Below are 60,948 nucleotides of genomic sequence, written 5' to 3' on the forward strand. Positions count from 1 at the left end.
CTGTAAGAACCTTCCAGTGTAATGACAGTGACAGATGTGTCAATACCTGTGTATACCTTCTCAAAATGAATTGTGACAAGATCTCTACTAACAGAGTACAGTGAAGATTGTAGGGATACAGAGGAGAAGCGGTTCCTTCTGCCTCTGAGAACAGCGAAAGGCTCTGAGAAGCATGGCACTAGAGCAAGGTTTTAAAAGCTAAGTAGGACTTGGGGACTCAAAACCAGGGAAGATAGGACATTCGAAACTGAGGGGACAGTGTGAGCACCCACTCAGAAACATGAAAGTACATATGATGTCCGGGGATTCACAGGTAAATGATGTAGTTAGAACATAGAATTAAAATAAAATGTAGGGGCGCCCGGGTGGCTCAGTGGGTTAAGCCGCTGCCTTCGGCTCAGGTCATGATCTCAGGGTCCTGGGATCGAGCCCCATATCGGGCTCTCTGCTCAGCAGGGAGCCTGCTTCCCTTCCTCTCTCTCTCTGCCTGCCTCTCTGCCTATTTGTGATCTCTGCCTGTCAAGTAAATAAATAAATAAATCTTTAAAATAAAATGTAAAACAACTCTTTAGTGCTGTGATGAGAAGTCACATGGAGGCTTGTGTTTTTCAAGATCTTCGCAGATAAATAAACATTTGCTAGCTTCAGTCACAGGCATTTCAGGAAAGGAAATGCCTCAGTGGAGATGCACACAGATAGTACAGAGGAGCAGCGGATAAAGACAGAAGCTGGATTGGGATGTCTCCATTTTTTTTTTTTCATCTAAGAAACTGTTGACAGGTACAAATGAGGTACCACCAAAGCATCAAACCAAGCTTTTGGTAAATGAATTTGGTGATTTTCATGATGCCAGAGCTTCCTTGCTGGCTCTTCTTTGGTCTACCTCTGGGTTTGGTAGTTTTTCTGGGCTTTGTCCTGAATCTCTCTTTATATTTATTTATTTGTTTATTTTTTTAAAATATTTTCTTTCTTTATTTATTGGACAGACAGAGATCACAAGTAGGCAGAGAGGCAGGCAGAGAGAGAGGAGGAAGCAGGCTCCCCACTGAGCAGAGAGTCCGATGCGGGGCTCGATCCCAGGACCCTGAGATCATGACCTGAGCTGAAGGCAGAGGCTTTAACCCACTGAGCCACCCAGGTGCCCCCAAATCTCTCTTTTCAAAATCAATCGTGTTAGTTTCTTTTTCCATGGCCTCAAATAAACACTTATGATTGTATTTATCAACAACTTAAACATCTCTTCTGAACCCCCAATTGGATATATGGTATATCCAAGGGCTTTCATGCCACCGTGACTTGAATGTCACACAAATATAAGACCTACAAAGCTGTCCTCTTGTTCTTCCTCTCAATCCTGCCTTGCCTCCAGACTTCCACATCTTCATAATCACACCACCCTCGACTCTCCTCCCTCTTCCTTCCCTACACATTAAAACTCTCACTAAGACCTTTCAGTTCTCCCCCAAATCTTGAATCTCTCCCTATCTGTCCTTTACTGCGGTCGTTTGCATAAAAACCGCCGTCCACCAGCAAACACGGTTGCCCCAACCATGCATTCTCCATCTGAGAATGACAAGATTGGGTAATTCCTCTGATTAGATCCTGTTAACGGCTCCTCTTTGCTTTTGACAAAAATGCAAAATCCTCAATAAAGATGACAGCTTTCTGCAAGATCCCACCCCTGCCTATCTCTCCCATCTCATTTCTAATCATTTGCTAGGTTACTGTTGCATCAGCTTTTAGGTTCTTGACTGTGGGTTAAGAACTCTCCCAGTTTATAACCTTCACACTTGCTATTCTCTGCCTAGGAAGTTCTTTTCCACTCTCTTGGCTGGTTATTTCTTTTAGACTCAGCTTTAGCTGGGGCTTAGATGGTGAAAATCAGCTCCATCTCTTACCAGGCTGGAATACTAAACATGGGTTAAACCAGCCACAAAGTTTACAGGAAACTACTTCTCCCAAGAACATGCTATTTCTCCAAAGGTCAAGTGTCATAACAACCTTTTCGTTGAGTGATTACTGTTGAAAATCTTTGTTCTCTAAAACCACAGGCTATCATAAGCTTTGTTGTTTGAGACTATACATTAAGAATAAAATATCTCACTCTTACCTAGAGATTCTAAAACAATTTGACACAGAGACTCAGCCTCGATTTCCAACTCAAGTAAGATAAGGGGGTTCTGGATACAACACTCTGCATCTATCTTAACTTTGTAGTTTCTAAGGAAACAGGACACCAGATCCTTCTTGGACCTGATGCTGACCTCTGATTTTATTTAAGTCTATCCAAACACTGCTTCATTTCTATTTCAACAAAACTGCACTCTAACCCCAAATCCTATAATAACTTTATCTTTTCTTGGTTTGGTCAGATGCCTCACAATCTTCTGTGCGTGATCTCCCTCACTGCAATGGGTCAGTAAAGCTGACGAGTACAGGGTGGTCCCTTGTAGGCTAATTGTGCTAGGACAAATGACACTTCTGATGTTTCATCCCAGGATAAAGTAGTCTTCCCAATGCACTCCATGATAAGCACATTCTGCTTTTATTTCTTGGTTTATTATATCCTTCAACACCCCTAAAGCAGTGCAATGATTTAGTTAAAATATCTAGTTAGAAATATTAACTAGTTATTTTGTTCTTCTCTACTGGTAACTGTAGAAAGTTGAGAGCAACCTACACGTTCACTCTTAATGTCTGAAGCAATTTAAACATATTCATTGCCTCCTACCCCACCTCAGGGTGGTACATAAAAGTTGTAAAAATCTGTAGCACTTGGAAACCTTGTTTTGACCAATTTGGGAAAAAAAACGTTTCTAAACAAATTAAGTAACATCACCAACTAAGCAAAGCAGGCCTGACATATTGCAAATGAATCAGAAAGAAAAACACTGAAATAGCAGGAAAAAATTCTAACATTTTTTTGTTGTTTCTTTTCTTATATATATTTTGTTGGTTTTTTTCTTACTCTGAAAGCAAGACATACAATTACCAAAAAAAAAAAAAAAAAAAAAAAAGGACGAAAAGAACATAAGGGACACTGTAATTCTAGCCTACCCGCAGGGAACAGAATTTAACACCTGGGTGCCATTTCCTTCCTGAACGCACATTCTTGCTCTTCCTCTGAACACAACCACCTTTCATCTTCAACAAGCAACAACTCTGTCCCTGGAAACTTTTGGTAACTGGTTTCCAAGCTCCAAAGCCCAAGAGGGGAGCGGGAAGGCTGAAGGCTTGAGAACAAGCAGGGCAGCGAGACTGAAATACATCCTTCTGTGTTGCGATTTTTGCCTTGAGGTCATTCTGAGACCTAAAGCCAACCAAGCAGCCGCTGAGGAACTGTCTCACAAGCCAATGACCAACAGATTTGTCAATAAACAAAATCGGTTTAACACATGTCTATGTGATGGTCGATTGTTTCTAAGCAAGCTATTTCCACCCTCGGGATTAAAAAAAAAAAAAGCACAGTGTTCAACTCTTGACATGGGCTAGGGTGGGCACAAGTTATCTCCTGCCTGCCCCCCTACTATCCACATCCACCAGCCCCGGCTAACTAGCATCTATCCCTCCACATTTTCTCACCTCCCCTAGGCGGTGACATGAGATATTTTGTTTAATCCTACTTGGTTACTGCTCCTGTCAAAAACTGATACCTTATCACTGGGATTTGACCTGAGGGCAGAAACTCCACTGTATTCAGCAGTCCAAACATTAAAAGCCTTTTCTTTTAAGAAAAAAAAATATATGTGTATATATATATATATATTCCAGCCATCTCTCATCTACATTCCAAATGAAATGTTTTTATCCACTCTCTTTACAAATTTTGAATTTCTTAAGAAATGGTTTATTGCGTTCATATGTAAAAGAGAATAAGTGAAAGTGGCCCAGTATTAAGCACCACTGCTACTTACTTCAAAGAATGCCCTCTAGATTTGCTGTTGTTTGCCAAACAAATATATAAGACATATATTAAATATTCGTCATGAACAACAATTATGCAAATCTTCAACAAACAGTACTTGTGCCTAATGTATCATGTAACAATATTCATTATGAAGTAGTTTTAATATAGAGAATATTCGTTTTTCCAGAAATTGTAAGAAAATGGATCTTTCTTTTGGGAACATCCAAGGCGTGTGAATATTTGACTTTCAAATGCCCAAAGCAGAAATGGCCGGGTGCTTCCATGCTTCCTGCTTTCCTAAACTCCCCACGTGAACGAGAGCCACGCTATCCTGAACTAAACTTTCCTGAAGACGCAGAAGTACCCATCCCCAAATCTCTTTCTATCTTCTTTCTTCTCTCTCAGACTTCCACTCTCTTACCGGTAACAACTACCTTTAATCTATCACAAGAAACCGAAAGAGCTCAGCTCCTGGCTATTCTCCTTCAGCACACGCGCAATCATGTCACTACTGCAGGACCTTAAAGAAATTAACCTCATAGAGCCTGTTTCCTCATCTATAAAAGGAGATAACAGTACCTACTCGAAAAAGTGGTAAGGATTTTTGAAATAAAGTATGCAAAGCTTTTAGCACAATGCTTTGCTGGCGAATGCATTGTAAGCGGTAGTATTATCTGTATTACTCTCTTCAGCAAGGAGAACAATCCTTCTCAAACCTATAATCTTAAGTGAGTGATACAAAAATAATGCTTGTGATAAAACTGTTTCTCAAAAAAGTAATAACGACTTTGGAAGTAAAATTTGTCATTGCATTAATAGTGTTGCTGCTGTAACAAATTTATGATGACAAACTTAGTGACTTAAGTAACACAAGTTTATTATCATAAAAGTCTAGAGATGGGAACATTAACATGGGGTCCGCAGGACAGCTTTCCTTGTGGAGGCTCCGTAGGGAGAACCCATTTCCTTGCCTGTTCTGGCCACCGGCTCCGAGAGGCCACCCACATTCCTTGGCGAGTGGCCCAGCATCACTCTGACCTCTCTGCCTCTCATCTCTTCACCTCCTCTCCCAAAGCTGCATGCTCTGTCTTCACTCTGACCCTCTTACCTTCCCTCAGAGGGACCCTGGTGATGACTGGCTTACACCACATCTCAACCATCTCAAGATTCTTTTTTAAAGATTTTATTTATTTATTTGACAGATAGAGATCACAAGTAGGCAGAGAGGCAGGCAGAGATAGAGGCGGAAGCAGGCTCCCCACCAAGCAGAGAGCCCGATGTGGGGCTCGATTCCAGGACCCTGGAATCATGGCCTGAGCCGAAGGCAGAGGCTTTCCCACTGAGCCACCCAGGTGCCCCAGCCATCTCAAGATTCTTAACCACATCTGCAAAGTCCTTTTTTATCATGTAAGGTCACATATGCATAGGCCCCAAGGATTTGGATGCGAACAACACTGGGGCCATTATTTAGCCTACCAGAGTCATTTAAACTGATCAGGCCATTTAACCTTCTGGAAACTGTCCTGAAATTTCACCAGAATCTACAGGAAAGTTTCTATCATTTCATTTTTTCACTAATAAAACCTTCTTTTCTTTAGGTATAACCAGTTGATAAAAATAATGCCATTTCAGATTCAATATGTTTTCCTAATTTGGTTAATTTTCAATGTTCTGATAGAGTAGTATACTACAAGGTCATGGCAAATGTGTATTCTGTGTACAAACTGAGGTGCAAACAACCATCATGATATTTATCCTTTGGGTGAATTATCTCATAGTCCCAAACAATGTGCTCACCAACTTGCAAGGCAAACTATTTTTTTTTGTGATAAAATATACATAAAGTTTGCCATTTTAACCACTGTTAACTATACAATCTAGTGTTGTTAATTATACTCACCATGCTGTGCGACTATCACCACCATTTCCAAAACTCTCTCATCACCCCAAACAGAAACCTGTACCCACTGAGCAATAACTCATTCCCTCCCCCATCCCAGCCCCTGCAAACCTCAAATCTACTTTCTGTCTCAATGAATTTGTGTATTTTAGATTATTTCATTTAAGTGGCATATTATATTTGTCCTTTTCTCTCTGGTTTATTTTACCAGAGAGAATATTTTTTAAGGTTCAACCATGTTGTAGCATGTACTAGTACTTCAGGGTTTTTTTTGTTTTTTTAAGATTTACTAATTTTTTTGAGAGAGTGGGAGAGAGCGTTTATGCAAGTGGTGGGGGGAGCAGAGGGACAAGGGGAGAGAGAATCTCAAGCGGACTCCATGCTGAGCAGGGAGCCCAATGCAGGGCTCCATCTCATGACCCTGAGATTAGGACCTGAGCCAAAATCAGGAGTCAGACACTTAACCGACTGACTCCTAGTACTTTCTTTTTATTACTGAATTACTGAATAATATTCCATTGCACATGAAATACCACATTTTGCTTACCCACTGATCTGTTGATGACACTTGGGTTGTTTCCACCTCCTACCTGTTATGACTAATGCTGCTGTGAATGTTGCTGTGTGCATTTCAGTCTGAGCCCATGTTTGGGTTATACACTGGGAGAGGAATTGCTGAATGATAAAGTATTCTACGTGTGACTTTTTGGGGAATTGACAAACTGTTTTCCATGGTCGTTGTTCCATTTTACATTCCCACAAGCAATATACTAGAGTTCTCCTTTTGCCACATTTTAAGCATCCTAATAGGTGTGATGTGGTATTTCCTGTGGTTTTGATTTGCATCTTTTCTTGTGCTCACTGACCATCTGTGTATCTTCTGGGGGGAAATGTCTATTTCAAGTCCTTTGCCCATTTAAAAATTTAGGTTTGTGTTCTTGTGGTTGAGTTATAGGATTCTCTATATGTTTTAGGTATCTGTCCCTTATCAGGTATATGATTTGCTAATATTTTCTCTCATTCCATGGGTTGCCTTTTTACTCTCTAGAAGTCCAGCTTATTCTTTCTTTTGCCACTTGTGATTTTGATGTCATATTTAAGAAAATATTACCACACCTAAGTTTATGAATATTTTTTCCTATTTTTTCCCAAGTTTTATAGTGTTTAATTTTTAACTTTTGTAGCTTTTAAATTTAGGTATTTGATCCATTTTGAGTTAATATTTGTATATGGTGTAAAATAAGAGTCCAGCTCCATACTTTTGAATGTGGATATCCCAGCACCATTTGTTAAAAGACTGTCCTTTCCTCACTGAATGATTCTTGGCAACTTTGTTGAAAATCAAGTGATCATAGATAGATGTGAAGGTTACTTCTGAGTTCCCAATTCTCTGAAGTCTCTGGAATGGTTTGTAGGTCTTCCTTAAGTCAGTCCCACCTGTTTGGAGTATTGTAGCTTTGTAGTAAGCTTTAATGTCAAGAAATGTGAGTCTTATAACTTTGTTCTTTTTCATAATGTTTTGGTTATTCTGGGTCCCATGAAATTTCACATGAATTTTAAGATGAGCTTTTCCATTTTTGAAAAAATACTGTTGGGACTTTGATAGTGATTACACTGAATTTGCAAATCACTCTGGTAAAATTGTCATCTTAACAATATTAAGTCTTTCAACCCATGAACACAGGATGCCTTTCCATTTATTTAGATTTTCTCTAATTCTTTTAGCAGTATTTTGTAGTTTTCAGTGTAAAAGTTTTGTGCCTCATTGGTTAAATTTATTCCTAAGCATTTTATTCTTTTGGATGCTGTTGCAAATGGGATTGTCTTAATTTCCTTTCCAGATTTTTCACTGCTAGTGTATTAAAATTCAACCAATTTTTTATTTTGTATCCTGCAGCTTTGCCAAGTTCATTAATTAGCTCTAAAAAGTGTGTGTGGGGGGGTATGTATGCATATTTGCATGTATTCTTTATGTTTTCTACATTTATATAATCTATGATATAGACAGTTTTACTTCTTCCTTTCCAATTTGGCTGCACTTTATTTCCTTTTTTCTTGTCTAATTGTTCTGGAACTGCCAATACTATGTTGAATAGAAGTGGCAAAACAGGCCATCCTTGTCTTGTTCCTGGTATTAGGGGAAAAGCTTTCTCTCCTTCCCCACTGAGTATGATGTTAGCTGTGGGTTTTTTATATATAGCCTTTATTATGCTGAAAAGGTTCCTTCTGTTCTAGGTTTATTGAGTGTGAAGGGATGCTGGATGTTATCAAGTGCTTTTTCAACGTCAATTGAAATGATCATGTGGTTCTCCTCCACCTTCATTCTATTCATGTGGTATATTACATTGACTGACTTTGTATGCTGAACCACTATTACATTTCTGGGGTAAATCCCCCTTGGTCATGGTGTATTATCCTTTCTATATGCTGCTGAATTCTATTTGCTAGCACCTGTTGAGAATCTTTCGGTCTACATTCAGAAAGGATATAGGTCTGTAGTTTTCTTCTGGTGTCTTCTTGGCTTTGGTATCAGGATAATGCTGACCTCATAGAACGAGTTGAAAAGTATTTTCTTCTCTGCTATTTATTTAATAAAAGGCTTCTCTTTGTTAGATTTTTTTTAAACTTTTATTTTATTTTTTCAGTGTTCCAAAATTCATTGTTTATCCACCACACCCAGTGTTCCATGTAATATGTGCCCCCCTTAATACCTACTACCAGGCTCACCCAATCTCCCACCCCCCAAAACCCTCAGTTTGTTTCCCAGAGTCCACAGTCTGTTGGGAGATTTTTTTTTTTTTAATGCATGTGTTGTTATTTTTTTCATAAATAGAAACCAAATCACTTTATTTGTTGCAGTGAGTAAGGCGAGGCAATAATTCAAGAGGGCTGCAGAAAGCTTTTTCATCCACGTAATAGAAACAATAAGCACCTTCATCGTCCATCCTTTTTGTTAGTTTTTCCGTTTGATCTCTGTTCCCCACCCACATTGCTATGTTACTTCCAGAATGGGACTCTGCCCTCAGATCTTATACTAGCTGGGAGGCTAGTCTATCACTTTGCCTTAATAAGCATGGAAGTTGTTAGGAGATTTTTGATTGCTGGTCCAGTCTGCTTACTTGTTATGGATCTATTCAGATTTTCATTTTCTTCTTGAGTCAGTTTGGGTAGCTGGAGTGTTTCTACAGATTGTCTGTTCCCTCCAGGATATCCAATTTGTTTGGCATACAAATATTCTCTTATAATGCTTTTTATTCCTTTTATCAGTAGTAACATCCTCTCTTTAGCTTCTGATTTTATGGTTTAAGTATTCTCTTTTTTCTTTTTCTTTTTTTTTAAAGATTTATTTATTTATTTATTTGACAGACAGAGATTACAAGTAGGCAGAGAGGCAGGCAGAGAGAGAGGGAAGCAGGCTCCCTGCTGAGCAGAGAACCCGATGTGGGGCTTGATCCCAGGACCCTGGGATCATGACCTGAGCCGAAGGCAGAGGCTTTAACCCACTGAGCCACCCAGGCACCTCTCTTTTTTCTTAATCTAACTAAAGGTTTGTCAATTTGTTGATCTTTCCAAAGAAAAAGTGTTTGGTTTCCCCGATTCTATTATTTTTGTATTCTCTATTTATTTTTGCTCTAATCCTTATTATCCTTATTACTTCCCTTCTCTTTATTGCTTCAAACTCAATTTAATATATTCCTGAATTAGTTTTTTTCCTCAAATACATAAAATGTAAAAATAAATAAGTACCTCTGTGCCATGAGACAAAGAATAGCCTATTCATTAGATTTACTGTTTAAATCCACACGAACAGCTCTCATGTAATTAACAGAATATTACTATGTCTTTATGAAGACCTTCAGAAGAGGCCTAAGGTCATGGGGGAGAGCTACCCCAGACTGCACGTTAAGGCCATCCTCTAGTCTTCAGGACTGTGTCAGCCTGAAAGAGAGCAATACCACGAGCCTCTTGGCACTTACATGAAAAACTGAAATCAAGTCTCTAATTTTTAGACTATGGCGTCATCATGGAACACATCAAAACTTGGTCTGTTTCTGTGGAAAATAAGTATGACAAGAATCCTCTGATAGCCTATAGACTATCTTGAGAGAAAACCGTGGATCTAAGTGACACCATTACTATAATGCGATTCTGTAACTCTCCCCATAGATGTGCTATGTCCCTAAGACTAGCTTTCTAAGGGTGTGCTGGGAAGAGTTGCCTTCCCTCTCATTCCCATTTGCATTTCTTGCTTAGCGTTCACACTTCACCTTGTCTGACCCAGATCACCATGCCCAGGTATCTCATTCTACCCGCCTGCCTCCTACTCTTCTCTGCACTTGCTTGCTTCATAAACCATGCTCGTACTGAGTGAGACACCCAAGGTCAGGTCTAAGGAGATGGGATCAGGTGGCTTCGGCAAAATCAAGAAAGGCAAGACAGGTTTAAACGAAGGGGTTAAGTGGGGTCAATAATTACTTACAACAATTAGGAGACATTCTATGGAAAATAGTGAAACACTAGTTCAGACAATAAAGATGGTTATTTCCTTTGATGACAGGAAGCCCACAGGTGATATACTCCAGGTTTACTTCATCAGCTCAACAGGCAGCAGGAAGGACTGAGGTTCTTTCCACAATTGGCCACATCATCTGTGTTGGCTTTGTTTTCTAGCTGGATCCTCCCCGGTTGTAAGAGGGCTGGAGCAAGTCTAATCTTTGCCTTTGGACATGCTAATGCCCAGAGAAGTCACCTCTTCCTCAAGTGTATCATTCTCTTGCATTGTAAGAATGAAGTTTTGTTTTGTTTTTAAGATTATGTTTAAAATAATTGGCATCTCTGTGCTTTCAATCTGTCTCATCTTTCCAAACCATGAAGCGCATCTATTAAAAACAAAATATTTGTATAAAATAAAATTTTAGAAATAAGCATCGTAGAACAGAGGCTGAGTGAGCTGGGTATTTTTAAGAGTTGGATAGAGGGAGAGGTGCATAGACTAGTAAAAGGTGGGGATCTAGTGGGGTTAAATTCTGCTGGAATAGAAGTTTAGAACCAGGAGCAAAAGTTTTGAGCCAGGACTTCTTGGCCTCTCCATTTTTTTGTTTGTTTGTATCTTCTTAATTCTAAAAGATTTGTATTCTATAACTTGTCTTAGCTAAATTTTCTTAACCTTATGTTTTAAACTGTCTCGCTGAATCACTAACAAGTACTGTACCATCTCTGAAATACCCATTTTAGACATTTTATTCACTGAATACCATCTCCTTCCCTTCCAGGACATTTAATGTGCCAACTGTAATATTCCTTTGAGTCATTAGGACCTCTGATCCACTCATCCTATAAAGTGTTGTGTATTTATCACCCTATCATGTCTTTTTTAGAACCAAAAAAACTTTCTCAGAAACTACTAAGTAGACTGTCCCTTCTATTTCAGTGACTAGAATTGAGTTACATGCTCTTTCCTAAACCAAAACTGGCAAGAAAAACATAGTTACCAGGATTGGTTTAAAACAATCAGGACTTTTTCTTTAAGTGGGGACACGGGGACCTTTCTGAAAGGTGAATATGTACACATTGATTCCAAGAAAAAGGGGAGAATAAATGTTGAATGGCTAGCTAATATAACTGCTACAGTTATAACTATATATACATATTTATAACTATATATATTTATATATAACATATAACTATATTATATACAGATATATATAATATATATCTATAAAAATGACTTGCAGTTATAACTGCAAGATTTATCCTTTTAGCCCCATATACAAATGACGCTTTTTGAGCTCACTATTCATTTGTCAGGAATAGGTAGGTATCAGGAAAAGAAACACAAAGATAGCTCTCTGTCCACTAATCATATTCTAGAACTGGTTCTACTATGTACTTGTTAGATGAGATGACTTTTGGCAAGGCATCTAACCTCTCTTTGTTTTGATTTCCACATCTACAACGTGGTCTAAATTCTATTCTTCAGAGGTCATGGGATAACTGGGAAGGTAAAATAATTACGTTGCATAAATACAAAGCAATATTATTTCCACAGTTTATCTTCCCACACTGTTTTCTATCTCATTTATTCATTCATACATACACCCTTTTAACGAATAATTGCTGACAGTCTACTTGATGTAAGGGATGGATATTTGAGTATCAGAAAATTTTCCCCCGGCTCTTGCATCTAAGGTAATAACTAAGAATGAGTTAGCAGCAATTGCTTTATCTCTTGGAGTACAGAATCAGACAAGGTAGTGCTAGATATAAGACAGGAAAGGTGGGGTAATGAAGGGTGTTGTTTATGGAACCATAATGGTTGCTTCCATTGAAGTGTGAACTGTCCTGTTTGCTAAAATTGCTGCAAACAAGTGTGTAAGTCCACAGATGCCAACATTGTTTTTCTAGCTTAGGGTAATGTTGGATTTTAATACTTATAGGCAAAGCAACTCAACCCAAGAAAGATGGTTTTATGTTACAAGAAAATAGTGAACAGGGGCACCTGGGTGGCTCAGTCAGTTAAGTGTCTGCCTTTGGGCCAAGTCATGATCTCAGGGCTCTGGGATCAAGCCCCATGTTGGGCTCTCTGATGAGCAGGGAGATTGCTTCTCCCTCTCCCTCTGCCTGCAGCTCCCCATGCTTGTGCTCTCTTTCTCCCTCTCTCTCTGTGTCAAATAAATAAATAAATAAATAAATAAATAAATAAAGTGAGCAAAAACTGAAAGACAGGTTCATGCATGGGCTAGGGAGACAACATGAAATTGACATTAATATACTAAGTAAAAAACATTTTTCCTGATAAAGAGCTAATGAATAACTTTTCTCTGAAAATTTTCTCTGTACTTGGGAATAAGGAAATACCAATGGCTTTAAAGTCAGCTCATCCATGGTCTTAAAGGCCACATTCCTCCAAGAGATTTTCCAATTTTGGAAAACTAACATTTCAGAAAAATAGAAAATGTTTCAACAATCACTATTGTCCACGCTTGTTCTTGAAAAATACAGGGAAGAAGAGATTTTCTTCCCCAAGATTTATAACACATTAGTCATCTTGGTGATGGGGTATCAAGATATTCTGGAGGGCACTTCTGGAGGAAATTAGGCCTCTGAGCAACAGTACTGGCATGTACAGGAAAACCAGCACCGAATAAGACTAGAAAGTGAATAGCTACAGTTTCCTTCTATTAAATGGAAGTAGCAAAGCACAGAAAGAATGCTGGCAATTTCTTTCTTTTTTTTTTTTTTTTTAAGATTTTATTTATTTATTTGACAGAGAGAGATCACAAGTAGGCAGAGAGGGAGGCAGAGAGAGAGGGAGAAGCTCTGTGGGGCTCGATCTCAGGACCTGAGATCATGACCTGGGCCGAAGGCAGAGGCTTAACCAATGGGCCACCCAGGTGCCCCGAATGCTGGCAATTTAAACATTGTATCTGGTTTCTAAAATATAGCTCAATGGATTTCAAACCAACATTTAATGGGAGGGAAGAATTCACATCAAAGTCCTACGATGTGTCAAGACACCAGAAGAGAACCTCTGTCACTATAAAATAACTCCCTTAGCAAGGAATAATAGCGTAAAAAAGCAAGTCACCTCCATCATTGTTCACGGTTCAGTGAAGTTCTACTCATCAACTGAAACACAATGTTAAACAATTCAGCTTGGCTTTTGCATGCTGGGGAACCATGTGGTGCTTAGCTACCAGAGATGCTGATTCTTTTGCTTAGCTACCAGAGATGCTGATTCTTTTGAACAGATACGGTTCATTTGAACAAAGGTATCTTATCCATGGAGTCTGGTGATCTATGCAACCTCCACATTCAAGCACAGTTGAGGGACTGCTGTTGAAGCATGGATCACTGCAGCCCTGGCCATACACACGGACCCTTCTTCTGTTGGCTGTTTCTAAACTGCAATAAAAAACAAAGAAGCACTAAATGGATAACCAGGAAAATAAAGAGGAAATATCAGGGTAGTAAGATACTAGAGTTAAAATGGTCTTGGAATAGGCACAAAGTTAGTTGCTTAATGTAGTTGTAAGATAACAAATATCTATGACAAACTGGCCATTGTCTGTTTACTTGATGAGAGCAAAGGTGGTAGCAAGAAACATTTTAATTATGTTCAGTAAAATTTACAAATTGATTTGTGGCCAGGAACTATATACAGTCTTTATGTAAATTGCCTCATTTAATCCTATCAACAACCACATAACATAGGTATTATGCCCAATTTATAGAAGAAAACAAATTGAAGCAACAGTTTAACTTGCTCAAGATCTCATAGATACTAAGCGAAAGCTGGAATTTGAGAACCAGAGAGTCTAGTTTCAGAAACCATGTTTTTAATCAATAGTTTCTATGCTTACGTAGATAGCCTGCCCTATCCCCCAAAGCATTTAGCCTTTTCCCTTCTTTTTTGTTTCACCAGAAAGCCTCTTCTTTAGTAACCTTTAAAAAAATTTCACAGATGTCTGTAATTTAAAATGTTGTATTTGACACCATGCACTCTTTAGAGTGGAACAACTATTTCAGAAATCCTGTGAATAAATAATCTGCAAAAACACCATATTCTGTAATATAGCAGATTGATTAGAAAAGTTCTACTTAAGACAAATTAGAATAATATAGAACAATAGAATTCAACTTTTTTCTTTTCCACTAGGAAGGACACAACAGATAATGTTCACTTCTGGATAAATTTGTATAACCACTGGCAATTCAAGTCTTTCATTCTCTGTTGGATATCCAGGGCTGACCAACCAACTTTTTTATTTTTTTTTATAGATTTTTATTTATTTATTTGACAGAGAGAGAGAGAGAGAGAGAGATCACAAGTAGACAGAGAGGCAGGCAGAAAGAGAGGGGGAAGCAGGCTCCCCACTGAGCAGAGAGCCTGATGCAGGACTCGATCCCAGCACTGTGGGATCATGACCTGAGCTGAAGGCAGAGTCTTAACCTCTGAGCCACCCAGGTGCCCCACCAACCAACTTTTTACTTGCTTCCCATTCCTCTTAGTTGCAAATTCTTTCCCATTTTTCTCAGTTCTAAATCCAATCCATTTCTACATTCCAAAGACCTAAGTCCTATTCTCCCATCTCTTCAGACTATCTTGCCTCCTACATCATTGAGGAACCTGAGGCCATCAAGCTTGAAATCCATCTCAGAAAAACAAGGTCTCCTTTTGTACTGGTCCAAATCGAATTCTCTGTGCTCTTAGTTCTATGCTCTCATCTCTTCAAGGAATCTGAACCACGAGTTTTCCATTCTACCTCTTATTTTGTGGTAGATTTGTCAAATACATTGCTATCATGCTCGCAGCCTCCCATGAGGGAAAGCGATCCATCCAAGGTCTTTATCAAGGGGCAACCATGTTTTATACCATGCAAACTCCTGGGTACTAGCTGCTTGGACAAGGTGGGCAACTATCTCAAAGGGCCCCCAATTTACAGACTGACCAGAGAATTAAGACTTGGCCTGGAAATGAAAAGATGAGCAGGGCCTGCTGCCTACTTAAAACTTCTCAAAGGTACTCACTACTTTAAGAGTGAGAAACCCATTTTAAGGAAGATGAGTAGATTTTTATTATTAGAAAAGTTATGAAATGACCTTTGATGCACATCTTGCTTGTGAAAGTTAATGTTCAGTGGAAGTTTATACAGAGTTATACAGTATTTACATTCAGTGGAATATAAATATTGGAATTGTAGTATATATTGGAAATAAATAGTGGAATATAGAAATATTTCAATGTTCAGTGGAAGTTTATACAGTGTTATACAGTATTTATACAGTAGTTGCTAGAGAGCTATATATCTTAGCACAGAAATAACCTATAATGTTACTGGAAATTACTGACAAAAATACCTTTCAAAGCAGCCTATTATACGAATTTTAAATGTCATCTGATTCTTACAATAATTCCACAACGTAGGTTCTAATATTCATAATTTTCAAATAAGGAAACTAAGGCTCAGAGAACTTGAGTTACTTCCGAAGGTCACTCAGTTAATGACTGGCAGAGTTTGGTGTCTGGATCCAAGGCTTATACTTTGATACTACCTCTGGCTTTTTCCTAGTGAAAAACATGAAGGCATTGCCTAGCTTTATCATCTGTCATCTTGGCCATAACAACAAAATGACCGGAGCTGGCTTAATAAACATCTAAAAAGTGTAACATTAACAGATGAGGAATGAAAAGAAGGGAAAAAAATTAAGGTGAGGGCAAATTTAGTGTACAGCAATGCGTGCCATTGATTTTGTAAGTAGGTAGACAGGGTGTCTAAAGATTACTTCATTAGGAAGGATAGTGCCTTTGGGAAGACTTGGTAACTCCTGAGGATACAAAAGATCAAGCATGACAGGTGATCATTATTAGGCACACATATTAAGCAAAATAAAATGACACACGACTGGCACACATGCTTGCTTAATGCACTTAGAAATATCAGGCATATTTGCGACGACGTGGATGGAACTAGAGGGTATCATGCTTAGCGAAATAAGTCAATCGGAGAAAGACAACTATCATATGATCTCCCTGATATGAGGGAGAGGAGATGCAACATGGGGGTTAAGGGGATAGGAGAAGAGTAAATGAAGCAAGATGGGATTGGGAGGGAGATAAACCATAAGTGACTCTTAATCTCACAAAACAAACTGAGGGTCGCTAGGGGGAGGGGGGTTGGGAGGGGGGGTGGGGTTATTATGGACATTGGGGAGGGTATGTGCTATGGTGAGTGTGGTGAAGTGTGTAAACCTGGCGATTCACAGAACTGTACCCCTGGGGAAAAAAATATATGTTTATAAAAAATTAAAAAAAACTAAAAAAAAAAAAAAAAAACTCTAGCAAAAAAAAAAAAAAAAAGAAATATCAGGCATTTCAGCCGATAAAAAGTAGGGGTTAGGAAGTCCATAAAGAAAAGGTACATGTTTACCAAATATTAATTTGAGCGAAGTTCTGTGAAAATATCACTGACCCGTGAATATTCAGACATTCCATAAAGTGGAATATCGAAAAAAGAACATATGTCAATGGGAAAACGGCTTCCTGCTACAGACCTTCTTAGAAGCTGCCATAGCAGGGCACCTGGGTGGCTCAGTGGGTTAAAGCCTCTGCCTTTGGCTCAGGTCATGATCCCAGGGTCCTGGGATCAAGCCCTATGTCGGCCTCTCTGCTCAGCGGGGAGCCTGCTTCCTTTCCTTTCTCTCTCTGGCTGCCTCTTTGCCTACTGTGATCTCTGTCTGTCAAATAAATAAATAAAATCTTTAAAAAAATCTGCCGTGGCCAAGTTGGAATCTATTCCTGATTTTACACCATTTTGTTCATTGTTTAACATTTAGAAGTACACCTCTGAACCAGAGACACCTCAACAAGGAGAAAAGTAGCTAAGACAAAGATTGGCTTACCAAGAGCAATTTAGTGGTGTCTTTGAAGGAAAAACCCCATTACAAAGACAGGATCCACATTGCCTTGAATTTGGATCACCACGTGACTTCTTTAATCTTGACTCTTTTCCCAACTAGCATACAAAATTGTGCTGAAGCGGAGAAACCAAGGCATGGTTCAGATTTGTGATATTTTTTTCCTTGGATCAAAGATTCTGAGCATCCATCTATGAAAACACGTAGCTGTTGATCTGAGTATGTAATTACACGGGAGCAGTTTCAGCTTGGAGGGATGGTAAACAGAGAGCAGGTTTGCTCCATAGAGCAGATTGGCTCACACTTAATAATGCACCAATCACGGGCTATGAGTCAACATGCCAAGGGATCAGGGCTGTGCTGTCCCTACTCTGAAAGCCCCTGATGCCAACACGCACAGTCCTTCTGTGGTGCCGTGTCGCTGAGCGCTGCTCCACTGGCCCAGGTCCAGACACTACCAAAGGCTCGGGAACCGGATTTCCTGGAGAACAGAGCCTCTCTCCAGTTCTGGTCGGCCCGGCTGGACACTCTGTTCAAACTCCAACCAGAGAACAGGTTTGGACCTCGGGAGGCAGGCTGGGGCAGAGACCAGGGATCTGCTCTGTGAACAACAGCCTCAGGCGCCCCGCAGGGTGGTTCAGAGAGCACGTTTTCCGCGCCGCAGGTGGACAGGGCGTTACAGGGTGTCCTGTGCGGCCCGCCTCAGAGACGCGGGCTCACTCCCGCCCCAGGGCATTTCAAAGATCAGGGCAGTGGCTGAGTCAGTCCCGGAGGCGCCCGCCACGAGGAAGCTCGCCCACGCGAGAGGCCCAGCCGACGCCAGCTCCGCTTCAGCCGCAGGTCTCCGAAGCTCCCCGGCGTTTTGCGCCGGTGCCACCGGAGCCGCAGGCGAGGGTCCCCGCGCGCCCCAGCGTTCCCCGTACGAATACCCGCAGCGCGCCGCGCCGCGCAGCGAATCCTGAGGGCCCAGAGCCAGGCGGAAGCACAGTCCGGGCCCTCCCTCTGCCCGCCGGAACCGGAAATCGCTGCCCCGGCGGGTACGTAGCCCTCCGCGGGCCGCGCCGCACCATGTTCCGCGGACCCCAGCGCTTCATCAAGGTCTCGGTGGCGCCGGTCGCTACCCTGGCTGTTGCTCTGCTTTCGTCGGTCTCGCGCTGCTCCCTCCTGGAGCCGGAGGACCTCGCGGTTTCGGCGCTCAGCCCCTACTTCGGTACCAAGACCCGCTACGAGGATGCCAACCCCGGGCTGCTGCCGGACCCCGAGGCGCCGCGGAGGGACCCCGAGCTGCTGGAGGACACGTGCACCCCAGTGCAGCTGGTGGCCCTCATTCGGCACGGCACCCGCTACCCTACGGCCAAGCAGATCCGCAAGCTGCGGCAGCTGCATGGGCTGCTGCAGGCCCGCGGGCCGAGCGACGGGCGCGCTGGCTCCGCGGGCGGCCGGGACCTGGGCGCCGCGCTGGCCGACTGGCCGCTGTGGTACGCGGACTGGATGGACGGGCAGCTGGTGGAGAAGGGGCGGCAGGACATGCGACAGCTGGCGCTGCGCCTAGCCTCCCTCTTCCCGGCTCTCTTTAGCCTCGAGAACTACAGCCGCCTGCAGCTGGTCACCAGCTCCAAACACCGCTGCGTCGACAGCGGCGCCGCCTTCCTGCAGGGGCTGTGGCAGCACTACCATCCCGGCCTGCCGCCACCCGACGTCGCAGGTGACAGCCTGGAGCCGCCGGGGGCAGGGTCCCCTGGCTCGGTAACCCCTCGCTCCCTCCGTCCCCAGGCCCCCGGGTGCCCATCTCGTGTCGCGTGTTCAGGTCTGGGTTGTCTGTCTCCCTTGTCCCCACTCATATTCATCTGTCCGTTCATCAGGGATGCAGTGCACACCTTTCTGGGGCTGGACGTGCTAGCGGGCTGACCGGACAGGAGAGGAGACCGCCGGGCGGGGTTCTCCGTGTCGTGTTCCCAGACAGATTGCCCCCTCTCCGAGCACCAGCCCTGCCTTTCCTCCCTTCCTGGCATCTAGTGCCAGCACTTTCCTTCTTCGAGCTTTGCTTCTTGAAAACTGTTTGGGTTTTTTTACTTAACGATTCTTTTTTTTTTTTTTTTCTTTTTAAATTACATTGGTTCTGGACCCACATCCCATATTAGGAAGCGACTCTCGAGCTCTCTTGACTGCTGTGCTTATTTCTCTGTTTTGACCTTGTATATACTGTAGTCTTACCCTCCCTGTCGCTGTGGTTCAGGGTCATACTCAGTACTTGTCTGATTTATCCCATTACTTTTGCGGAACTGGAGAGATCATCTTGTGGGGCCCTGGTATTCCACAGGTGAAGAAGCTGAGCCCAGGAATGTCTTGTTCATTGTCCTTGGTTCGTCTGAGGACCAGAGTCAGGCCTGGAATCCATGCCAGCACCCCCAAAAAAGTTTAGTCGTCACAGATACTAATAATAACCGATACTTAAGCCTGCTTTATGGCTTTGTGCCAGGCATGCCTGGCATTTATTTCACTAATCCTTACAAAAGTCCTCTATTTTCCCTCTACCTAACAGATGAGGAAATTGAGCCACAGAAACACTAGTGGCCTGTTTTCGCATGGCTAGGTATGGACCCAGGAAATCTGATTTGGAGCTTGGTCTCTTAACCCGTATACACTGCAGTCCATTCGTCTTGTAACTAGGAGTAAGGATGAAAGCATGTAACATGTTTGTGCTGGAGGGATGAGCAAGGGTTAGTGTTTTGTTGGGCAGTTTTTAGGTCAGAAATGACATGAGACATTGTTTAGCTTTAAACCCAAGTGAAAAATAAATTAGACTAGTTTGTCATTTTTCCAGTAGCATTTTCTCTTAACACAGTTCAGCCATCTCCAAGAAGTCATTCTTTTGATTATGTGTCATGTTACTGCTATGTGGGTAGTTCTCTTGGCTGACTTGTTTACTCGTTGAATTGTGCTTTTTAGTGATTAATATAGTAGAAATTCTCCACAAATCTGTTAAATTCAGTGAACATTCAAGGCAGAATATACTTCGCTCTAGCACAGTGTATATAGTGTATACCAAAAAGGGGCTACTGGCCCTGCTGGGATGAAGTCTTAGAGATTGAATCCCTTGCCTGGCTACTTCATTATGATCTCTGTAGTGTGTGTATGTGTATATATATATATGTGTGTGTGTGTGTGTGTGTGTATGGAGAGAGAGAGAGAAAGTTGCCTGTTGTGTTCATCTGGGTTTTCAAGGGAGTCCACTGAATTAGATTTTGTATTATAGCAACAGGATAATACCTTTGTTTCTGTTTAAAGAACAGCAGGAATGAGTTAATAGTAAGGACAAAGAATCCAGATCCACTTGGGAAATTGTATTTTGAGGCCACAGAGAAAGAGGACAAAGGTCACTTATTTTCCAAGTCCGGATGTTTTACCAACTATAATCCAGTTAGCAGTGACATCGGGTAGGATTATCCATTTCAGGAGATCCTGAATTGAACATGCAACATACACGTAAATATGTTTTTTTCAGACTCACATCCAGAGCAAAACGGTATGACTGATTTGATTTTCTCATTTTGTAAAGAGTAGTGGTATTCTTCGTGTTCTTTTCGTGGTAAATTATTGGAGAAATGATGATTGAAATCGATGTGCTTTGAATGTGACTGAAAAAAACAGGCACCCCCCCCCCCAGTAGTTGAGGCATGATTGCGGATGCTTTTATAATACATATTTGCTGCCAAATTGGGGGAATAATGGAACTTAGGGATTCTAAGTGGAAAACATCTGGGAGCTTTAGTTATAAAATAAACCAAAGGCAGAAGCACCAAGCACAATGAAATACAGAGGACCTGAAAGGATGTTTTGTGCTGTTGTCAGTAGTTTTTGTCCAAAGCACTCTTTTGTGAAGTAACACAGTGTTGGGAAAGTTAATACAGAAAATACACTATGTAGGCTTTGGCTTAGAGGAGAAAAACAGATTTGATCTGCTGAATTAGTCTCTCAACATTGTAGTTAGGAACATCGCTAGTTTTCAGTTTGCTTTCTCCCAAGTTTTCTGGGCCCGACAGAAGTAGTACTTAGAGAACACGTTTCTGCACTTACTAGGCTTTTCATGTCTAATTATTTTTGTTTTCTTTCACGAAATATTTATTTCAGCCACCTTTTTTTTTCACCGTTTAGTAATGCAGTAACATTTTATCTCTGATTCTCTGTTTCTTTAGTCTTTTCTAGGATATACTTTCATGAATTACCGCCATTACAAATGGGGAATAATTTTGCTCTGTCTCTCTTGATCATTGTGTGCTAAAGACATGCCAATAAATAAACAGGTTTTTAGTGTTCTTTTTCACACTTGAAACAAAATTTTTAGTAATTTGAGATGATCACTTATGTTGGTGGTATATGTATAAACAAAATTTTTTTTCTGTTTCAGACATGGAGTGTGGACCTCCAAGAATTAATGATAAACTAATGAGATTCTTTGATCATTGTGAGAAGTTTTTAACTGAAGTGGAAAAGAATGCTACAGCTCTTTATCATGTAGAAGCTTTCAAAACTGGACCAGAAATGCAGAACATTTTAAAAAAGGTTGCAGCTACTTTGCAGGTGCCAGTCAGCAATTTAAATGCAGGTATGTGCCCATTATCTTTCATTCGAACTCTGGAATAATTTTAAATGGTCCTCAAACTCTGAAAATGAAAAAATATAGAAGCATAAAGTAATTCTTTTTAAAGGCCCACGATTGATTTTACATTAAGAAAATAATACACTGTTGTCAAGAAAATGGTATATATCATGCTTACTGTTTTGAGATTCATATACTTCTTTGAGCTTTATGTAAATGAATGTACACGATTTTTGCTATATCCTGGAATTTTTTTTTTTTTTTGAGAACAGAGGTATATAAAGCTTTGACTGTAAGCGTTTTTTATATAATTTACATTTTTAAAAATTATTTCCTCAAAATGATAAAAGTGGAAAATTATATAAAATTCTTTAGCTGTTGAAGCTGTTCAGAAGTGTGTATATGTTCATGTTTTGAGGAGGGATATTAGAAAGTAAAAAAAGCAAAGTAGTGTGGGCATTTTCTTTGAGGCCTTTAAGCCTAGAGATGCTAAAAAGAATGCGCATTTGTGTCTGTCAAAAGGTGTTGCAGTAGATAGGCTGCCTGTTGCAATTTGTCATGCAGCCTTGTACACCAGGGGAGTGCAGGGGGGCACTGTTAATAATTATGCTGGAGAAAGCAATGTCTACAATAGCCAAACTATGGAAAGAACCTAGATGTCCATCAACAGATGAATGGATAAAGAAGATGTGTATATATACAATGCAGCCATTGTATATGGAATACTATGCAACCATCTAAAGAAATGAAATCTTGGGGTGCCTGGGTGGCTCAGTGGGTTAAGCTTCTGCCTTCGGCTCAGGTCATGATCCCAGGGTCCTGGGATGGAGCCCCGCATCAGACTCTCTGCTCAGCGGGGAGCCTACTTCCCCCTGTCTCTCTCTGCCTGCCTCTCTGCCTACTTGTGATCTCTGTCAAATAAAATAAATAAAATATTTTAAAAAAAAAAGTGAAATCTTGCCATTTGCAAGGACGTGGATGGAACTAGAGAGTATTATGCTGGCAAAATAAGTCAATCAGAGAAAGACAGTTACATGATCTCTCTGATATGAGGAATTTGAGAGGCAGGGAGGGGGGGTTGTGGGGGGCAGGGAAGGGAAAAATGAAACAAGATGGGATCAGGAGGGAGACAAACCATAAGAGACTCTTAATCTCACAAAACAAACTGAGGGTTGTTGAGGGGAGGGAGGGTAGGCAGAGGGTGGTTGTGTTATGGACATTGGGAGGGTATGTGCTATGGTGAGTGCTGTGAATTGTATAAGACTGACGATTCACAGACCTGTACCCCTGGGGCAAATAATACATTATATGTTAATAAAAATAAGTAAAAAAAATTATGCTGGGGAAGCAGGTGGAAAGCCAGGGCACATGTTCACCTGCCAATAGGAAACAAAGAAAAAATAATGGGAATTTTCTCTGATTTCTAAGAATTCATAATTCATATAGCAAATGTCGACAAGCATACAAAGATTGGGGATTTCTTATATTGTGAATAAACTTCCAAAAGGCTAGAAGTTGGGAAAAAAATAGACTAGAATCACGGAGCCTGAATGCTTTATAAGCATCAAAAAAATGAAGATGCCTGTACTAGCATTTAAAATTGAATTTTTTTCTTTTCCCAAAGTGGCTAAACATTGTGGTCGCCTCCAGAGCTTTAAAATTTATTTATTTTAGGGGCACCTGGCTAGCTCAATTGATAGGATATGTGACTCTTGATCTCAGTGCTATGAGTCCACGTTGGGTGTGGAGATTATGTAAAAATAAAAATTTAAAAAATGATTTTAGTGGCAAGTAATTTAAGCCTATAAATAATAATAAAGGCTGATACAATGAATGAATGTCGATATACCCACAACTCAGTTTTATCAAATTTCAACATGCTGTAGTTAATTTCTTTAGGGAATTAAAGTCCATCAGTTCCTCTCTGGAAGTTTATTTCTCTTCTTCTCTTCCCAGCGGTAGTCATCATGAACTGAGCATTTAAATCACCCCATGCCAGTTTTTATGTTTCTGTACATAAATGGTATGTTGTTTTGCAGGTTTTAAAACTTACATGAATCGTATTGAACTATAATTTCAGTCTGAAATTTGATTTTAATTCAACTTATTTTCTATTCTTAAAATTACTTTAAAAGATTTTATTTATTTGAGAGAGACCGAGACAGAGAGAGACAGCGCATGAGCAGGAGGAAGGGCAGAGGGAGCAGCACAGTCCCTGTGGAGTGGGGAGCTCAGCACGGGGCTCGATCCCAGGACCCTGAGATCATGACCTGAGCTGAGGGCAGACGCTTAACCAGCTGAGCCACCCAGGCGTCCCTCAATTTTTTATTCTTTATTTTAATGTGTGTGATTTTAGTCCTACATTTTAACTTTATGTACGAAATTTGTTTATGTAACTATACCAGTATCTAGCTATGCCTTTGGTTAGTAGGGGGTTAGACAGTTGAAGATTTTTTAAAAAATAATTTTTGGTCTCAGATTATTTGTGTTTTACTGATGAGGTGACTGAGAGCAACTTCTTTTTGGAGGCAACATAAGCATAGTGGTTAAAATTATGGGTTCTGGAATTGGACTGTTTGTATTTGAATTTTGACTCTGTTTTACTGTCAACTAACTCTGTGGTCTTTACAAGTTCATTAATAGTTCTAGGCCATAGTTTTTCTGTAAGGTGGGTATAGGAATTGTACCTTTCTTTTAGGATTATTCAAGGATTATGTGAAATTAATTAGTGTGGAGCATTAGTACAGTGCCTGGCAGAGTAATGGCTCAAAACTACTGTAGCTATTTAAATCCTTTTGTTTTTAACATAGAGGGGTGATAACATATGTATTTACTGTAACTTATTTTTACTTAGCAATGTATCTGTCTTATGTAGCTCTTTTTTTTTTTTTTTTAATTCTGTGTGATTTCATAGGATATATGATTCAGATTCTAGGTCAGTGATAGTTAAAAACTTATTTAACCCATCAGATTTTACTGGTGGAGGGGACCGGACCTAATACGGTGCAAATTTTTTTGGTAGGAAATCATTTTCCTACTGAGGTTTTTCTTAGTTTTTCACCCTTTCAAATGATGTTGCAATAAACATTTTTATAATCTGGTTTTTGTCCTAGAGAATTTATAAAGTGAATAACTGGAGGTGGAATTGTTGGGTTGAGGACAATGAATATTTTACACCTTGACACATACTTCCAGATTGTTCTCTGAAAGTGTAGAAATTATGTCAATAATAGATGAGATCTCCCCCTTATCCAATAGTAGCTGTTGTTAGTCGTTTTGATTTTTGCCAGTTTGATTAATGAAAAATGGTATCTGGCTTTAATTTGTATTTCTTTGGTCACTTGTGAAGATGAGCATGTCTTCCTGGGTCTGCAAGCTACTTGCATTCTTTCTGGGGTTTGCCTCTTCCTTATCTTGTCCATTTCTATCAGATTATTTTTGTTTTTCTTATTCTTAGGGACCCTTTATGTGTCACAGATTTATTGATTATATATCCTTTAATTTTGCTTGACAAAGGATAAATCCTTTGCCTATTATTGTTCCTAACAGGTTCTCTTTATTTATTGCTCACTTTTTAAGTTTATGGTGCCTTTGACTGTACCCTTTTTGTCTGTTACATAGCCATGTCTGTCTTTTCATCGTGGCTGTTCGATGTTGTATTTTGCCTAGGAATACTCTCTTACCCCAAGATTACTCTATTTTCCTATGTCTTCCTTTATTTTACTTTAGTTTTTAATGTTTAAATCTCTGATCTATCTGAAATACCTTTGAGGTTCCAAAAGACCGGCCAGGAAGTCAGCATGGTCTTTGTGACACCTCATGAAGAGTTCACACCTATTTTGCAGGTGGAATGATTGAGACCAGAGAGGCTGGAACCCCTTGCTCAGGATGATTAGTGGCAGAATTAGGTCTTATAGCCTGTCGTTTTCTCAAGTGTTTTTTGGTGAAATTTTTCCATCAACTTCCTTCCAGTTAAAGAACAGACCATTAGGATCGACTTTCATAATTTCAGAACTAGAACTTTGAGTGTGAATAAGTCAGGTTCTTTTCATTGAACATCCATGGTCCTTTGAAGTCACTACATTATATTAGGTATTAGGATTATCAACCCTCTGGTTTATTCAAGCAAAGTTTGTAAATGCCTTTTGCGTGTGTTCTCAATTAAATATTCTTTTTGTACTATATACTGCCTTAGGGGAAGTTCTTTAAACTCAAACCTGGTTCCTTGGGAACAAGGAGAGACACTGAAGTTAAAAAGCAAAGCGCAGGGCAGCCCTGCAATGGCTCCCGTTCTCTCCGTAGCATCGAGCAGCGGCCCCGTGCCTGTGACCAGACAGCACAGCCACCTGTCATAGCCAGGGACTTGGTGCCCTACCCTTCCCTTCAAAACCCAGGGCTATTTAAAGGTCATATAATCAGCTCATTCTCAATGTAAAAATCCAGATAACCTGACATCTGCCACCTCACTGAGCAACGAAAACTAAAAGACGGGTGCCATTAGCATGCTCTCTCTCCAGTGTGTCACTTCCCCTCTTCGATTCTTTCCTTCTTGACCCTTGATTTTCCCTCCCTCCTGACCCCCATTTACTCTGCCCTCTCTCCACCTTTTGCAGTCCTCATCCGTTTTTGCATCCTCCTCTCTGTACTCCTGCCTCACAGAACGAAGCGTTGTGTCCTTAATAGTGCAGTTCCGCAAAGGTAGTTTGTTATTCCTCATTTTCAAGGTGGGTTAAACTCTGTTGGATTTGGTAGACAAACGTGCTCTTAACAAACACATTTCTTTTAAAACCAGAAAAAATGGTAACTTGTAGATACCAGTTAAATGTTTTAGTTTCATTGGACTGAAATTTCTACCTCCTCGTGGTTTCTTCCTGACAGTTCTAGTTCTGCCTGTTTGGATGGTACAGAGTGGGTCTTCATTTTTCGATAATCTGATAATCAGGAAAAGGCCAAATCATCTTTTCCTCCATGCTGAACCTACCCAGGTCCTTGGACTGTGCCACACGTGGCTTTCTGTAGCTCTTTAGCCTCTGGAAGATTATGGAGAAGAGTGACTCACAGATTCTACCTTTCTCTTTTCCCCCCAGATTTAATTCAGGTAGCTTTTTTTACCTGTTCATTTGACCTGGCAATTAAAGGTGTTAAATCTCCTTGGTGTGATGTTTTTGACATAGATGACGCAAAGGTAAGTATTATTTTTGCGGTTTCTTTGCTATTTATTTATTTGTTGCATTATTTTTGTTGTTGTTACTTGAAAAAGCTTTTCAAAAAACAAGTGGAACAGGGAGCACGAGCTGTCTTTGACAGACTTATCATTTTCCTTACATAGGGAATGAATTGTTCAAATGGGGTCTACATACTTACAGTTTGGGTTCAGAAAACTTTGGAAAACATTCTTCTGTGGTGATTTGATTTGCAGATCCACCCAATTAAAACCCTATTTTACCCCTCATGAGATTTTATTGCTAGAAGGGATTGTAGAGCTATTAAAATCCAAATTCTTTTTAAAGGAAGCCAGAGCTCAGAGAGGATGAATGGTTTTTCAAATACCTAACTTTTCTTTTTTAATAGTTTTTGTGATAAATTGAGCTCCATGTTCCACCTGGTAATGGCAGTAAGCCCTCCACAGTTTCTTTCTGCCTGCTTTGTATGTTCTTTCTTCCCTCTTCACTCATACTGCTTCTTTCAGACTCTAGAAAAGAGAAGGCCAGACAGGTCTCAGCTGACTTTAAGTGAGGCAAATTCTGGTCATTTCTGGGATGTTGGGAGCCAGGAGGTAGGGTAGGAGAGTGTTAATTGTTTTCGTGAGCATTGAGGATGTTGGCATTGGATAGGATTCTGGTGTCTTTGTGGATCATTCAGGCGTGTGGACTTGTGAAACTTCAGTCGTCTCTCGCATCCGTATAAAATGTTCAGTATGCCATGTGAAAATCAATTATTAACTTTAAAACTTAACATCAGGTTTTGAAAAGAAGTGTACTGTTTGCCAGATACTAGCAGGTTTTTAAGCCAAGAGCTAATGTACATTTGAGGATAAACAAGTGATTTATTTTATTACTCAAAGACCAGAGCGACCACAACAGATTTAAGGTGGTTTTACGCGTTACCAGGCTCACGTGGGACTGGGGCTTAGCCATGTGATTGGAAGCAGAGGAGAGGACCCTCAGTGAGTGACTGCTGTCAGACGCTGAGCACCGGTGGTAATGGGTATGCTCTGTTTTCCTCTCTGTCTGTTTCTCTCCTCTAACTGTCCAAAACTCATCTCGTAGAAATCTCCTCACCATAAAATTAATAATTATGCCAGTATAGGTACAAACTGAAATTTAGGGTCACCATTCACATGGGTCAAAATACTGCCCTCCCTTTTTCCCTTCCCTACCCAGTTTGCTCGAGGGGAAAAAAGTTGATAAACAGAAGTAACTGAATACTGTATAAATGTTTGGTGGGCATTGGCCAAGGGAAATTCACCTCTTAACAGAAGAGCAATTTCATTTGTCCTGGTTACTGCCCGTGGTGGGATGTTCGGCACGTGCTCACCAGGCCCCGCTCTCTGCGCAGTTCCCGTTGCGAGCAGCAGCATCCCTGGGGTCTCTTCCACGTACCGGCAGCTTTAGGTTCAAGTGACAGCTGCTTTTCCATGCCGAGGACGCGCACCTCCCACCGCAGCCGGCCACTTCCTGTCCTGTTTGTCCTTGCGACACCTGCCACTTTCCCTTCCTTTTCCTTATTTGGATCCTTCTCCTTGGAAGCATTTTGCTCTTGCTTTTTGTGCATCTGTCTCTTCGGGAGGTAGTTTGACGCATGCCAAAACCCGGGAAGTCATGATCTGCTTCCTTTGCCTTGATTCCCACACGTGTTAGAAGGTGGAACTATAGGGTACATATAGTACATAGAGTACCTTAGAACTACAAGTACACCCCCTGTAGTTCTAAGATTCTAGACTACTTGACTTTCTCTTTCTTCCCCCTCCCCTTTTTTAGTATTATCCTTTTGTCTCTTTATTATTGCCTGTGAAGAGTTTTTTTTTTTCCTGCAACTTATTTTGAAAATTTTCAAACTGACAGAAATCGTAAGAATGATAACAGTAAACACTCACATTTGTGAGTTGTTTACTTTTCTTTGCCACATTTGTTTTTCTTCACAGATAGGGAGTTTCCTGTTGCTGCCATCATGAATTACCACAGACTTAGTGGCCTAAAACAATACAGATTTATTATCTTACAGTTCTGGAAGTCAGGCATTCAGAATGAATCTTACAGTGCTAAAATCAAGATGCAAGTAGTGTGTTCTTTGTGGAGCACACAAGAGGAAAATCTCCTTGCCTTTTCCAGTCTCTAGAAGCCCCCTGCATTTTTTTAGTTTTTAAAAAAACCTGTTTCTATGGTTATATCTCCTACTCTGTCCTTCCTAACTACTCCTTATAGGGATCTTTGTGATTACATTGGCACATGTATGTAGCCCAGAATAATTTTCTCATTTTAAGATCCTTCATCACACCTGCAAATTCCCTTTTATCATGAGAGAGAATACAGTAATAGGTTCTAGGGATTAGGATGTGGACATCTTTAGGGAGCATTTATTCTGTCTGCCACATATATATGATCTTTTTTCTTTGCAGACTTCAAAGCACTTCTTTTTTTTTTTTTTTTAAAGATTTTATTTTTTATTTGTCAGAGAGAGAGAGAGAGCACAGGCAGGCAGAGTGGCAGGCAGAGGCAGAGGGAGAAGCAGGCTCCCCGCCAAGCAAGGAGCCCGATGTGGGACTCGATCCCAGGATGCTGGGATCATGACCTGAGCCGAAGGCAGCCGCTTAACCAGCTGAGCCACCCAGGCATCCCTTCAAAGCACTTCTTGAAATACTTGAATATGTATCTAAAAAACAAGAACATTCTGCTACATAGACAAAGTATAATTGTTTTACGTATATATGTAATAGTGCAGTATTATCTAGTACATACAATATTGAAGTTTTCACATTTGTCTTAATAAAGGTCTATATTTAGACTTTTTTCTCCCCTTAAACTCAGGGTCTAATGAAGGATCACTCATTGCATTTACTTGTCATGTCTTTTTAGTTTTCTTTAATCTAGAGAAGTGCTGCAGCCTTTTGTCTTTTAGACATTGGCATTTTGCAGGTGTCTGGACCCTTTTTTTTTTTTTTTTGGCAGAATGCGTTTGTGTCCCATTTCCAACTTTTGATTAGGTTAACATAGACTAAGGTTTAAGCGTTTTTGACAAGAATACTGTGTAAGTGATGTGTCTGCGTATCTTTTTGTCACATTGTTGATGACGACATGTTTGATCATTTGGTTAAAGTGATGCTTGGCAGACTTCTCCATTGCAGAGGTGCTTTTTTAACCTTTGTAAATAACTTCTTTATTTAATTGGCCGTGATGTGAACATTTGAAATATATGTTTATTAAGTTAATTGAATAAGAGCTTCCTTTTTATATATTAAAAAGCAAGTAAGTTTCTTCATTTAAAAATACAAAGTTCTCTTTTATGTTTCCTGTGATTATTTTCTTTTTTAATGATTTGATAGAAAATAACTTCTGTCTCTGCTTAGAACTTTTCACTGTGAAATAGGTTTATATACTGAAGTATTTACAGATGAAATAACTTTACTTTAGATTTAAATTTACTTTAGAATAATCCAGTGGTGGGGCGCCTGGGTGGCTCAGTGGGTTAAAGCCTCTGCCTTGGGCTCAGGTCAGGATCCCAGGGTCCTGGGATCAAGCCCTGCATCGGGCTTTCTGCTCAGCGGAGATCCTGCTTCCCTTCCTTTCTCTCTCTGCCTGCCTATCTGCCTGCTCGTGATCTATGTCTGTCAAATAAATAAATAAAATCTTAAAAAATTTTTTTTTTGAAAATTGAAAGTGAATAGATATTTATTAAATTCTGGGAATCACAGAGATTATTGGATATCCAGAACCTTGTGAAATGCGGGACCATGGGTGCCTACATAAAGCAAATCTTGTTTGGGTGCCTGCTCTCTGCTAGGCACATGGTTGGAATGGAAGATTCTAACATAACATAGGCATTGTCCCCTTTAAGGAGTAAAAGACACAAACCATTGGAAGGCAATAGGATGGCTATAATTAGGTGTAGGGATACATAAAGGAGAAAGCTGGTGTAATGGCAGTCGATCTTTATAGACGAAACGACACATGGACTAGGTACTTTTTTTTTTTTCTTTATCTGGTTTTTATTCAACTTTGTTTTTATGCTAAGATTTTATTCATTTGAGTGGAGAGAGAGAGCAAGCTATGGAGGGGGCAGAGAGAGAAGCAAACTCCCTGCTGAGCAGGTAGCCCTGGCGGGGGGTGCTTGTTCGCAGGACCGTGAGATCATGACCTGAGCCAAAGGCAGGTGCTTCACCGACTGAGCCACCCAGGCGCCCCTATTCAACGTTTTTTAAGATTTACCTATGATGATGCTATAGTTCACTTATTTTCATTGCTTTATGGATTTCCATTACATGAATTAATCACTTTTACCCCCAGCCCAGTCCATTGTCTTGTTGGTAGACGTTTGGGCTATTTTCAGTTTGGGGCTATTAAGAACATTATCGTGTAGGTCCGTTGGGGTTACGCAGACATATTTCTGAAGGTCTGGGTCTGTGGTAGAATTGCTGGGTCACAGGTTATGCAGAACTTCAAATTTACTAGATAATAATGCCAAACTATTTTTGATGTCCCAGCTTATGTTTCTGTCTTCTTTTCATATCTTTTTTTTTCTTCCCCCGCTTTTGACTTTATTCTTTTAAATCTTTGGAATTTGTGATAGTACGTTCATTTACGCAGCAGTTTTCATTCGGCTGACTGTTTTAGATATATAGCAGTTTTCTTTTTCTTTTGTGTGTTTGTATAGATGCTGTGCTGGTTCCCCTTTTTAATGATTACTCATCTTTGCAGCAAGTTCAGCTTTTCTTCCTCCCTAACCGGCCAGTGGGGATGAACAGCTATTCAGAAAGGAGTAGTGTTCCTTCCGCTTCAGAGTTGCTTTCCTCTGAGATCCTCTGCAGGTGCTTCCTGCTGACCTTGACCAATCTGTCTCCTGGGAGCCATATTACAGACTGTGCAGGGAGGCTCCCCTCAGGCCTCCTGGTTTCAAGCTAAGAGGTGTTGATTGTGCTCCTCCTAGTATTCCTGTGCTTTGAGGATCTGTCTTCCTCTGGTTTTGTGAGATGTTTTGATTTTCAGTGCACTTAGGAGCCCTCCCTTGTTTATGACTGTGGTGGGGGATAAAGATCTCCTACTCTCTTCCTCGAAGGCATTTGCATCTCTCTTTTTCATGCATTTTCTTTAGGGTGATTTTGAGAGAACAGAGAGACATGTATATCCTTATTCCATCCTATTAAAACCCAAGGTTTTTTTATTTTCCAGTGAAGAACACTTGTAATTCTTTGTCATAAAATGTGATGTGTGTTTGGAGTAGTCTCGTAGTTATTGGTGTAGTTTTTGAATGTTGGTGTGTTGGTGGGGTGAGGTCTGGAACAGACGGCTAAGAAAGAATTCTTGAGATATCTTTGGTGCAAAAAGGTGGTTTTATTAAAGCACAGGGACAGGTCCATAGGCAGAAAAAGCTGCTGCCCTGTGATTGTGAGATGCAACTGATTGTATGCTTTGGGCTTGGGGGGATTAAAGATGAGGGAAGTTTCGGAAGGATTTTCACATGCTGAAGAGGACTTAGGAGAAACTGGAGGCCTTGCTGTTGTCAAACCGAGGTGATTGTTCCCTCTAGCAAGGCATTAACCGGGAGACAGTTGGGAGCTTCCTAGAGGAATGTTAATACTCTGCCCTACCCGAGTATTTGTCAGTGGGCTGCAGGTTATAAGGACATTTAATTTGAACTGTATTTCCTTCTGCCTTTGTTTCCCACATCAGTTATTATTACCAATTAAGGAAATTTATTTCTTGCTTACCGAAGCCTTCTATTTATTGTTTTTAAAATCAGGGATGTGTGCTGAATTTTTGTCACCCGGGAAGATGATTGTGGTTTTTATTTATTTATTTTTTAATCTTCCAACATAGTAAATTGTTGGTACATTTTCTAGTATTGAGTCATCCTTGCATTCCTTCTTTCTTAAGATAAATTCTCTTACAGACTGCTTTTTCTCCTAGTTAGAGCTCACATTTCTTGTTTCTTCATGTATTTCTAGCAATTTTTTATTTACTGGACATTGTGAATATTATATTGTTGAATGCCTAAATTTTGTTGCCTTCCTTTATGGAGTTCTGAATTTTGTTTTATTTTGCTGTTAGGTTACTTGTGGGTCACCTTGATCCCTTTGAGGTTTATTTCTGAGTTTCATGCTCTGGATCTGACCTATAAAACTCAGAAACAAACCTTTATTTGTAAACATGCCTTTACTGTTAAGTGTGACCCTTCTGGGGTCTATGTTGGACATCCATGTGTCTACTGAAATTCTCCTACTTAGGCTGCTTGGAACTTGAATATCTCCCAGCCTTGTGATAGCTCTGGAATTCAGCTTATAATTCTCACAACACTGAGCAACAGAGTCAAGAGGACCCCTTTTTGTGTAGCTTCTTCCTTTCTGATACTCTTGTCCTGCTAATTCCAGCCCCTTAAGACTGCGTTCTGACTCCTCTCCTCTGCAGGACTGCACGATTCTGCCTGACATCCCTTCCCCCCACTACCCCCCAGCCTCCGCAGGCCACAGTTTCAAAGTGCCTCCAGGCAGAAACCTGGGCGTTTGGAAGGTTTGCTTTGTTTTTCTCCTCTCCGTGATCACAGTTCAGTGCTCAATACTCAATGACTGAAAACATTTGTTTTACATATTTTGTCCTGTTTTCTACTTGTGTATGTCCAGAGGGCATGCCTGGTGTTACTCCATCATGACAGATGGTACCTTCTTTCAGTAGACTGCTGAATTTTTTTTGGTAATTTCATGAAATTCAGAATTAAAAGAATTAAAAAAATTTTTGGTAATTTCATTAAATTGTTTAAATGAATTAAGCATTCATTAAATTGTGTTTGTAGTGAGGTTGTTTATGGCCATGGCTCTCATCTGTGAGTGGTACTGATGGCCCGGCCCTATCCTTTTCCTGGCTGGGGGGTTAGAACACAAGGGGGGGATTTCTTTGTGCACCTGTGACTAAGAGCCATAGTTGAGAGCACAGGAATTGCAATGCAGCGGGCTGAAGTTTTCCTGGCTCTTTTCTCTGTGCTTTCTTTGTTCAGTTTTGGGTACAGGCTTCCACTGTGCTCCTAAAATGAGTTGAGAAGCTTTCTGATATAAGAAAAATGTTAAGGTTCGAAATCGGCAGCCAAGAAAGTATTCTTGTGACGTCTTTAGTGCAAAAAGGTGATGTTATTAAAGCACGGGGACAGGACCCATGGGCAGAAAGAGCTGCACTGGGGTCATGAGGAGTTGCCCATTATACACTTTCAAGTTGGGAGGGAGTTAGGGATGGCGTGAATCTCTTAAGGAATTTTGGAAGCAAGGTTTCCAAGACCTTGAGGGGGCTAGCTGTTGTTGGGAAAAGGTCATTTATTACCGTCTAATAAAACCTGAGTCATGAGACCCTTCAGATGTATATCGGTCGGCCATATGCTTGGGGGGGTGATTGCCAACATGTATTTTGGGGGGTTTAGAGATAAAGAAAATTTCCAAAGGAATTTTTATATGTTAAAGTAGACTTACAAGATCCTGGAGGTCAGGTTAGTATTGCCTGTTGCTCTCAGCAAAGTGTCAACATCCAGGCAGCTGAGTCTCTAGAGGAAGGTCACTCTGCCTGTTTCGAGAACTTGTCTGTGGGCTTTAGGTGGTGAGGAAATTTAATCATTTTTTTTCTGTCTTTGTTTCCCACATCACTTTATCCTTTCCTGTACTCTGGAATAACTTAATTATTAGGAACTAACTCTTCTTGAAGGTTTGGTAGAACTCCTACTTTAAACCAAATATGCCTGGTCTCTTTCAGATAGACTTTTATCTCTAGTTATTTTGTGTAGTCATATTTTTCTGTGTCAATTTGGCTAATTTATATTTTCCTAGAAAAACTGCTTATTCCATTTACATTTTCAGATCCTTTTGAGATAACGTTTCAATAGCATGCATGTGTGATTTTTAAAAAATCTTCAGGCATATCTCCTTTTTCATTTCTGATACTGTTTTATTTCTTGAATGGATTTGGCAGAACTTTAATTCTTTTAATTTTAATTCTTTCATTTAAAAAAATTTTACTTTGTCCCTTTTGCTAACTTCTTGATTTAGTTGCTTCTTTAATGTATGTTTAGTTTTGTTTTTGGTATATGGCTCTTTGCTCTTAAATTTACTATGGCTTGCACTTAGTTTCTCTAGGGACCTTTTGGGGAAGAATAACAATTACTGCAGTCTTCTTTTGTACCCATTTAAAAAAAAAAGATTTTATTTATTTATTTGACAGAGAGAGGGACAAGTAGGCAGAGAGAAGTGGGGGTGGGGAGCAGGCTTCCTGCTGAGCAGAGAGCCTGAGGTGGGGCTTGATCCCAGGACCCTGAGATCCTGACCTGAGCCGAAGGCAGAGGCTTAACCCACTGAGCCACCCAGCCGCCCCATACCTATTTTTATTTTTAGGTAAGCTCTACACCCAATGTGGGGCTTGAACTCTCCCCTCTCCTCCCCCAAGATCAAGAGTCACAGCCGGAGCCCAACTTGTATCTTTTTCCAGGGAATGTTTTCGTCCCCTGGTTTTGGTGTTTATCTGATCATATGATACATGAGTACAAAGTTTAACATTCAGAGAAAGTCTGCCTTAATCACCAGTTGTAATTCAAGAGGCTCCACAGAGATCAGTCCCTGCTGTCTGTTCAGTGTGTACCTTTTAGCCCTTTTCAGTGCTGCTATTTATAATCTATATCACTTTTTAAGATTTTATTTATTTATTTGACAGAGAGAGAGATCATAAGTAAGCAGAGAGAGAGGGGGAAGCAGGCTCCCTGCTGAGCAGAGAGCCCAGTGCGGGGCTCGATCCCAGGACCCTGAGATCATGACCTGAGCCAGAGGCAGAGGCTTAACCCACCGAGCCACCCAGGCACCCCAATCTATATCACTCTTAAAACAGTAAACAGTACAATGTGTGTTTGTAGGTATGCATGTCTTGGTAATAAATGGTATTATACTGTAATTATTCTTAACCTGCCCTTCTCATTCGGTATGTCTTGGAGAGATCTGTCCATATCAGTACATATAGACCTACAACATACAAGTTTTAAATAACTGCCTAGTATTCCATAGTATGTGTATACCATTGTTTAGTCAACCATCTGCCTATTATGAAATTTAGGTATTTCCAGGAATCTTTCTCCTGCCCTATAAGCAGTGCTGCTCTAAGACGTTCTTAGACATGCTGTCTTGTGTTCATCTGTGACTATGACTTCATAAGAAATGGAATTAAATGGGCTATAGAAATATATGCTTTTATGGATTTTGCCAATTTGTGCTTTAGAATGTCTGTACCAGTATACATTCTTTTTCTATATCCTTCATCTACTTTTATTACCATTTTTGCAAAAGTGATACACGAACCAAAGTAACTTGCTTTCTATCTGGTTTCTAGCTCTATAAAATTCTTAAAAGTTCCTGATCCATTGTTCACATCTTCATGTGGTACAATGACGATTCTTCTATTTCTCTCTTTTTTCCTGTACGTATTTTTGCTATCACTTGAAAGTAATTTTAGAAGCAAGGGGAAGTGAGCTCCTGTCCTTAGCCCTCTGTCCTGAGCGTCCGTGGATGCTGGGTTATCGGCCATGAGTACTAACTTGCTTTTGCATGCCGGCCCCCACGTTCCCACAATTCGAGTTCTTGTTTCATCATAAATCTCTGCGTGGCATGGACTTTTGGGGCAACTCTTAAAAGCTGAAAATGCAAATATAAACTCAGTGAATGCTAAGATTCTATTATACTTTGTGGAGAATGGTAATTAAACAATGTCACCTTTTCTGAGTCATTAAATCAGGGAATCTGTTAACGTTAATGTCATAGTAATGATTTTTGAAATTTTTACTTTTAGGTATTAGAATATTTAAATGATCTGAAGCAATATTGGAAAAGAGGATATGGGTATACTATTAATAGTCGATCCAGCTGCACCCTGTTTCAGGATATCTTCCAGCACTTGGACAAAGCAGTTGAACAGAAACAAAGGTAAAAACTTAAAACAACTTTTTTTGATATGTATTCTCTTTGCCCAATTAAGCTTTTTGAAAATGTTTTATAATGGATGAATTTTTAAAAATAGGTTTTGCTTTTTTAAAATATTTAAATTTAATTTTAATATTTAATTTTAATATTTTAATATTTAAATTTTAATTAAATATTTTAATTGAATAAATAATTATTTAATGTTTTAATATTTGAATTTAATATTTAATTTTAATATTTAATTTTTAATATTTTAATATTTGTTTTAATATTTTAACATAATATTTAAGCTTTTGAAAAAATTAGATGACATAATGTGAGTTATCAAACGTTTAAACCCTTCGTTCAACCCAACAGCTATAGAGCATTACTTAGGATTAGCACGTGCAATGGTTCCCTTTTCCTGCTGCCTCTTGCCCCCTCTACTCCTTATCCCCTGTGACTGCTCCTCTCAGGTTGGTGGATATCATTGCTTTGCGTGTTTAAAAGTAGTCTTTATTATAAATGTGTGTGTGTAAACAGTATGTTGTTTAGCCCAGAGTTATATGCTCATTGTCTTCTGGGACTTATTTTTTTCCCCTCCCCTTCAGCATTACATTTACAAAGTAAAAAACTAAACATTTTTACTATAGTGTAATATTTAGTAATGTCTGATATTCAGTAAAGAAGTACCACAGTTAATAGCGTCTTTTCTTGTCAGTGGACATTTGGATAGTTTCTGTCTTTGCTGTTACAAATCGTGTAATTGCACATGGCTTCTGGTAGAAATGCGAAATGTTTTTATTTTGAATGAGAGTTTCTCATGGAAAAGCCTTTGTTAACATTCATACTTTTCAACTTTCCAAGGTTTAAAAAAAAAACTTTTCATAATTTAAACCTGTAATAGAACCTAACTAACTCCATTTTATTTGATAATATGCTTTTGTGAGAGCTTAGACATTAATAATTAGAGGCAAAAATGCTGTAAAAATGAGACAGACTGAAGATTGTGTATTTGTGTTTGCAGTACTAAGTTTTATACACACATGTAGAGAGAGAGAGGTGTGTGTGTGTGGATATGACTGTCGTTTAGGAAATTTTCTTTGGTTTGTTGGGAGTTAGGGAAGAAAACTGGATTGAGTATTTAGTTTCTGCTACCAGACACTTTTCGTGGGGTAGTATAGTCAAAGCAGGTTCCGTCTTTGATGTAGGCATTAACTTCTTTCCTACTTAGTTTTTTGTTTTTTTTTTAAGATTTTATTTATTTATTTGACGGAGAGAGAGATCGCAAGTAGATGGAGAGGCAGGCAGAGAGAGAGAGAGAGGGAAGCAAGCTCCCTGCTGAGCAGAGCCCGATGCGGGACTCAGTCGCAGGACCCTGAGATTATGACCTGAGCCGAAGGCAGCGGCTTAACCTACTGAGCCACCCAGGCGCCTCTTTCCTACTTAGTTTTATGAGTGGTTTATAACCTGTTAATTTTGTAAGAGAACAGATTTTTGTTGTTTGTTCATTGTTACCCTGTTGTTGAATGTGAGGAACTGCAGACTTAAAATTGTGTCAGAAAGATTCATAAATAATTTTCGCGGGATTTGCTACTACGATTTGATACCAGATTTAAAGTTTGAGAAGTTATTGTTGTTTCAAAATGATTGAAAGCTTGAGAAGTTATTATTGTTTCAAAATTTTTGTACCCTGAAAACTATGAAACATTAGGGAAATTACAGATGGCCCAAATAAATGGAGAGATATGCTATTGGTATGGATTGGAAGCCAGATTGATCATCTATAGGCTGAATGCAGTCTCTACCACAGTTTTAGTAGGTCCCTTTGTAGAAGTTGAGAGGCTTACTCTAAAATTTGTACAGAAATGCAAAAGAACCTTGAAGAGCTAAAACAATTTTGAAAAAGAACAATAGCAACAAAAACTTTTAATTATCTCATTTCAAAGCTTACTATAAAACTGTAGCCATGGACAGATAGATCAATGAATAGAATCAAGTCAATAATATACTGTTATGTGGTCAGTTTTTGACAAAGATGCTAAGGGAGTATACTGAAGTAAAAAGGATAGTCTTCAGCAGATGGTGCTGGAACAGTTGGGTGCCCGTATGTTAAAAAACGACATTTAGACCTGTAGTTCATACTGTACACAAAAATGGGTCATAGATTTAAGTGTAAAATTGGAAATCTTTCTGAAGAAAATATGGGATCAGCGACCTAAATGTAAGAGCTGAAACTATGAAACTCTTAGAAGAAAACCTAGGAATAAATCTTCACAATCTTGGATTAGGCCAAGATTTCATACTAAAACACTCAAAAGCTTGATCCATCAAAAAATTGATAAAATGGACATCATCAAAATTAAAATTTTTGTGCTTCTAAAAATACTATTTGGAAAATGAGAAGATTAATTTTAGACATAGAGAAAGTATTTGTAAAATATACATATATGATTAAGGATTTGAATCCAGAATGCATAGGATGTTACATCTCAATAAGGAGACAACCCAGTTTTTAAAAAGCAGGAAATTTTAACAGACAGTTAAGATGGCAGATAAGCGCATGAAAGGATGCTCACCATCATTGAACAGTGAGGGGCGCCTGGGTGGCTTCGTCGTTAAGCGTCTGCCTTTAGCTCAGGTCATGATCCCAGGGTTCTGGGATCAAGCCCCGCATCGGGCTCCCTGCTCAGCAGGAAGCCTGCTTCTCCATCTCCCACTCTCCCTGTTTGTATTCCCTCTCTCGTTGTCAAATAAATAAATAAAATCTTTTAAAAAAACAAAGAAAAAAAAAACACAGTGAAATACCATCAGTATGCCCCCAAACTGGCTGTGAAATAATAGAAAAAATATATATTGGTCTCTGCCCCAGCCTCTTGACATAGGCTTCCTGAAACCATGTGGTTTCCTGGGTGATCAGTGTCTTTTATTCTAATGAGGCCGCTTTGAGTGGGACCCTGGACAGCTCCAGGATGAATTGTCACTGAAAGACCAAGCCATTAGTAGCAGCTTAGAATTTTCAGCCCTGAGCCCCATTGTCTTGAGAAGGGAAAAAGGCTGGAAATGGCAGTAATGACCAGTCATGGCTATGTGATAAAAGCCCTAAAATGTTTGAGGTTTATGGAGCTTCTGGGTTGATAGATAAATAGGTAGCAGTGCTGAGAGAGTGACTTGCCTGAAGAGGGTGTGGAAGCCCTGTATACTGGCCCTTCCCATCTCCCATGTAGACATTCATCTCTATCCTTCATCATATCCTTCTATAATAAACCAGTAAATGTGTTTCCCTGAGTTTTGAGAGCTGCTCTAGCAAGTTAGTAAACCCGAGGAAGGGGTTGTGGGAACCTTTGATTTGTAGCCAAGGTGAACAGAAGTTGTGGGTAGCCTGAGACCTACTTGCCATTGGTACCTGGAGGGGGCAAGAGAGGCAGTCTCATGGACCTGAGCCCTTTGTGGACTTGAGTGCTGTCTCCAGGGACACAGTGTCAGAATTGAGGTAAATTGCCAGATAACTAGCTGGAATGCAGAGATCTGCTTGGTATGGGGAAAATGCCCCACATGTTTGGTGACCAGAAGTGTCCAGAGTGGTAGGAGTGTGGTGTGAGAGTGAAGCAGAAACACAGGAGGAAAAGACTGGGTGTTTTCTTTATTTACTGGCTAAAATATAAATTAAAAAATAAAGATTGTCCTGAATGTTGGCAAGATGTCTAGAAAGTGGGAACTCTGTACTTTGCTGGTGGAAATGTAAAATTAATACAGCCACTTTGGAAAAGTTTAGCAGCTTCTTTGGAAGTTAAACATATATCTACCATATGATGTAGGAAATTTAGTCCTAAGTACCCTATAGAAAAGAAACTACGTGTCTACACGGACTTCTGTGTGACTGTTTACAGTTTTTAGCTATTATGAATAATGCTACAGTCAACAATTCAGACGCCCACCAGCAGCTGGATGGGTGAACACAAGGTGGTGAGTCAATGGGACGGAGTACTACTCGGCAGTAAGAGAGTATGAACTACTGGCACACGCGACAAAACCAAAGACTTCAAAAACATGATGCTAACAGAAAGAAGCTGGTTGCATAAAACTATACGTTGCATGATTATGTTTATTTGAAATTTCTAGAAAAGACCAAACCTTAGATGAGGAAGTCCGTCAGTGGCTTCCTGGGTCTGGACGTGGGAGCCAAGATTGGCTGTGAATGGGTACGGGAAAGTTTTAGGGCCATGGAAGTGTCCCAAACTGGATTGTGAAGTTTGCACACGCAGCTGTTTTATTCACTAAAATTCATCTAAGTAGGGTCACCTAGGTGGCTCAGATGGTTAACGTGTTTGCCTTCTGCTCAGGTCATGATCTCAGGGTCCTGGGATGGAGCCCTAACTCCAGCTCTTTGCTCAGTGTGGAGCCTGCTTCTCCCTCTCCCTCTGCCTCCTCTGCCCTGCTCATGCTCGCTCTCGCTATCTCTCTCTCGCTTTCTCAAATAAATAAATAAATCTTTTTTAAAAAGATTCATCTAACTCAACAGTTAAATCCAGGTGGATTTTATGGTAGTTCCATTATACTTCAATAAAAATTGACAGTATGGGTATTTAGTGGAAGGGAAAAGGGGGGAAAGAATAAAATAATCTTTTGGTAAAAGTGGGAATAATTTTCGAAGAATTTACTAATTTACTAAATGCAACTAATTGATTACTTTGTCGTGTTATCTATACTTAGATGCTGCTGAAGTTGATTTTCATGCATGGCTTGTGGAATCAGATGTAGAGCAGCGTGAGGTTGTGGGCAGATGCTTGGGTTTAGTTGAAGTCCTGCTTCGCGATCGATGTTGCATCGCGACCGATGACGGGGGGCTGTGTCTCCCGACTCACGAGATTGTTGTGATAATGAAATGAGATAATGTCTTTAGAGCCCCAGTGTAATGGGATGTTTTCATTACTAGGATGAGGAAAGACTACTCCCTTTGCATGATTACTCCTTTGTGAATTGAAGAGAAGATTCATTCAACAATATTTTAAAACACCTGCTGGTATGTGTTAGGTAGTGTTTATAGGACCTGGAAACAGTGAGGTATATGACAGACTCATTGTACTTGTGACTCTTACTATCTAGAGAAAATAGAAATGTATGTAAAAGCCCTGGGTAGTGGTGTACTCATTCACGTGAGATTGTGAAACATTATAAAAAGTTAAAGGAAGGAGAGTTTGACCTTATATGATGGGAAGTCATCTCCTTTTCGACCTGAGGAAGGAAAGTCAGCAGTAACTCTGAATAAACTGGAAGGTACTTTTCAGGGACTGGTTATCTCTGTACAAAAAGACTGATTTAGGGTTTAAAAAAAAAATTTATGTAGCTGAATCAAGATTAAATTGTCTTAAATAGATCAAGGGAAGCAAGTGGATTTAGAGACTTCAGTCAGATTTCTATCCAAACCCAGATTGGTACTGACTGGTTTTATACACAGTTAGGGTAAGCAGTTAGCCAAGAGTACTTCTAGAGAGAACTGACATAAACTCAGAGTAACAGGCTTAAAAAATTAATAAACTTTGTTTTTCAGGGCAATTAAAGTTTATACCAAAATTTGGGATGGAAGTTATAGTTCCCATATACCATCCCCTCTTCCACATGCACAGCCTCCCTCATCATTCATAGCACACGCAAGTAAGATTGTAATAGAGTTTTCTTTCTTTGTACTTTTTCTGATCTATTCCATCAAAACATTAACCTTTTTTTCTTCTGACTCTTTAATTTTTTCTTGTGTTTGGATTAGAGTCTGTAAATGAGTATGTTTATATACGAGCAATATTTTGTCATGAGCTTTTGTCTGAGGGAAATGTCTTTCACTTACTTCTACAGTACCCAGGCTACCCTTGCTTTCCCTGTTCCCTCCTCCATCCCACACCGAGATGGTACTGTGTGCACAGGTAGTTTACCTTTTTATAGTAATATTAAATCAGAGATGGTCTTCAGCGTTTCTATTTCTTCAACATAATTTTAAGAGCATGGTTTTACTTTCACAGAGAAACTGAAGGTTGCAAATAATGTTAATTGGCAAGTGTCAACATTTTGGCTGAGTATTGGGACGTGGAATTTTATTTTCTTTCTTGAACTATCATACCAGTGATGAGATTAAAGTTTAGACCAGTGCATCTATTATTTAAGCAAATTTAAACAGCTTTTGCCGTTTAAGCAGCTGTGATTAGAAAAGCAGATTGGGGGATGCTTGGGTAGCTCAGTCGGTTAAGCATGTGGCTTTGGCTCAGGTCATGATCTCAGGGTTCTGTGATGGGGCCCCACATCGGGCTCCCTGCTCAGCAGGGAGTCTGCCTCTCCCTCTCTCTCTGTCCCTCCCCCTGCTCCTGCTTTCTCTCTCTCTAAGAAATAAAATCTTGAAAAGAAGCAGATTGGATTTACAGAAGAAATGAGACCTATTGGATTTTATTCTATTCTTCCCTTTCCCATTACTTCTCTTGATGTATTTTTATCTTTCTGGGTTGGGGAATTCAATAAGGAATTCAATAAGCAGGAAGTGTCCTACTTTTTTAAAGTAAAGTTTAGGGGCTCCTGGTTGGCTCAGTTGGTTAAACATCTGCCTTCAGCTCACTTCATGATCTTAAGATCTGGGTTTGAGCCCCATAGCAGGCTCCTTGCTCAGTGGGGAGTCTGCCTTTCCCTCTTTCTCTCTCAAATAAATAAACAAAATATTTTAAAAATAACATAAGGTTTACATTCTGAACTGAAATTGCTAGCCTCGTGAGAGCTTTCACTTCATCATGTGTATTCTCCGACACCAGAATTAACTGCTGTGTTCATTACTGTCATTAAAGTCTCATTAACTTTTGTCTACCTATTCATTGACTCAAATTTTTTTGATATTTTCAGAGTTCGCTGTTGAGTAAGGATACGGCTTTTTAATGTTGTGTAGTTCTGTATTTTAACATAAGATGGCAGCACTGAAATACACGTGTAGTGGCAACAAGTGATTTTTTTAAAAAATTTTATTTATTTATTTGACATACAGAAATCACAAGTAGGCAGAGAGGCAGGCAGAGAGAGAGGAGGAAGCAGGCTCGATCCCAGGACCCTGAGATCATGACCTGAGCCGAAAGGCTTTAACCAGCTGAGCCACCCAGGCGCCCAACAAGTGATTTTTAAACAGCTGCTTTGGTCAATTATGTAGCCCAGGGAAATGGGGGGATTTGGGTCTTTTCATGTTCTTAGCAATGTGTGCAGATTTTAAGTCCTCAACTCCCTGTTTTGCTCTCTTTGTGAAGTCAGGGTTCCATGGCCTCTAAGTAGGTATAGCAGGAAACTCTGTTAGTGCTTGTCTAAAGAAACTAAAGGTTAAAAATATAACTAGCCTGGCTGGGCTCTGAGTTCAGTTTCCAGTGTCCAGCTGGCTCCTGGGAAGACTCTGACTCTCGGTGGACTGCAGGCCTGTGATGTCTGGAACTCTCTTTCAGTGTTCACTCTTCGGTGCCGAGAACAAGCCTGCGGTTCAGGTGGGGGTCAGTACGCATTAAAGGAATATCTGACATCCTCCCAGGCGTCCAAGCCACAGACTGCTTTATGCTTGACTCTGCCTCCCTCACCTTCTCCATCTGTTCACCTGGTTGTGTGGTGGTCTTGTTGGTTTGTTTTATTCCAGTTTTACATCTGTTCCTCACACTTTTCTTGATGCTTAGTGCCACAGTTTCAATTCGGGCTAATATCTTTCTCCTAGATTTTAGCACATTCTCCGAAGTGCTGGTTTTGGTGTTACTCAGACTCTACTCCAGTGGTTTATGCAGGCAGTAGAGCGTAAACATTTAAATTACTGTCTCAGGGAACCCATGTCCTAGTTTGGAGGATATTTATGTAATAACACTAAAAAACACATTTTTTTTTAAAAAGTGCTAAAGGAGAATTAATTTGATCTGTGGAGTTTGGTAAAGGCTTTTTGGGAGTAGGAGTCTTTGAGGTTGGTCACTTAAGACTTCTTTCCATAACCTCAGCATATCCACTCTTAATACTTGTTTTAATTTCCTAAAAACAGTTTTATTGATGTAAAGTAAACGGCACACATTTAAAGAGTACAGTTTGATGAGTTTTTGCATGCGTATGTATGCATGAAGCCATCACCACAACCAAGATAACGAAATATCCGTCACATGCAAAGATTTCCTTGTGGCTCTTCCCACCCTCCGTCTGCACACCTCATCTGCTTTCTGTTACTATAGATGATCTTTTTTCTGGACTGTTATATAATGGAACTCTATGCTTGTGTACATTTTTTGGTTTGTCTTCTTTTACTCAACGTAATGGGTATTGAGATCATCCACGTTGTTGTGGGTATCTGTAGTTCACTCCTTGTTAGGACTGAATAGTATTCCTCAGTACAGATACACCACAGTTAGCTAATACATTCTCCTTATGACCAAGATTTAGCTGTTTCCAGTTTGAGGCTATAACAAATGAAGCCGCTGTGAATTTTGGTTGTCTCGGTATGGACATTGCTTTTCATTTCTCTTGGGTAAGACCTAAAGATGGACTAGCTGAGTCATATGGAAGGGGATGTTTACATTCTGAAAACACTGCCAGGCTCTTCCCATCCGTGTCTGAAAGCTCAGCTGTTGCACAATGCTGGCAGAAGCTTGATGAGGGAGGGCTTTTTAATTTTAACAATTCTAGTAGGTGTGTCGTAGCTTCTCAAGGTAGTTTTAGTTTGCATTTCCCTAAACACTATTGATTTTGGCTGTCTTTCCATGTACTCATTTACCTTCCCTCTGTTTACTTTGGTGAAGGGTCTGTTTATACCTTTTGCCATTTTGTAATTGGGTTATCATCTTTTATTGTTAGAAGAGTTCTTTACATATATCCTAGGTATAAGTCCTTTCTCAGATTTATGTCTTACAGATAGATACTCCTGGTCTGTGGTTTGCCTTTTTGTTTTTGTAATACTGTCTTTTGGGGGCTGACTTTGCCCCACTATGGAGGCAGTTCCTCTAGAGCATCTGTTTGGTACCCTGTACATTTTGAGGTTTTCCTAGTCTGGCTTATGGAAGCAGACTCTTCCTGGCCCTGTGCTACCTCTGGAAAGTTTTTTCACTTGTTCTTTTCCAGTGATTTCCCTGGATTTGGATAGTTCTCGCCCAAAGCTCGAGAGCAGTCCCCGTACATGTCTGTTCTCTGGAGCGCTGCCCTGTGAGCTCCAGCCAGTGTGGCCTCCCTGAGTTCTCAGTCCTGTCTCTCGTTCTCAGGAAGATTGTCATGCTCGCTGTGGGCTCCCCTTCGCTGTGCTGCTCCCTGGAAACTAGGCAGTGAACTGTGAGGGCCTTAGGGTTTACCTTGCCTCACTCGGGCTCTGCCTAGTACAGTGTCTCAGAACTGCTGTCTCATTTATTGTTTCTGGCTTTAGAGGAGTTGAAGGCAGGAAGGTAAACTGCTGGAAGCAGAAGTTATTTCTTTTGTATTTTTGCTTGAGAAAAAACGATTGCTAAAGTGATTTTAGTTATACGTTTGTGCTAAGCTGTCAAACTGATGCTTCTCCAAATGCCTCATTGGAGTTGATGTTTCAATCAGATATATTAGAAGACTTAAAAAATGTATTTGTTTTTCCTGGTAATTTTCTTCCCAGAGCATCTCCTGTCTCTGGCACTTCATGTTTATATGTGTGCTTATATAAGTATGGGAATTGTGTGAGTTGTCTAAAGCTTGATTGGATATTCTTGGATCATGTTTAAAAATACACTTTGTGTAATACTAGTTGAGTGTGAAACATGGATTAAGAGCTTAGAAACATCTAAGCTGAGGACATTGAGAGGAAAAACATTCAATTATTAGTTTTTCTGGTTGAGCTTTTTGAATGACTTTTAAGTACCTTCTTGAGGTATTTTACCTAAATTGAACACATACATAGTCCTCAATCCTCATTTAACAACATAATTTTAGACTTCAAATTGAATTTATTTTTTTATTGAAGATTTGATAAGATCTCCTTACGGACTTATGTAAGTAAAAGTAAGTAAGTAAAAGGGTAAATAAGTAAAAGGGGAGGGGAGCTGTTCAGAGACCTGCATTCTTACCCTGCTAGGTAGCATCCATAACACACTTGTCTTTTTCTTACTTTAAAATGAGAGGGCTTGACCACAGCTCAACCCTCAGACATTAGGATCCCAACTGTGTATTTCTATATATATTAGTACAGATTACTCATCTGTTTTCTTATATTTGCATTAATAGTTTACATTTTCTGTTTTTTTTTTTTTTTTAAGCCAAAATGTACGTATCTTTTACAGTGGTTTTTGTAACGTTTTGGGAAGTGTGACATCCCAAGCTTAATGCCTTTTTATCAGAAGAAAGCAGAGTTAAAGGTGTCCTATTTCATGTCTTTGTATTCCTTGTTCTTTGGGAGACCGTTCTGGTAAGAGTTGTAGAGAAGGAATAGTCACTACAAGTAGGGATAGAAGTTAATTTGAGAAATGTGACTAGTAGAAATCTGTGTTAGTTAATGGATCAGAATATAGAAGGCAGGGGCGCCTGGGTGGCTCAGTTGTTAAGTGTCTGCCTTCAGCTCAGGTCATAATCCCAGGGTCCTGGGATCAAGCTCCGCATCGGGCTCCCTGCTCCTTGGGAAGCTTGCTTCTCCCTCTCCCACTCTCCCTGCTTGTGTTCCCTCTCTCGCTATGTCTCTCTGTCAAATAAGTAAGTACTATCTTAAAAAAAAAAAAAAAAGAATATAGAAAGCACAGGAATAGAAAGATGCAAGAAAAATAAGCTCAAAGCAAATTATAAGACATCTGAAATATTAATTTGAAATTAAGTATGCAAATGTTAAATGTTAATTAATCTGTCAAGACATTTTAAATATAAGATTCACTAAGGTAAAATCATTAGACTTCCGTAGGATACATGTGATTGATGCAGGAGATAGAGACAAGTGTGGGACAGAAGTTTAGTGGACTGTTCTCAGGATGTCAAACAAAAACAGTTCCGAGAGGAATTCTGGGGACGTTAGAGAGTCTGAGCTCCCACAGCTGGATTCATATTTTTGTGGGCATATGCATTTCTCTGGGAGGAAGTCCCATTCCTTTGGGAAGATGCTCAGTGGTTTTATATCCCCCAAAGGTAAAAGCTACAGGTGCAGTAGGTATTGAACGTGCCTTACTACTGATTGCCCTGGCAGTTCCTCCTCTAAAAAACATTTATATCTTCTCACCAAAAGATTGCATTCTTTTGTTAAAATCTTGGTCCTTCCTTTCATGGCATCTTGAACCTCCCAACTTTGTTTATGGAATGGTCATGACAGAGAAAGTTACATGGGATCATAGAGTGGAATGTAGCAATCTTCTGAAAAAAATTATGTGGGGTGGTTTTAAATTAAGAATTGAGTAAACTGAGAAGTGATTCCCCCCGCCCAACATTCTTTCCCTTTTTATTCTCCCGGACATGATATTCTCTCTTATTCCGGCCCTCCATGCCAACATACACACTTGCTCCCTTACTCCTTTATTCAGACACATATGTTCCTACCCATTTTCTGTTGCCAGTATTTTAGGTAGAATCATAGAGCAGCTTTGCTTTGAAGAAGCTTGGGAATGAAACCCAGAAAAGTTCTTATGCCATCCTTAGGACTTAGGTGTGTTCAAGGGGAAGCTGGGGATTTGATTATTTTAAATACCCATGGGGCCTGTACTAACGAGTAAATCAATTCCTAGCAGAAGGCCTAGAACACTTGTAAGACTTATTTGTTATAAGACAGCAAAGAGCAGTGTGTTTTTGAAATGAAACCAACTTCAGAGAAATTATTGATTTACTGTATAGAACCTGGCGCATACCTTTAATGGCTTCTGATGAAAGTTGGACCTTAAATACTCTTATGTATTTACTTTGACGTCTTTAGAGTTAGAAAAACAAACAAAAAACCCTTATTGTGGGATGTCTGGGTGGCTCAGTCAGTTAAGCATCTTCCTTCGACTCAGGTCATGATCTTAGGGTCCTGGGATCAAGTCCCACATCAGGCTCCCTGATCACTGGGAGTCTGCTTCTCCCTCTCCCCTTGCTTATGTTCCCCTCTCTCTCTGTCAAATAAATAAATAAAATCCTAAAAAAACAAAAACCCTTACCGTGGGTGTGTACACACAGACTCCACAGCTCTGTAGCTGTCCACTAATTGAGGAATCCCAAGTCCCCACTTGTGTGTAGATATAATTTAAGATAGAAATACAATATGTTTTTCCATTTAACATTAATGCTACTTAATTCTGTCAAAGAAAATTGAAATGTGAGTAAGTCTTAAAAGGGGGCAATCAGGTATAAGCTTGAGCAGCTGTTTAAGAGGGATTATATTAACTCTTTGGAGGGGGAGTATACTCTTTTGGGTCACATATATTCCCATAGCAGTAGTTGGTTTCTTTGTTGGGTTTTTTTTTTTTTTTTTTAATGGGTTTTATTTTTTAGAGCAGTGTTAGGGTCATAGCAAAACCGAGCAGTAAGTCCAGAGATCCGCCCCAGCACAACCTCCCTTGCTGTTGACAGCCTCACCACAGTGGTCCCTTCCTTGTAACTGATGGCTCTCCCCTGGCACATAATTATCACCAGAGTCTGTGGTTCGCATTGGGATTCACTCTTGGTGTGACACATTCTCTGGCTTTGGACAAATGTATACTGTCTTCATAGTTCTGCCTTTCCCAGAATGTCATATTGTTGGAATCATACAATATATAGCCTTTTCAGATCAGCTTCTTTTACTTAGTAATAGGCATTTATGTTTCCTCCACATCTTTTGATGGCCTGATAGTGCTTTTTTTTTTAAAGCATGGATTAATACTTCATTGTCTGGATGGACCACAGTTTATTTACCCATTTACCTACTAAAGGGCATCTTGGTTGCTTCCAGGTTTTGACAGTTATGAATAAAGCTAGTATAAACATCCATGTTCAGGTTTTTGTGTGGATGTAAGTTTTTAATTCATTTGCATAAATACCAAGGAGCACAGTTGCTGGATTATATGGTAAGAATAGGTCTAATTTTGTAAGAAACCTCCAAACTGACTGTATCCACAGTGGCTGTACATTTTGCTCCCCGCCCCCCAACCGGCATTAATGAGGGTTTCTGTTGTCGGAAGTTGGTATTGTCAGTGTTCGAGATTTTTACTCCTCTAATTGGTGTGTAGTGGTATCTCATACATAATGATGTATGTTGTTGAACACCTTTCAGGATGTTTACTTGCCATCTGTGTATCTTTTTTCGTGAAGTGTCTGTTCAGGCCTTTTACTCATTTATTAATTTAGGGTTGGTTTGTTATTTTTGAGTCTTACGAGTTTTTTGTATATTTTAGATAACAGTCCTTTATCAGGTATGTCTTTTGCAAATATTTTCTCACAGTCTGTGACTTGTCTTTTTATTCTCTTGACATTGTCTCTTGACATTGTCATTCATTGACAAAGTTTTTAATTTTAAATGTTTTTTGTTGTTGTTAAGATTTTATTTATTTGAGAGACAGAGGGAGCTAGAGAGCACAAGTGGGGAAGGAAAAGCAAGCTCCCCACAGAGGAGGGAGCCCGATGCCGGCCTCAGTTGCAGGACCCTGGGATCATGACCGAGCAGAAGGGCATCTTGGACCCAGAAGGGCCCAACCAACTAAGCCACCCAGGCACCCCAGAAGTTTTTAATTTTAATGAAGTCCAGCTTAAATTAATTATTTGGCCATGCCCTTGGTGTTGCATCTAAAAAGTCCTTGCTATACCAGCGGTCATCTAGGTTTTCTCCTATGTTTAAGGAGTTTTACATTTAGGTCTGTGATCCTTAATTTTTGTGAAGGGTGTAAGGTCTCTGTCTAGATGCATTTTTTCTTCCACGTGGATGTCCAGTGCTCCAGCTCCGTGTTTTGAAAAGATGGCTCCATTGTATTGCCTTCGCTTTGTCAAAGATGAGTGCACTGTATGTATGCGATTCTGTTTCTGGGTTCTCTGTTCTGCTCTGTTGGTCTGTCTACTTTCGCTGGACCACACTGTCTTGATTACTGTAGCTTTACAGTAAGTCTTGAAAAGTTGTAGTGTCAGTCCTACAACTTTGTTGTTCTTCAATATTATGTTGGCTTATCTGAGTCTCTTGCTTCTCCGTATAAACTTTAGAATCAGTTTGTTGTTACGTACAGAATCACTTGTTGGGATTTTTATTTGGATTGTATTGAATCCATAGATGGAGTTGGGAAGAACTGACATTTTGACAGTGTTGAGTCCTCCTGTCCATGAACAGGGAATATCTGCATTAGTTCAGTTCTTTGATTTCTTTTGTAAGAGTGATACAGTTTTCTTGCATGAATCTTGTACATATTTTATTTTATACCTCAGTGTTTCATTTTGGGGATACTAATATAAAAGATAATGTTTTTAATTTCAAATTTCCACTTATTTATTGTTGTTATAGAAAAGCATTTGACTTTTATGTATTAATCTTGTATTCTGCAACCTTGCTATACATGCTTATCAGTTACAGAAGGTTTTTTGGCGATTCTTTGGATTTTCCACATAGTCATGTCATCTGCAAAGCCAGAGTTTTATTTCTTCCTTCCTGATAGGTACACCTTTTGTGGGGGCGGGGGTGGGGTTCTTATTGTGTTAGCTAGGACTTCAGTATGATGTTGAAAACCAATAGTTAGAGGAGATATCCTTGACTTGTACCTCATCTTAACAGGAAATCTGCATTTTTTTACCATTAATTATGACGTTAACTATAGCTTTTTTTATATAACCTTTATCCAGTGGAGGAATTTCCTCTATTCCTAGTTTGCTGAGAATTTTTATTATGAATGAATGTTGAATTTTGTCAAACACTTTTTTTGAATCTATTGATAACGGGATTTTTCTTTTTTAGCCTGTTGATGTGATTGTTTACATTAATTGGCTTTTGATTGTTGAGCCAGCCTTGACACCTGATACAAATCCTACTTGGTTGTGGTGTCTAATTCTTTTTATACATTGTTGGATTCAATTTGTTAACATTTTGTTTAGGATTGTTGTGCTCATCTATCTTAGTGTATATTGGTTGTGTATATTTAGTTTTTTAAGTATCTTTGCCTGGCTTTGGTATTAGGGTCATACTGGTTAGGAGTATTCTGTTTGCTTCTGTTTTCTGCAAGAGTTTGTAGAAAATTGGTAGAATTTCTTCCTTAAGGGTTTGGTAGAGTACACTGGTGAATCCTTTGGGGTCAGTGCTCTTTTGGAAGGTTTTTGGTTACTGATTTAATTTCTTAATAGATACAGGCTTATTTAGATGATTTTTTCTTGTGTTAATTTTGGCAGATTATGTCTTTCAAGAAATTGGTTCATTTCATCTAGGGTATCAAACTTGTGGCCATAGGGTTGTTTATAATATTCCTTTATTATGCTTTTAGTGTTCACAGAATCTGTGGTGATCTTTTTTTCTTTTCTGATAGGAGTAGTTTGTGCCTTCCCTCCTTTTTCTTAACCTGGCTAGAGACTTACTGATTTTATTGATCTTTTCAAAGAACTAGTTTTGTTTTTGTTTTTGTTTTAAGATTTTATTTATTTGACAGAGAGAGATCATAAGTAGGCAGAGGCAAGCAGAGAGAGAGAGGAGGAAGCAGGCTCCCTGCCGAGCAGAGACCCCAAAGCAGGGCTCGATCCCAGGACCCTGAGATCATGACCTGAGCCGAAGGCAGAGGCTTAACCCACTGAGCCACCCAGGCGCCCCTCAAAGAACTAGTTTTTAATATTTTTGATTTTTCTCTGTTGCTGTTTTAAGTTTCATGGATATCTGCTTTTATTTTTAATTTGATTTTCTTCTGCTTACTTTGGATTTGATTTGTTTTTTTCTTTCTGTATTCCAAAAATGGTAGCTTAGATAGTTGATTTTAGGTCTTTCTTCTTTTCTAATGTATATATTAGAGACTGTAAAATTCCCTATAAGCACTGCTTTCACTGCATCCCATAAATTTTGATGAGTTGTGTTTTCATTTTCATTTAGTTCAAAATGTTTTAAAATTTCTTTTGAGATTCCTTCTTTGACCTAATATGTTATTTAGAAGTGTGTTGTATAATCTCCAAGTATTTGAGGATTTTCTCATTATCTTTCTGTTAGTGATCTAGTTTCATCAACTGAGCAGATGTTGCATGATTGCCTTTCTTTTAAATCTTTCTTAAGATGTAATTTATGTCACAGAATATGGTCTCTTGGTAAATGTTCCATATGAGGTTGAGAAGAACGTGTAGTCTGCTATTGTTGGATGGAGTCATCTATAGTGGTCGGTTGGATCCAGTTGATGGATGATCTTGTTGAGTTTACCTGATCCTTACCAATTTTTGGCCTGCTGGATGTGACCATTTCTGAGAGAGAGTTATTAAAGTCTCCAGCTAACAATAGAGAGTTTATCTGTTTATTCTTGGACTTGTATCAGTTTGCCTCATGCATTTTGTGCTCTGTGAGGCATATATATACATACTAAGGAGTATTATTTATTCTTGGGGTATTGACCCCTTTGTCAATATGTAATATCCCTCTTCATCCTTAATAACTTGCCTTGCTCTGCAGTCGGCTCTGTCTGAAACTTATTTAGTTATTCCTGCTTTCTTTTGATAAGTGTTAATTAGCATGTTCTGTCTTTCTCACGTTTACTTTTAATTGGTATGTGTCTTTACATTGAAAGTGGGTTTCTCATAGGCAGCATATAATTGGGGCCTTGTTTTTGATCCACTCTGACAATCTCTTTTAATTTTGGTATATTTTGTCTATTGACTTTGACATAGTTATTGATTATTGATATAGTTGAATTAATATCTACCATGTTTGTTACTATTACCTATTTGTTGCCCTTATTCTTTGTTCCTGGTTTTTTGGGGTTTTTTTTTGTTTTGTTTTGTTTTGTTTTGTCTTTCACACTTGAAAAAGAGTTGCCTTTTGTGGTTTCAGTTGAACATTTTATATCATTCAATTTCCTCTCATTCCTTAGCATATCAGCTGTCTTTCTGTCTTCCTTCCTTTCTTTCTTTCTTCTTTTTTTTTTTTTTGGTGGTTTTTTCCTACAATTTGCAGTACGCCTTTACAACTAATCTAAGTCTACTTTCAAATAACACTGTACCACTTCATGGTTAGTGCAAGTACCTTGTAATAAAATATTTCTAATTCTCCCTTCCTGTCCCTCGTGTCATTGCTGTCGTTCATTTTACTTACACATACAACGTTATTACTGTCATACTGACTGTATTCCTAATAGTGTACTTTTCATCACCCCATGGCTTATTTATTTTGTAACTGGAAGTTTGTACCTCCTGATCACTTTTATCTGTCACATCTATAATGCCCAGCCACCTCCCCTTTGGCAACTAACTACCAGTTTGTTTTCTGTATTCAAGAGTCTGTATTTTAATCTCTTTTTTTGTGTTTGTTTATTTGTTTCTTAAATTTCACCTATGAGTGAAATATAGTTCCTGTCTTTTTCTGTCTGATTTATTTTATTTAGCATAATAAACTCTGGGTCCATCCATATTGTCACAAATGGCCAGATCTCGTCCTTTTTTATGGCTGAATAATGTTCCATTGTGTGTTTATATCACTTGTATATAACACATCTCTATCCATTCATCTATCGATGGACACTTGGGCGGCTTCCGTCTTTAATAAATAAATTAATTTTAAAAACTTAAATTTGGGTCACAACCTAATTTAATTTTCTTCTGTAGCTCGGATGTAATTACTAGAACTTCTCTCATGATTTGTACATAGCCTTATTGGTTTTTTCCCCTTCTCCAGTGCACACGTTTTTATGTGTGTTTGTTATTTGTCTTGTATCTTTTTTTCTCTCTTTCTGTATTTGATTGAGTGCCGCCAAGTCTAAGAACGTGTGGCTGTGTACCCTATCCCGCACCAGCAACAGTACTACCAGCCCCGTGTGCATTATTCAGCACTTGAAAAGGGGGCTGGTCTGAATGGAGATGTGCTCTAAGTGTAAAGTATGCACTACATTTTGAAGACTTGATAGAAAAAAAGAATGTCAAGTAGTTCATTGATCATTTTGATGTAACTTGTTGAAACTAGACTATTTTGTATTATATATGGTCTTTCATCCTGCTCCCAGTTTTTTGGAGTTCGTCTGTCAGTCAGGTCTTTCTCTGAGACCACGGGGGTGTTGCTGTGTCCTTCCTGACCTCTTGTCCATCCTGTTGGATCTCCTAGATCACAGTAGTGGGCATTAGGCCAAGGGTTGTGCCTCGCTTTGAGCTTGCTTCCTTCTGGTGGGAGGGCTTAAAATGTAAGCCAGAACAACACAAGTTCTAACTGTGGGTTCACATACATGTGCATTTTTAAAAATAAATTCACAGTGCTGTGTATATATTTCCTCTTATGATTTTTTAAAATAACATTTTATTTTCTCTTTATTATAAGAATTCAGTATATAAAACTACAAACTGTGTCAGTCAACTGTTTATGTTATCAGTAAGTCTTCCAGTTAACAGCAGACTATCAGTAGTTAGGTTTGTGGGGAGGCAGAATGTTATATATGGGGGTGCCTGGCTGGCCTAGTCCATAGACTGTGTGACTCTTGATCTCAGGGTTGTGAGTTCGAGCCCCACTTTGGGCATGGGGCCTACACAGATGTTTGCCTGCTCAGAGGGTTGGCGTCCCTAACCCCCACATTGTTCAAGGGTCAACTAACTGTATATTTACATTACTTACTTTCTTTAATTTGTATTACTATTAAATTCCATTATATTTACACTGTGACAGTGCTGTTGTTAGCTTTGACTTGCGTATGCTCAAATACATAAAGGCAAGGCAAGTAACAAATGAACCCATCCTTGGTTAGACAGTGTGCCGTATGTCCTCTTCTGGAGTAACCTGATTCCTGTTCAGCTGATTATTGCCTTATGGAAGTATATATTGTCAGATCTTTCAGGGTTTCAAGAGGAGTGAAAAATTTGGATTGTGAAGAATCTGAAATCACCCTATCTTTATATACTGACAAATAATGCAAAATTTAAAAATAGTTATGCAGGTCAAAGCAAATAGAATTGTGTTCTGAATGATACTGCTTTGTAACTTTGGGCCTAAAGGGATGCTTCTTGAAAATAAATACAGGTTTTAGATACTTTAAATGACCTAATTAGGATATACCAGTTAAGAAAAGGGGCTTACAGTCACCTGTTGATGAATGTCTTTAAAATTTCCCTTTTAGAGAATATTAATCTCAGAATAGTGGATGATTGTGTAATAGTATGTTACAGCTTCTATGTATTTTTTGAGTATGTATTCCTAGTACTCTGTATTTTTATTTTTATTTTTTTTTAAGATTTTATTTATTTATTTGTCAGAGAGAGAGAGAGAGACAGCGAGCAAGCACAGGCAAACAGAGTGGCAGGCAGAGGCAGAGGGAGAAGCAGGCTCCCTGCCGAGCAAGGAGCCCGATGCAGGACTCCATCCCAGGAAGCTGGGATCATGACCTGAGCCGAAGGCAGCTGCTTAACCAACTGAGCCACCCAGGCGTCCCTATTTTTATTTTTTATAGGGGTTTTTTTCTGCTCCCTATTCTTCTGTTTACTTTTCTCTTGCTCATTTTAATGTGAACTTGGTTTCCCTGAACAATTAGAAAAGACCTCATGTCAGATTGCTTTTTTTCTTTTTTCTTTTTTCTTTCTTTTTTTTTTTTTTTACAGGCCAGAGAGGGTTAATTTATTGAAGGAACTGAAAAAGTTGATAAATGGATTGTGGAGTACAAGAGAGGTTTACCTTTTGGATGAGCATTATGCATACAAGTTGACTTCCTATTTATAAATTTCTATTTTTGTTGACAGACATGTTCCCATTAAAGCACACATAACTAAGAAATTAGCTAAAATTGATCACAGAAATAATGAGACATTTAAAATAGGATACAGAAAAATAATAAAAGAGGTTGCAAACAATTAAGTTGAAGCCAAAAACACAGGCTATGTATACTTCCTTCCCTTTCTGAATTGGAGAGGAGTACAGTGATTTTAGAAGATATTTATAATAGACTTAAATAGAAACATTAAATTAAAAAAAAAAGTGTACATCTTTTAAAATCAGATTCTTATTCTATAAAGACCTCAGATTGCTTTTCTAAACTCATGGAGCTCCCTTTCCGGTATTGTGTGTATGCGCTGTTCAGAAGTCTGCTGGGTGCCTTTCTGAGATTTTCTGGCTCTGATCCCCTCCCCTGACTTTTATCCCGACCTGCTTGTCCCTTGGTCTTTGCTGTCCCTGTCTGGCTCAGTGTAGAGCCCGCTCCTAGGAGTTTCTCATGTCTGTGGCCTCAGTCCTGGAATGGGGCCTTGGAGTGGCTGTTGTGGGAGCTCACAGGGACTAGATTTCCACAGTCTCAGGAGAGGCCTGTGCTAGTCCTCTCTTGTACTCACCAGATGAATACTAGATCTGTCCTCATGCTGTGTGGCTTCCCGCTGCACTCTTCCTCACAGACACCAATAATAATATTCAGGTCTTGAGGCTCTTTGTGATTCAATGAGAAAACTTTTCCCTACAGTTATTTGTAAATGTTTCTGTGAGTTTTGGACCTACTCTCTAGTTCCATCTGTATTTTGTGGGGACTCTGATGCAGATTCTGCTGGCCTCCCAGAAAACCCAGCGCTAAGTTTATAGTCCCATGTGTGGGATGGCAGCAGGAAGTCAGATGGTTACTTGTAGTTGAAGAGATTTACAAATTATGTTCAAGAAAAAAGTCATATTCTTCCTATTAAAGTTGGGGAAAGACTAAGCCGTCATTTGCTGCTGCTTATTTTAAAAAAGGCTTTACCCAACAACAACAACAACGAAAAACAAAAAAACCCCAGAAAACTTGGAATTAAAGGTAACTTAGCTTGCAGTGTTGAAAAAGCTGTTGTACTTCTCCCATTGCATAAACTCTGCTCCCAGCCACAGACCCAGTAAACCAGTGAGAATAGGTTGCATCTCTACCCTTTCGTGGCTGTCTTCCAAATTCAGTGCCCAAGTCAGGTCTCGTAAAACATTGAAAGATTACATGAGTTACCGTTCACTGTTCAGACTGGGTTCCAACCAGGAGATTTATTGAATATTGCTTGTCTTTATTTCCTAGAGGCAAATAAAATAGCATTTGCAGTTCATTCAGAAGACCTCCCTGGAATAATTTATATCGACTAAGAGCCAGTTTGCCCAGTTTCATTCATGGAAAAGCAGTACAATTTTGAAATACACATCTGCTTCCTTAATCTCCTAATTAAAAACTCTCTTCTGTCTGTGAACCTAGAGAATAGCGAGTGTGCGGTGTTTTAGATGGATGCGCAGTACCGCAGGGATCCTGAATTCGGAACCGAACGGAATATAAACAGTTTAGTTCTTGGCCACACAGAATTTTAATCATATTGTTGACTTGTGTATATAAAGATTTAAAAAACGAGGGCATTGTACACTGCTTCTCATTACCGTAGATACCATCTTCCATGACCTGAGTCTATATACATACTTTCTCTCCATTTGTTTTTGAAGGTCTCAGCCAATTTCCTCTCCAGTCATCCTTCAGTTTGGTCATGCAGAGACCCTTCTGCCACTGCTCTCTCTCATGGGCTACTTCAAAGACAAGGAGCCCCTAACAGCTTACAATTATAAGGAACAGTTGCATCGCAAGTTCCGGAGTGGCCATATCGTGCCCTACGCCTCGAACCTAATATTTGTGCTTTACCACTGTACAAATGCTAAGACTCCTAAGGAGGAATTTCGAGTGCAAATGCTGTTGAATGAGAAGGTGTTACCGTTGGCTTACTCCCAGGAAACTGCCTCCTTGTACGAGGATCTGAAGGACCACTACAAGGGCATCCTTCAGAGCTGCCATGCCAGTGAAGACTGTGGATTACCAAAGGTGAACAACGCGGCTGACGAGCTCTGAGTGCCTGGAGAGCAGTTCTCATCCATCGGGGCCTGATCCAGAGGGAGTGATTACGTGCTTGGAATAGGCGGGCAACCCACGGTTCCAGGGAGCCTTCACAGTACTTGAGTATTTCTGTCTTTTCACAGAAAAATGTTGAATTTCTTTTTGAATCTGGAACACGGACGTGTAAGAAACTGTTCTTCGCTGGAGCAGCTCTCTTAGGAGAAAAAAGTTGATTTAAAGAACTAGCTGGCCCTGCAAACATTTACAGAAATTAAATCCTTCCTGTTTATATGAGAAATCTCACACTGAGATGGAGTATGATTTCAAAGTGATACTTGAAAGTGCTGGACTCACACGTATGTCATTTGGATGATCTGTTACGTGACCGAGTGCAGCAACTTTCCAGTTGTGAGGCCTTCCCTGTCTCTCCCTCAGGTAGCTCAGCTCTGGCATCGTCGGTCTTCAGCAGACGTAGTGTGGTGCTGGGACTGTCGCTTTGGAAGAAAGCTGACACCTGTCTAGTTAAGATTTGAAACCATATTAAGAAACAGTGTGCTTTTCAAAGGACGGCTTCACTTAAAGACAAAAAGCATAATAAAATAGATATTTTTGTTAATAGTATTTATAAAGTATTTGAACACTTTTTCAATAATTCTTGTTAACCTCGTAGTAAGTCTTACAAGGCCTTTCTTTAGTATCTTACCTGTTTTACATTTATAACAATGGAGGACAAAGAGGACCATTAGCAACAAGGAAGACAGATAGAATCAGAGTTTCTTAAATCCATTGCTTCACAGTTTTTTTCATTCTGTCACTTTGCTTCTATTTTTATATTTTGCTATTACGTGACATGTATCTTGGTTATCACATTTCCATTCTTTTTTTTTCCCCCCTAAGTAAAGACTTTACCCTGGCTGGATTAGTTTCACAGATCTGAACCCATTTCAACGAGATACTTCTGAGTTTTGTCAAATGCCGTGAAAGTGTTTGCTGTAAAAATAAACAGAATTCTTGTGACTCTACTTCCAGGTCTTTTCTGCTGTGTCAGTTTACAATCAGTAATTGATGGTAAAAGGTTGGAACTTCAAGCAGCTTTGACAAAATCAGGCAATATAAGGCAATTTTCTTCTATTAGAAATTTCCTCAAGTAAATTGCCACTTCTTTTTTGGAAATATATTTTATTAAAAATCTAAGTAAGAAATATCACAACTACATATTGAAAATTATAAAAGATGCATGGATCATCTGTTGATCATTTTCTTCAGATGAATTACATCCATAAAATAGGTCATTAGCTGATGCACCAATACACTGCTGATTGTTCCCGCGAGGGGCTGCTGCTGTCTAATTTTTTCTTTTTAATTTTTAAATGGGTGGATAAGAGAATAATCTAACAAGCATTCACGTGCACCATCCTGTTCATCAGAATAACATTGTAACATATGACTTAGGTCCAAGTAAGAACAATTGAGGTCTTTTTTGTGTTCTGAGCCTCGAGGTAACCACCAGCATAAAATTCAGTACTCACCATTCCATTGCATGCTTGACTCTGGAAACGTAACAGTATTGTGGGGATTTTAAAATTTTCTAGAAAACAACCATTCTTGAATATCATGTTAGTCTTGAATGGGTGATTTATTTTAACTGCTGTGTTTTCTTTTCAGGACTTTCTTGATCCAGATTATTTATCACAAATTGTCACAAATTAATATTGTCAGCTTGTCAATACTTGCTCAGTACTTTTTGTGAACAAACACTAGACTCAGTCTATAGGTGTATAAAATTGAATGAACCTAGTTCTTTCAAGGGGGTTATCTCAAAAGACCTTAAAACAAATTTACTTGATGTCTGACATATTGACTAGATAATTTTTTTTAAAGATTTTATTTATTTATTTGACAGATCACAAGTAGGCAGAGAGGCAGGCAGAGAGAGAGGAGGAAGCAGGCTCCCCGCCGAGCAGAGAGCCCAGCGCGGGGCTCGATCCCAGGACCCTGGGATCACAATCTTGAGCCGAAGGCAGAGGCTTTAACCCACCCAGGCGCCCCAACTAGATAATGTGATTCACAAACTTCTCCTAGACTATGAAAGTTTTATAGGAGGTATTTTATTTTGTTATTAAAATAGGACCATATAAT

General features: G+C 39.5%; 1 protein-coding gene across 3 annotated transcripts; it reads left to right on the plus strand.

Moving 5' to 3' along the window:
• The first annotated feature begins 18,262 nt into the window (after positions 1-18,262).
• MINPP1 (multiple inositol-polyphosphate phosphatase 1) lies at positions 18,263-58,824 on the plus strand. 3 transcript variants are annotated; one of them, XM_032883018.1, is made up of 5 exons: positions 18,263-18,930; positions 21,634-21,831; positions 26,913-27,010; positions 36,843-36,976; positions 58,428-58,824. In XM_032883018.1, the coding sequence occupies exons 1-5, from the start codon at positions 18,294-18,296 to the stop codon at positions 58,822-58,824; spliced, it is 1,464 nt and encodes a 487-aa protein (XP_032738909.1). In that variant the 5' UTR covers positions 18,263-18,293. The 3 variants fall into 3 exon arrangements, with proteins under 3 accessions (XP_032738909.1, XP_032738911.1, XP_032738910.1); XM_032883020.1 differs by lacking the exons at positions 26,913-27,010; positions 36,843-36,976 and having other exon boundaries at positions 58,428-58,531; XM_032883019.1 differs by lacking the exons at positions 26,913-27,010; positions 58,428-58,824 and having other exon boundaries at positions 36,843-36,970.
• Positions 58,825-60,948: the final 2,124 nt, after the last annotated feature.

This window comes from Lontra canadensis, unplaced genomic scaffold (assembly GCF_010015895.1).
Source record: "Lontra canadensis isolate GAN:19392208 unplaced genomic scaffold, GSC_riverotter_1.0 scaffold85, whole genome shotgun sequence".
Lineage (NCBI taxonomy): Eukaryota > Metazoa > Chordata > Mammalia > Carnivora > Mustelidae > Lontra > Lontra canadensis.

What these genes read in the sequence shown, in the direction of transcription:
- MINPP1 (XM_032883018.1), top strand. Translation starts at nt 18,294, where the DNA reads ATGTTCCGCGGACCCCAGCGCTTCATCAAGGTCTCGGTGGCGCCGGTC. An exon ending in GCCGCCACCCGACGTCGCAG is followed by an intron (nt 18,931 to 21,633) that starts GTGACAGCCTGG and finishes TTTCTGTTTCAG; the next exon opens with ACATGGAGTGTGGACCTCCA. An exon ending in AGTCAGCAATTTAAATGCAG is followed by an intron (nt 21,832 to 26,912) that starts GTATGTGCCCAT and finishes TTTTCCCCCCAG; the next exon opens with ATTTAATTCAGGTAGCTTTT.